The 72089-nt window shown below is 40.0% G+C and overlaps 3 protein-coding genes across 9 annotated transcripts in view; 1 reads left to right on the forward strand and 2 right to left on the reverse strand.

Annotated features, from left to right (window-relative positions):
• Positions 1-3665: 3665 nt before the first annotated feature.
• On the reverse strand, positions 3666-42632 carry rnf111 (ring finger protein 111). 4 transcript variants are annotated; one of them, XM_037756180.1, is made up of 16 exons: positions 42479-42632; positions 42081-42150; positions 36887-37846; positions 32131-32263; positions 17943-18097; positions 16199-16393; positions 15572-15963; positions 13968-14220; positions 11855-12218; positions 11637-11762; positions 11159-11276; positions 9688-9768; positions 8190-8285; positions 7841-7924; positions 7332-7435; positions 3666-5203 (listed from the first exon to the last, which is right to left on the reverse strand). In XM_037756180.1, the coding sequence occupies exons 3-16, from the start codon at positions 37761-37763 to the stop codon at positions 5086-5088; spliced, it is 3096 nt and encodes a 1031-aa protein (XP_037612108.1). In that variant the 5' UTR covers positions 37764-37846; positions 42081-42150; positions 42479-42632; the 3' UTR covers positions 3666-5085. The 4 variants fall into 4 exon arrangements, with proteins under 4 accessions (XP_037612108.1, XP_037612101.1, XP_037612102.1 ...); XM_037756173.1 differs by having other exon boundaries at positions 7841-7927; XM_037756174.1 differs by having other exon boundaries at positions 7841-7927; positions 42401-42541.
• A 4403-nt stretch (positions 42633-47035) lies between these two features.
• On the forward strand, positions 47036-61248 carry sltm (SAFB-like, transcription modulator). Of its 2 annotated transcripts, XM_037756172.1 has the most exons (21): positions 47036-47218; positions 50012-50099; positions 50185-50240; positions 51392-51419; positions 52752-52915; positions 52964-53538; positions 54126-54169; positions 54285-54394; positions 55000-55149; positions 55272-55384; positions 55464-55624; positions 55723-55823; positions 55932-55988; positions 56087-56226; positions 56331-56511; positions 56666-56790; positions 57016-57189; positions 58157-58468; positions 58580-58736; positions 59581-59735; positions 59975-61248. In XM_037756172.1, the coding sequence occupies exons 1-21, from the start codon at positions 47084-47086 to the stop codon at positions 60084-60086; spliced, it is 3138 nt and encodes a 1045-aa protein (XP_037612100.1). In that variant the 5' UTR covers positions 47036-47083; the 3' UTR covers positions 60087-61248. The 2 variants fall into 2 exon arrangements, with proteins under 2 accessions (XP_037612100.1, XP_037612099.1); XM_037756171.1 differs by having other exon boundaries at positions 52752-53538.
• Positions 61249-65537: 4289 nt separating this feature from the next.
• Positions 65538-72089, reverse strand: part of mindy2 (MINDY lysine 48 deubiquitinase 2) — a 27226-nt gene continuing 20674 nt past the window's right edge. Inside the window, exons 7-9 of one of the 3 annotated variants that reach the window (XM_037756345.1) lie at positions 70436-70609; positions 68571-68774; positions 65538-67013 (exon numbers count right to left, since the gene is read on the reverse strand). In XM_037756345.1, the coding sequence (XP_037612273.1) occupies positions 66825-67013; positions 68571-68774; positions 70436-70609 (567 nt within the window). In that variant the 3' untranslated portion in view covers positions 65538-66824. Of the gene's footprint in view, positions 67014-68564; positions 68775-70417; positions 70610-72089 lie in introns of those variants that run through there. The other 2 variants (XM_037756335.1, XM_037756354.1) reach the window with 2 other exon arrangements.

Below are 72089 nucleotides of genomic sequence, written 5' to 3' on the forward strand. Positions count from 1 at the left end.
GAGAATAAATTCATAACTTTAAGGGGAAAAAAAAAAAAATAACACGTAAAATTACTACTTTATAATATTATGACTTTATTCTTGTAATATTACGACTTTATTCTTGAAATCTCAGATTTATTTATTTTCCTCAATGTGGCCCTAATACTCGTTGTACCGTTGTACCATAGACCTACAACAATGATAAATATAAATTAAAATGTAACCAAAAATACAGTTATTCATTTCCATTTTTATAAATCCACAGGGAGCCACTGGAGAGGAGCTAAAGAGCCGCATGTGGCTCCGGAGACACAGGTTACTGACCCCTGGTATAGGCTGTGTTTTCGAGTTCATTCATTGTCACATTATTGCTCAAAGTCTTAATATGGTGCAGCTCCTCTGGTCTCAAAGTGTCTGTTGTGCTCCACTGATACATTCTTGGTGCTTCATGTCCACCTTGTGGCTGCAGCAGGGACTGTCTGCACTTGATCTTGTGTTTTCTCAGATGCTTTAAACTTCAGCTTTCATTTGAATTCCTCAGTCAGGCCAACTCTTGAAAACAACGTGTCTGTATTCTCTTTGAACATCAAAGCTGGACTGTGGACGCGTAAACCTTTATTTCACCTCAAAACACTGACATCACTGGGACCATCTGTGATCCAATCCTTGAATTTATTAGTGATTAGAATAGCCACAGATTAAATGAAACTATTTTACTTTAACTATATTTCAGGCCATCATTCAGTTTTGTTGCAGCTACATCTTGTATTAAATCAGTCCTACTGTTTTCAAGCAAAAGAGGTGAATCTTTGTGTTGCCTCCTCTCTATAAGGATTATCCCAGTATGTTGGTTTCAGTGTTTTATGCCTTCAAAATAAAGGATTAAGATGATTTTATTGTTTAATAATGTATACAGAATCATCCCTTACACTTGGTCCATAATCCAGGCTTTCTTCATACACATCTTCTGATATTTTACTAGATGGTTTATTTATTGATTCGAGGGAGAAGTGTTATTCCAAACAATCTTAACCAAACAAACGGGCACCATTTAAAAAGAAATATAATCTCAAGCACGTAGTTAATTCATTTTAAAATTAGAAGTGATTTTACTCATTTGGCTGACAGTTTGATTACTGGTTATGGGGAAAACAGAATTCATTTTTGGACAAAATTTGTGAGAATGGTGACAGCGGTGGTTCCCAACCTGTGGGATGTGACCCCCCACAAGGACCCCAAGATAAATCTAAAGGGGTTGCAAGATGATTAACACGAGAGCTGATAAAACATTTCTAATACAGTTATGTTTTTCCTCTAATCGTTTGATACATAGTTTTCTTCAGGACTCTAAATAACACGAGGAATGAACTAATTGGTTGAACTGGTCACAACTGCAGTAGCGCCGCTGGCAGACGAGGGCAACCTGCGCTGAAGGGTGGCGTTAGCAGGTAGACGTCGCTTTGTTTAAGTGGTCACAAGCCAAAGAGACTGGGAATAATAACTGCAGTCAGATGATGCCTTTTAAATTTGGGTCGTGTTTACCACGTTCACGAGAAGAGTCCATATGAACGCCCCCCCTCTTGTGGTATTCACAACCTCGTAAGTGGAAAGTTTCTGAAAGCTCCGAGTCCACGAGTTGTGACGTGTTCGTTGACGTTATCAGAAATGGCGGAGGCCTTGGAAGTTAATTATTCGGTGCATAATAAGTTAATATATTGTAGTATATTTTAGTCGTATATTGTAATTTTATATGTCTGAGGAAAATGTTGATATTCTCAACCATCTCATCTTTCTCCTCTGTCATCATGCCTTTGAATTTACAACATTATGTTAGCTGCTTGCTAGCTTGCTAAATCATTAGCCTCTGTGGCTTCTAGACTCTGACAATAACGTTAATATTGCCGTTGCAACGGCGTTCTCACGACTTTACAGCTTGAATGCCAAGCACATCGTGTACACGACTTCCCATGTTGTAAACACGAGCTCACGAGTTTCATTTGAAGGCCCAGAAAATTCCTGGTATATGTACTCATACCTGGCCAACAGGCTAAAGGTGTAATTATTAACATTAATTATAGCCCTATTCCATTTACGTGGTCCAGGTCCATGGTACTGTACAAGCTGTCTCACTGGAACTGCAGTGACGTAGTTTACTAAACAGAATGGTATAATTAATTTGTTCAAATTACACCTGTGTTTACTCTATGACATCAACAAATGACGTCAAAATGACTGCTGTCAAAAGAGCATAGAGGATTCTGAAACCACCGCTCTAAGTCATGGATGCTGAAGCTGTTCCACAAAACACAACTTACACACTATAGATTTTATACTAAATACTTATTAGTATTTTGTAGAATAAGCAACTTGATAACAAAAAAAAAGGATTTACCATTTGATGAAAAGAGGAATTTGCCATCCTGTATATCTGGATTGTTTTTGTGCCAACTGCATTTACATATTAAATCTGGCTGCTAAATCAATAAGTTAAAGAGGACACATCATGCTCATTTTCAGGTTCATACTTGTATTTTGAGTTTCTTCTTGAACATGTTCACATGCTTTAATGTTTAAAATACTTTATTTTTCCTCATACGGTCTGTCTGAATATACCTGTGTTCAACCTCTGGGCTCTAACGAGACGGGTGCTAAAATGGAACATTTCAGACAGTCTGCTCTGATTGGCTTGTGAGAAATATATGGCGCACCTTTGCAAAGGTAGTTGTCAGGCTGTGGGCGATATATTCCAATGAGCCTACATGTGACATAGGAAGGGGAGCTAAAACTGAAGGGTTTGTTGACTCAAATGTTTTCTGAACTAGGCAGCTGTGTTGTATTCAAGACCACCTAAACCGAGACCAAATCATAGCCAAGACCAGAGAGTATCGAGACCAAGTCAAGACCAAGACTGTTGAGGGGTTGAGACTTAGTCGAAAACCAAAACCAAGGCAGGGCAAGACCGAGTTACAGTAAGACCAACACCAGACCAGTGCGAGTCCCACCCTGCATGACACACTTAAGGTAAGTGGAACATGCAAACCAAATTGATCAGAAAGACCCACATCCACAGACAACAAATGAAGATTCCTCTCCGTTCACCTCTTTCATTGCATATTATACAGTTATATAACAATTTACTATTATCCCCGCAGTTGTGATCTTAAAATAAAATCCAGGGTCCTCACTGCAACACTACAAGGCAGCTCACAAAAAAACAGCCTGGGCTGTCTTATTTCACAGTTTGTGGGTTGGTAGGCACTCCAGATACCCCAATGTATGAGCACAAGCACTGAGAGGGAGTTTTTCACGATATATCCCTTTTAAAACTAGAATAAATATATACAAGCACATGAACATTTAAACTGAAATGGTGAAATCTTAAAAATACAACTCAGAAAAGAGAACATATTCTACAAAATTAACTATTTTTCTATGTAAACAAAGCTTTTTTTTTCTACCCAGGGTAACTATTAAAACTGTAATCGCATTTTAAATGGGCAGCATCTGATCATTTATTTGAACAAGCTCATGATTTTCTTTAAACTCTATTTGAATTGATTCAGATTCATCGTCTTTTTACGACATACTGTACAGTGTTCTCAATGACATTTCCTAAAAATATGTTTCATCAACATTCACTCAGACATCTGACTTCCAACGAGGACACCAAGGAAAAGACTCAATTAAGAGTTATCCAAGTTTATTAATATTATTTTTTAAAACTAATATAAATCCCACAGAATATGATCCTGGTGCCTTTAAGTCAATGAATGCATGGATACCTGCTTTAAGTACTGCATTTCAACACTCCATTCAAAATATCTTTTTTTTCTCTTTTCCTCTTTTCCTTTTTTAATATTCAGATATCAGGGTGGAAATACATGGCCTCAGTGCACTGTCATATTCACTACTACTCTCCTACCTTTTTCTCTCTTGTGCAAGTCTATGCGAGTGAGTTAGTCAACAGTATTAGTGTTTTTCTTTCCGCGGCAGCCAAAATGGACGCTGCTGCTCAACTACAGAGAGACAAAAGGGAGGGTGGATAAAATGGTATTTGAAGTGTGAGAACAAACAGTAAATATTTATCCCAAATTGAGCTGTGTATTTCCCTCTGAACACACACACACACACACACACACACACACGGGAACTTAAAAGTCAACGCCACTGCCGGTATCAAATTGACAAAACGATCCCAGGTTGCAGGCTCATGTGAAACGTCTTACACACACGTTAGACCTGAGATCATCTTACAGAAACCGAGATAACCATCTGCACAAAATGAAGATTCAAAGCAACAATCGCTCAGTTTAGAAGGAACAGTCAAGAGAGAGGGGTGTGACATTCTTTTTGTTCTCTAAAATACATCAGATGACGGTGATAACGGTGTGTTTTTTTTTTAGTCAAATGAAGGTGCTTGGAGGGAACGGTGTGATCGTAGCAAAGCATGTGCATATTCTGGGAGGTGAGGTGAACATTGGAGTTTATTTCCACTCTAGAAATACTGGGTGTGCACTAATACAGCAGCTGATCTGTTATTAACATATTTCCCTAGTTAGGAATGTCTTGATTTACTTAAAAAACATCTTTCACTAACAATCCACATCTTCTAAACATAAACTAATCAATACAATGATTGGTAAAATGAATCCTGCAATGTTTTTTTTTAAACTGGAGGGTGACATTTCTAGTAAAGCAAGGCATTAGGTTTACAGAAATGCATCTTTACTAGAGCAGCTATCCTCACCTGCGAGTTGTTAGGCCGTGTTAAGCCCACGTTATATGTGCAAAGAAATGCATTGCAAGGAAACATGCAGAAAAACAAAAATGACACTTGAGGAAACAATCAAAAGCTACATAAAAGCTTTATAAATACAATAAAATCTTAAACCCTTAATGGAGAATTCTAGCTGTTGTAGTAATATGTGATAGCTGGCACTCTAGGCTCAATGCTTTTTTGTCAGGTGTTTTATTTTTATTTTCTCGTAGTAGAGCTGCGCAGGTAATTCATGCCATCTTTGGTTGACTGCAGTACTGAAGAGAAAATTAATATGATCTCAAAATAAATTTTTCAACAAAAGGGGGTTGTTTAGAAAAACAGCATCAACTCTCAGCAGACAGCTGCGCCTCAATGTCCACTCTGCAGATGGGGCACTTCTTATTGGTGAGGAGCCACTGATCCACACACAGCTGATGGAAGAGGTGCATACATGGTAGGCGTCTGGAGGGGAGACACACAGAGGAATAGATTAAAACCAACAAGTACTGTCTTTATGGCACAGGGGAATAAGCTCAGGCATCTAGATACTGGGTGCTGCAGGGATGACATATTTTTTTTAGGCCATTCAGGAAGTTAGCATCGCCCTGGTTCCCTCCACAAACAGCCAATGGGATTTTTCCTTTGGATTATTGCAGAAAATAAACTCTGTGGCAAACAAACGTTTGATACTTACACGTTTTGTTAAGCAGGATATTTTCACAAATTAACACTTTTATGTTTTTTTTTTTTTTTTTTAGCATAAATGCAATCACCAGAAGTAAAAAGCTAACGTTGGGTCACATGACTTCACCTCACCACCACTAAGCTAAAGGGGGACTAGTGTTCTGCGTGATGACGTTTCTCATTTAGCCACTTGTTAGCAACCTCTTTTTTAAGCCACGTAAAAGCTTCAAAATTCACGAGTGGGATGTTTACTGACGTAATTTATATCATAGAATAAAACGTAAAAATCTCTTCAGCTTGTGTTAACCACAGACCTTATTTCAGGCATCTAACTAAAAACCCATTTAAAAAAAAAATCCATTGACTTCCAGACGAGGGAACCGGAAGTGCTAAAATGCTAACTCACTTCCTGGTTTTAGGACTCATTCCTGTAGCACTCTATAGAGCTCCATTGTTGTCCAGAAACTATTGAACACATAAGTGAGTCCCACTATTACACTAGGTGACATTTTCCTTCATTATCATGACGGTGGGCTGTTGTAATCTATTTTTTGTTTATTTTGATCAATCTCTCATACACTGTCCTGCTGCAGTAAATACTCACTAGAGCACCAAATCCACAGCTGGAAATAGTCCCCAATAGATGCACTATTTGCTGATTATTTAGCAACATTTGTTACAAACCTATACCAAAAAAACATATATTGTTATTTGTGACCCAATTTTTAAAGAATTTCATCTTTATTAATACGGATGCACCAATACCGATATCGGGCCGATACTGACTCAAACAGCTGGATCAAATATCGGTGACAATGTGGCCGATCTATTCAATTCTATGTTTATATACTATATAGTGTACATTATATACTGGATTTTGAATTCCTGTTTTAAGTTTTGACCAATTTATTGCTGCATTTAAAAGTTTTACAGTTGAATTGTAATTCCTGTTAAATTATGAAAATTATATACCTACCAAGTTGCTGGTGTACAATTTACTATTTTAATAATAAATAACAATTTAAATTTATATCTATTTATTTATTTATTTTACAAAGTTAGTAAAGCAATGTTTAAGTCAATTCGGATGTTTCCTTACAAATAAAATAATGATCCCAGTCACTCCCACACAGCGAGGCATACAGCTTATTAATTAAACACTGGTATCGGATCAGTACTCGGTATTGGTCCATACCCAAAGCCCAGGTATCGTGATCGCTATTGGGACTGAAAAAGTCAGATCGGTACATCCCTATGTATTAGGAACAAATGAGCTTGAGAGACAGACCAGGCCAGACCAGAGACCGCTGCCCTCTGATCTTTATTGAGTACTTTTAACAAGTAGAAATGATGAACGCAAGTGAAGAGATACTTAAGCGATATTTTACTAGTCAGCAAGGTTTAGCAATAAGGAAAACATTAATACGTCAACAAGATCAACATCAGAAATGTGCAAAACCTATTTATTTAGCTGACGAAGGATTAATGAACCAACCAACAAATCTAAAATAAAAAAATTGACATAAATTTGTGTCCGTTTTACCTGAATGACCAGTTTGGAAATGTATACTCAAGATCATTGAAATGCTATTGGTGATGACTGAATAATTTAGCAAAAACCTCTTAAACTCATCACCTCCTTTTATACCAACAGAGGGCAGAAACTCCTCTTTAAAAAAAAACCTGAATGAGTGCCAAAAAGCAGCTCCATGAGGCCGGTAATTTTAAGGCACTCTGGGGTTTTCTGCTGATTACTATACCTCTGGGTTCAAAAGAATAAGTATCTCGGGAGACGGTGGCAAAATGGAACAACTACACCTGCCATCCCACATGTCACGCCCCTGAAAGCGTAATTGAGCACACTCAAAACTGTGAGCAACAAACACCCAGGAGGGGAGCTCTTTACCTGACGTCCTCCCCCTCCTCCAGTATTGACAGACAGATGGTGCATTTCTCTTCTGTGTCTTCGTCTGCCCCCTCGTCTTCGTCTTGCTTAATATGCAGCTTTCTCTGTTTGTGAGAAACATTTGGAAACATGACTATTAACATCTTATTAATTACTCCACTTTGTTTAACACATTTAAACTGCTCAACTTAAACACTGTGGTAACATTACAAGTACATATTACGTTTGTATAAAAGTATAATATTGCCTATAAAGAGTTATAACTGTTTAGAACAAACATTTCAACAAAAAAACAAATTCCTTTGGGGACAGAGAGAATGGTCATTTTGTCCAGAAAACAGAAAAAAAAACTTTCTATCTATTGTCTCTATGCTAAACAAATAAAAATTATCCAAATCAAAGTTATTCTAGAGCCGAATTCCCTGGCCCCCAAGGCTACTACTAACTACTACTAACTGTACAAGTGAGCAGAGACATGTTTCCAAATTGATTTGTTCATTATTTCTCACCGATTCTGGGGTTGCGTGCATATTTTTCCCAATAGATGCCCAAGCTTCAGGGGTTAACTCTTGGTCAATGTCTCTCTCCAACACCTTCTGTATTGGGTGGCAGGGTGTTAGATAGATTGCTTGTTTAGATGCATTTGGAAACCTCTAAGGAAACTTTTGTCTTCACAGCTGCAATCTAAAACACACTACAGGATTTTGCTGAAACATCAGACGTTTGAAATGAGCACAAAAGACCACTGCGCACTCTGTCCCAGAATAAACTGTAACAGACATGCACAACTATACACAGTATCTGCAAAATCTTATAAACAATACATACAGAGCTACATAAACACTCATCGGTTCTCACCTTTTTGTACTTGTGTGGGTAAGTGCACCTCTCTATGGTTCCCTGAGAGGCTCCTCGGTTCACAGTCCCCAATCGTTCCTCTAAATGCAGCAGGTCCTGAATGGATGCATTACAAACAAACTGCTGTGAGAACGATGCACAGATGCACATTTTGGCTCTGTAGTGGATTAAAATCTCTCTGCAGCACACCTGGGTAGATCGGTTTCTGCATTGGTGTTTTTTCCGGAGTTAAAGGGGACATATCATGCTCATTCATTTTTAGGTTCATACTTGTATTTTGGGTTTCTACTAAAACATGTTTACATGCTGTAATGTTAAAAAAACACATTATTTTTCTCATACTGTCTCTCGGAATATGCCTGTATTCACCCTCTGTCCGAAAACACTCCGTTTTAGCACCTGTCCCTGCTTGCGAGAAAAATATGGTGCAAATTTGCAAAAGTATTTCTTAAACCGATGGCAATATATTCTAATGAGCCCCCAAAAAAACTGTATGGGTTGTCTTATTTCACAGTTTGTGGGTTGGTAGGCACTCCAGATACCCAAATGTATGAACACAAGCACTGAAGAAGTGAGTTTTTCATGATATATCCCCTTTAAATCTTGGCTTTTCGTTCAATAATCCCCTCAGATTTAGTGGTTGAACCCTGGGACTCAGTGAGTTACACTTGTTTATAAAAACGTTTGGAGGTCAGGGAAACATTCAACATGGGATCAAACCACCAACATTATGATCAGATCAATGGCAGATCAGCTCTGCAAACTGAGTTACAGCTGCCTTGAGTTAAACAAGACATTAACCTGAGCAAATTTCATCCACTGATGAACATAAGATGTGGTTGAACGCTCTGTAGAAAGGCTAGTAAGTGGACCTTGAGTTAAGTTTTGTTTTGTTGGGTCAATCAATCAAGTTATATTAATATATCACATTTCGTACAACAGGCGTAGACTCAATGTGCTTCAAAATAAAAGACAAAAAACAGGTAAAGATGATACATGACAAAAACATAAAATAAGAATAAGATAAGGTATTACAATAAAAGGGAATAAGATAAGAAGGTGTTATCATCATTATTATTAAAAAGGAAATAATAATACAGATTCTAAAATAAAAGACCTACCCGTTAACCACATACTAATCGCAACTAAATGCTTACGAAAAAAGAGGTTTTTAAGTCTGCTTTTAAAAGAGGACACGGTTGTAGCAGACAATAGTTGTCAAGGCATAAAACTTTTTCTTTGTATGCACTTCCACTATATCATTATAACCCGCTTTCCCTTTGACAGCTGTGGACTGTGAATACAAATAAACTCTAATGTGTATAATATTATTACTGTTATAATGAGGACACATTTTAACAGTATGAAAACAGTGATCAGTCATGCGGTGATGAGTCAAGGCAATTATAAAGTTAATATTGATGACAGCAGTGATGAATAAAACAGTAATACATTTATTCTTAATTGCCCGAGTTGTGTCGGGACTGATTAAACTCACCTCGTAGGTTCTTCCAAAGCCAGTCATTCTAGATGAGATGTACCGGATGTGCGGGTAGGTCACTTCAGATATGCCAGTGTGCTGTGAGGGGACAAAAGAAAACACATTTTATTTTAACTTTGGGAAAACATTTTCTCAGGGTAATCTCAGCATGTCTCTCTCATAACTGAATGCATTTAATCCTTCTGGATCAAAGAGCTCCTATACATTTTTAATTTCATATATTTCTCTTAAGCTTCTGGTGAGCGTTCTATAAAATGCGTGCTATTAGTGCCTGAGTCATCTGACTTTGAGCTATGCTGTATTAATGTATTTGTGTAACTGGCATTTTCTCTGAGAATAACATTAAACCTGCAATATCAAATATTTTGTCCCCCTGTGTTAACAACATCAACACAGTTTAAGTTGTTAGTTTTAGCAAACTGTTGCTTATGTATACATCCAGCAGTTACGGAGCAACATTAGCATTTATCTGGAGTCGTGTTTCTGGCAACCTGATTACTGTCCAATTCTCTCCTTTTGGACTCTTCTGAGGGAAATAATTATTACATTAATATGAATAAATGCTAAATGCTCCACTATGATCACCAGCTAGTCGCTGACTGTGTCTGTCTACTGTTTGGTGCTGAGCTAGTCGCTGACTGTGACGCTGTGAGGGTGAACTAAAACAGTAAAGATGTTGGCCGGACAGCTAAACAATGAGCTGAAACTTACTATAAAGCTCCGTAAAGCCGAGGGGAGGCGCAGATTCAAAACGTTAACTCTTTTGTAAGCTCATCATTATGAACGACCCCTTTCGCATTACCATTTGATATAGATCACAGACGCTTTAAGTTGAACTATTACCTTGTGTATGCTGTAAGTGGTCATGGCAGTTCTAAAATTAAAGTTAACAAGATCATTTATTTCAAAGCAAATCAGAGGGGCCTCTGAATGTGTTCACATGGCAAATATGTAGTGATGAAGGTCATAGATGTATACAAATTAAAACTAATGAACTCTGCCGAGAATGTTCATCAAAATTCACTTGCATATCCTTTGGTTCCTAATTCTGAGCCTGCACGCTGTGATGCTCAAAGCATTTGGCAAAACAGCAACCTGACTTTCTGTGCGCTTGCATCAATGCTACAGAGGAGAACTGATTGTGGAAGACAACTAATGTTCGGATGTTTGAGGGTGACCAAGTAAAAAAAAAAGCAAAAAAAAAAGCAATAACCTCAGGAAACTGTCGACTACATTCGCACAGGGTCTGTCTCAAGGCCTGTGGATTTGTTGAGTGTGCACTTGAAATGCCTGATGAGATACTATTAATTGCTAATGCATTATTCATGTGGTTCACCAAACCATCCTTGAAATAACTGATGTTATAAATAAGGGGCCAACACCATTAATCTAAGCCAGACTTCATATAAAAGTGGTTCTTCCTCATTTATGCTAATGTATGCATGTGCGCTGAGGGCTTCTCTCTCACCATGAAGGGAATGGGGAAGTGGTGCAGTCTGGGGGGAGGGTGGTAGTGGGGCAGGTGGGAGTGCAGGTGTCCTGAAGGGTACGGTGCCACGGTCACTCCAGCCTCGATGCCAAGCTCCCTGTTGACAAACACATAACAAACCATTAGGGCTGTGTAGTGGCAAGAATGTGGCGATAAGTTACGTATCATGATACGGGGGATACGATTCAATGTACTGCGATATATTGTGATTTTAAAAAATATATAATTTTAGGAAAACTGTCCTGGTATAAAGACATTTACAAAGTTAATCTTTGCATGTAAACTATTAATTAAAAATCAATAGTGTTTTTGAGAATCAAAACAGTATCACAAAACACAAGTCGTCATCACATCAAAACTTTCTCAAATCTGTACATAAAACTAAACAACCATAAAGTCGCATTCAAAATGTGTAATATTTGATTAGCTCATTGAGTCATCTGCCTCTGGTACTGACCATGCTGTTCTCTGCTCAGGCTGGCGAGGGTGGGAAGACATAGTTTGTGGCACATGGATGTGGTGTCCATGGCCGTAGTTGGGGTGCATTCTGTGGGGGTGTGGCGGCGGACGCTCATGCGCTCGTCTGCGGGGAAAGGAAAAACACAGTTTTATCTTTTACACTAATATGAACACTCAGGATGAGTGAAAAACCAGCTAGGTGATGGCGGTGCTCACGTGGGGTGCTGCATCATCCTGCGCCTCTGGACCTCCATCCTCTGCAGCATCTCGTGCTGATGGAGCCTCTGCACCGAGGCCCCCAGCGCCGGCATGTGGTGCGGCAGGGTCTGGTGGTCCGCAGGCAGGTGCTGGGCCAGTGGGGCACTTGAGCTGGAGAGGTGGTGGGTAGATAGAGGAGGGGGAGGAGCAGGGGGCACGGGGTGGCCTGAAGGGTGGGATGGCAGTGGCGGATGAAAGGTGACCGTGTGGGGAATGACATAATCGCCTTGGGGAGGGGGCTGAGGTGTAAGTTGGGGGTTCCCATGGGAATGGGGACAGGCGGAGGATTGCTGATGGTGCAGTGAGCGTGCTAGAGAGCCATCTGAGGAAAGAGAAAAGGAAAAAATAAGGATAAGATACTCTATATTTGTGTTATTGTTAACAAATCCCATGGAAAGACCAAAGCCAACAATGTCTCTCCGTCAATACTTTCAGACTTTTCCAGCCTGTCTGTGGCACTCAACCCCAAGTCCATTCGTTCTTACTGAAGGTGTACATTTTTAAAAACTAGTCACGAATATTTACTTTAATTAAAAAAAAAAAAAAAAAGGCATTAATGAGTATATATAAGAGTTCATGTCAGCTAGTCCAAACAATGTGGCTCATTGACATGTTTTTAATCATTTTTGGATCCACAAATCCCACTTTATGTCTTTCGTTGAGCAACAATGGAGCTCTTCAACACAGAGGATTAAGCTACATCAGGCTTTGGCTACACAGGAAACACTTGCTGGGATCTTAATGGGATCAATTTGGGGGTTTTTTTGGTGTTGGTAATTTTGTGGGATTTGTTATCATTAATACAGAATGTCACCAGACTTAATTACAAACATCGTCATGTTAGAGATGATGCCTTTGTAGCATTTTATGTTGTTGTGGACACAAACCTTCTTCTCTGTTCTCTGGCAAAAACAAAACGATCAGAGTTCACTCCTGTGAGTCATTAATAAATATTCATTATTCTTTTGTTTTGGGAGCTCTTCTGGGTGCAGACTTGCTATTCGTCCAAGCAATGCAGGCCTGAGAGAGGTGAGCGTGGGCTCCTGCAGCAACTAACTCTCTTATTACATCCCCACCAGAGAGTCTTGTCACACCGCGTCACTCTCCACACTGAGCTACTCTGAGTAGAATGAGCAATTAACTACTTCTGCCTGGTACCGTTCCCACAGCACTTGGCACATTAACCACCAGGCTCTGTTAATTACTATTAGCATTAGGTTTCAGAAGTGCAGCTGTCTGCCAATTTTCGCAAGTACCATGGCACTGGCACTGTAAATGAGTGAATTTTCCAAATGCTGACACTTGGAAGGTCCAACTGAAATTACATTGCCCATTATTTGTCTGCAACAGCATACATGCATATCTGCTCTGTAAATCACTTTCCCTGTGTTCTCCTTTGAGGAAAAAAATCAGAAACCAAAAGGGGGAAATTTATATGTATTAAAAAACAGAGGAAACTGAGGAAAAACTGTCATGGCCATTTTCAAAGCGGTCCCTTGACCTCTGACCTCAAGATATGTGAAGGAAAACTCTGAGATGAACAGAGTGGAAACTGTATCTTATTAGATAAAATAGATGTTGACAAACTGCATAATTTGAGGTTGAAAAACTATCTTATCGCAATACTCAGCAAATTGTAAAATGATTAACATCGCAATAAGATCGTATTGTGACTTAAGTATCGTGATAATATCATATCGTAGGGCCTCTGGTGATTCCCATCCCTAATATATATATTTTTATTTCACGATTGCACCCTTTAGTTTTGCATTAATTTGACTGAATATCGTTCAGTCGTCCATCTACGTAGATGGAGACCTTATTTCAAAATAGACAATCAAATGTTTGCTAAAGCAGTAACGTCAGTGTTCTATCAGAGGCAGAGCAGATGGTCACACTGAGCCAGACACTGTTGATTAACACTGATACACTAAAAAAACATGTTAACGTTATTTTTGACCACAAAAAGGGGACGACTAAATCTGATTTCAGTTGGACTTTAAAATTCTAATTTGGTTAAACCAGTGGTGAATGTCTGGTTTCCTGTCCTGCATGGAGGCGGTATACTCACAGGAGGGGTGCATGTAATGCCTGCAGGGCTGGGGTTGTGTCTGTGGCTGGGGCTGAGCCACCATGGTGGAGCTGAATGAGTCCACCACAGCTGGCTGGCTGGGCCCAGGGGTGGCCTGGGAAACGTAAGCAGGAGGCCGTGAGGTGGAGCCTGGGCAGCACGGGTCAAAGGCCGAGGTGCTGCCATGGAAACTAGCCCCGTTGTTTCCACCGGTCCTAACACTGCTGTTGCTCAGGTCCACTGGCAGAGTTTGCTGTTGAAGGAAGGCGGAGATGTTATAGAAAGAAGGACAAACTTCTCCTTTATGTATTCTGTTTCCCTCAGTCTCGAGCTAAATGCTTTTTCAAGATGGAGCATCTTCATTAGTGCTGGAACACGACCTTCACTAACTGAGGGGGAGGAGGAGAGGATGATGCATAGTTGAGCTTTGACAAAGTAAAGGAAGAAGTTAGCATAGTATGAAATTGTGGCAAGACCTTTTTAATTGACGTTGGGCATTGGGTTTATATGGTATTCACCTTTTTAACAATTATTTTGATATTTAGCTTCACTGAGAGGGATATTCTCTTTCTCAGGAGGGCCCTTATCAAGCTCACACTTACACACATTCACACCTGGAAGCTGCCCAGTACAACCCACAGTCTGATATGAGCTGCTCCACTGCAGCAATTGGGGGTTAAGGTCTTTGATTTTGTTTTCCCCACCAACATTTATCCCAAATGTCCACGCGGATTGAACCGGCAACTTTCCAGTCACAAGCCTCCTTCTCTAGCCTTAAGGCCACCACTACACTAAAGTAAAAATAAAGTTTACTGGTAACAATGTTAGCTGTTTAGAGGCTGCTAATGGTGCCTTCCTTTGCTAAAATTATCATAAATGTTTAGGGCCGTCAAAGATAACGCCGTAGCGCAAATTTGTTTTAACACTAGAAAACCTAAGGAATCCATTGGTACCAACCATATCACATCTTGGCATGAAGGAGGTTAAATAACGCTCAAAACTAAACTAACGCTAAATTTTGGCGAGGAAAAACTGGCATTGCCATTTTCAAAGGAGTCCCTTGACCTCTGACCTCAAGATATGTGAATGTAAATGGGTTCTATGGGTACCCACGAGTCTCCCCTTTACAGATAATGCCCACTTTATGATAATCATATGCAGTTTGGGGCAAGTCATAGTCAAGTCAGCACACTGACACACTGACAGCTGTTGTTGCCTGTTGGGCTGCAGTTTGCCATGTTATGACTTGAGCATATTTTCTATGCTAAATGCAGTACCTGTGAGGGTTTCTGGACAATATTTGTCATTGTTTTGTGTTAATTTATTTCCAATAATAAATATATACATACATTTGCATAAAGCAAGCATATTTGTCCACTAAGATAATATTATTAAATACTTGACAAATCTCCCTTTAAGGTACATTTTGAACGGATGTGCGATAAATTAGATTAAATATTTTAATAAATTGACAGGCTTATGAAATTCATTAATTTGGTGGCCAAGGATAGCAGGTTTAATTACAGTAAACAGCACTAATAGCAATAATTCAAAAACAATTGTACAACTCCAGTATGTTGTTACTGAATGCAGCGTGGGCATACCTGGTCATGGTAGTGGGCTGGGTTGCTGCTACTACTGTTGTTGCTGCTGCTGCTGCTGACTCCAGCGCAGGATGCGGGCAGAGCACTGGGGCGCTCCACAGGGCAGCTCGTATCTTGAAAGGGCAGGGTGCCCGGGGGCTGTGGAGCTGGGTGATGGACATGGTGGATGAAGTGGTGAGCGCTGCCGTGGCTGTGACCGTGACCGTGCTGAGAGACACTGGTCTGCTGAGAGGACGACGCCTGCAGGCAGCTTGAATGGGAGTGGCTCAGGGACAGGTGACCGGGGGAGGGCCCTCCACACGGGGAGTGCTGCTGACAGCAGGATGGGAGTCTGGGCATGGCAGCACCTGCGTTATCTCCTGCTGTACCTGACAAGCCTGGTCTGCTGTCATCTGATGAGAGGAAGGTATATGATTAGGAAAAAATATAGAATGAGACAGCAGGTTAGCATTTTAAAGGTTAAAAGGTTAAATTTAAATAAAGGTGACATATGTATTTAATGTATAAACGTTTTTAGTAATATCAGCAGCTGAGAGTAAGTCATTTTGAACCAAAGCTGCCTCATGAAAAGAGTCTAAATGAAATGGTCTACAGCAGCTGGTTTCAACATGCCATGTCCTGTCTTACCCTCTGTGGCCGTGCGAGTGGAGCCACTGGGCCTCTGTGTGTGCATACTTTCAGGTATTGAGCCTGGGCAGCTAGTGGAAGGGCCTGGGGCATCATTGAGCTCTGAGGTAGAGGCATGATGGGAGGATGATGAAGAGGACGACCTGACTGTTTGAGGGTGAATGCTGCCAGAGGTTGTTGGCACAACTGTGAGATCTGTGGAGAAAAAAAAGTCAGGTGATAATTTAGAAAAGGAGGATTAATGAGCATTGATTGTGCTTCACTTCACCAGAGTCTATGCGTTTAAAAAGGAGAGAAATAAAGAGCACACAGCTCCTTGACAAAACAAGTTAGCTTTCATTTCTCGAGATTAGAGACAGAGATTAGAATTTTGTTTTAATTTGTAAATATTTGATAATAAAATCTAAACCCACTACAAGGAGAGGGGTCTGTATCTGACTCTGTGGGTTTCGTTTCCTAAAGCATCCTCCTACTATTAATGCAATTTATTTTATGCTACGTTAGTTTTCAAAGAAATTTACAATAAATTCATGTGACAACCTCATATCCAACTTGGAAGAAATAACCCTAGCCTGGACTAAAGCATGTGTGTACTTGTCTGCAGAGGCTTAGCAGCCGAGGAGAAGATCGGACCTTATTAGCATTCCAGTGTGTGCTTTTCATATTCACAAATTAATTTCCCCTCTTTCTCCTCAGAAATGCAAATACTCTAATACTCACTGCTTTACCATTTTACTATCAGTCATGGCCGTTGGCTGATGAAGAAAGTCACACAGATGCATAAGGTTACAGCAAATAAAGTAAAAAGGGGTTAATGTAGAACAACACACTCTTTATTCTTATCACTGAGTGGTTCATTGATTCACATTAGTGTTAATATTTAAAGCATAATAACAACCCATTTTTAGTTTACTAGTTGATTTAAACTACTTAGGTACCAAAATATCAGGCTCTAAAATATATTTTTTGCTAATGGCTATCGTTAGCACATTTCTAAAACTATATTTTATGATTGCTCTGTCAATAGAAATTGATAGATACCTTATTTATCCCTGCCCTGAACAGGAATAGTGCAAAGAATCATATATCCTAAACACAACTACTGACATAAGAGTAATAACTTAAAGGATGCCCTTTAAACATGTGCATGCATACAATGTGCAAATTGCTGTAAGGTGTGCGAAATGGATGTTATTATGAGTTATATGTACAAAATATGTACTTTGCCAGAGTTAAAGAGTGTAATTGTGAGTCCAGAAGGATCTGAGCAGCCAACCAGTCCACTGATGTCCACACTGCGACAGAGTGGTGATGAGTTGAAAAGAAAAAACAACTAGTAATTGAATACAACATGTTATTCTTGTAGTAAACAGTTAGGGGCGGGGCTTAAAGCTCCTATCTTCAGGGTGAAGTGACCAAAAAAGAGCTCCATGTCAACCTTTGTGAAGCCCCTTTGTGACATTAAAATTTGTTAAGATGTATTTCCTCACCTTGTCACTAATGTCACGGCTTTGACTGTATAAATTCAAAGCTAATATCACTGATGACTTGAGAAATTACCAAAGAATAGCATCTATGACTTTCACATATATGCAGCAGAAGACATAGCAACATATTAAGGCATCACTGCTGGCAGATGATTTGAAAAGTGAGACCTGTGGTGAAACTGTGCGTAGCTATCCTTTAAACAGACAAAGTTAAAAAAGTACTTGGATGAAGGAGTTTTGATTACGTGTATTCTTACCATCTTCGTCGACAGTGAGGTCCACCACCTCCCCAGCATTCTGACGCAGTGGTTGGATGACGGTGGAGAGTCGGTGACGTCCCCGTGGCTCCTGGAGACGATTCTGGGAGCAACTATTACTCCAAATCCGGCTAAGACCCCCCACTGAGCGTGACCTGTAGACATAAAAAAAACTATTACAGCCAACTGCAGCAGTAGAGGACCGCTGGTCTCATCAGGAATATTCTCACAGCTCAGTGAAGCGTTTGCTTCACCAGAGCCAGACTCTCCGGCTCACTTCCAGGACAGCGGCTGCTTTGACAAGAGGTGCAAAGGTAGGTGAAGAAGCAACAGTGGATTATTCTGACAAAAGCATTTAGATCTGGTACCTAGTGAGTATAGTAGTTCTTACTGCAGTCTCTAAAAACAATTTTGTAGTCAATTAGGTCATTTGTCACATTTACCTTTTGTGAGAAAATAGTGCCACACTGTCTAAACAAACTGAGAAGTCACATTTCTTCATTACGGACATCTTGACAGAGCAGGAAAAGCATTGATGCATTAACAATGTCTCTAACATATTTGGGTATGTCAGTATAATCCCAGGGTCCTCTAGCTCTGACACAAATACATGGAATGGTGCTTTTATTAACGTTATTATTTACATCTGTGTTTGACACGTCTAAAATACTGTAGGGCTTCAACTAAAGATTATTTTTGTCGATTATTTTCTTGATTAATAGATTAGTTGTTTGGTCTATAAAATGTCAGAAAATGGTGAAAAATGACGATCAGTGTTTCCCAAAGCCCAAGATGATGTACTGAAATGTCTTGTTTTGTTCACAACTCAAAGATATTCAGTTTACTGTCACAGAGGAGTAAAGAAACCAGAAAATATTCACATTTAAGAAGCTGGAATCAGAGAATTTGGGAAAAAAATACTCAAACAGATTAATCGATTATCAAAATAGTTGGCGATTAATTTAATACTTGACAACTAATTGATTAATCGTTGCAGCTCTCGTATAAATGTCCACAGTAATGGAAGGTTATAGAGAGAAGGCTTGATTTTGTGCAACACAGCTGGCACTCTGAGTGCAAAGTGTCAATATCACACCTGGCGCAGTTTATTTAATTTTGGGAGCTAACATGATGATCGATCCTCATATGATTACTTATAGAGGCCCTTGTTTAGTGTGAATTGTATTTGTAGCCTGGCAACAGGCACAAACCAAGGAATCCATGTAAAGACAGCCTTTGTATTTTACATCAGAACATTTACACAATTTAAAACATTATTTAAATATAAAAAAATGAGAGAATCCGCTTCGGCATAAAGCCTTCGTCAGGGAGTCACTCACAAGGAATGCCAGCTCAGACTTATGGTAGGTTTAGCTGAACACAACACATACACCTGAAACGGAAATGGAAATCCGAAGCTTAGCGTACGTTTCTTAATTATGTATGTGCATGTATATGACGGTGCTTTATGTGTCACAATTGATCGTGTAACAGTTTGTGGTCCAAACTGATTTTCCTGTTAAGGGAGTATCAAATCAGTCTGGCTTTGTGAGTTGCTGGAAAGGATGGTAGGACTATGTAGACCCAGTACACAACTTGACTCAAAAACATTAGCACATAAGCAAACATACACTGTGACTATAAATGTTTAGATTAGCTCTGTCAGACACGACCATAGCTTGTTCTCTCTGGGGGCCCATCATGGAGCTCTGCCTCCACCACCTCCATCTAAATCTCATCATTCGTTCCACCCACCTTCCTTTCTCCTATATCTCGCTCCAATGCTCTGTACCGCTATTGTCCTGCCTTCGGCCCATCCTCTTTTCTTCCTTTTAATTTACCTCTCAAAGGCTCCTGTCACTCTGCTACCTCGCTCTCTGAGACTGGAGTGAGAGGCCAGGGAATAGCTGCATTTCCCCCCACAGTGCCGTAAAGCCAGGTGATGAGAGGGAGGAGGGATGAGCTCGAGGGACAAGAGACTGGAGACTGTATGTGAGTGCCGTAAAGCCGGATACCATGGAGCTTTGTGGCTAGGGGATTTCACTGCTGCTCCCTGAGAGCGGTTAAAAATGCACAGGAGCAGAGAGAAAAGGCACTGCCCTGTTAACCACAACTTCATCGTAGCTACGAAGCTTTTGGTGTGTCAAACCAAACCAAGGACTAGTTCAGTGATTCTTATTGATTAAATCATAGAAACATAAGAAATGATGAAATGGTTCAATAAATCACTGTGTTTGCATGGGTTTCCTGCAGACCAAAGACAGACAGGTGAATTGAAAACTTTCAACTGGCTCTTGGAGTCAATGTATATGTAACATAATATGTCTTTGTCTTAGCCTTTGTGTTTATCAGACCTTCAAGGAGAGGAAAACATGCACATTCTCAAAATTGTTTGTGGTGCTGGGAGTAGATCCCCTCCAATATATTTAAAAAAAATGACTTGCTCGCAGACCTTCCCTCAATGGATACAGGCTACACACCACTGTAAACAGGAAAAAGTGGGTACAAGGACTAGATGAATGGAAACTATGCACTTGATAAAATTAGCAATAAAAGAAACAATTGAAAAAAATAATAATTGTATCAATAATTACATTTTTGGTTCTGTCTTTATGAAGCTAAACTTTTAGCAAAACTTACAGAAATGTTTGTGTTGTTTTATGATTTTCTATTTTAATAACTACAATAACTGGAATTAGTGGTGGTGATCACATACAGGAGCTCTTTGGATCCTTCAGGTGTACTGTGCTCATTCCATCTTCATCAGTGTCCCTGATGAAGACCTATGTTGGTCATTTTAAATACATATTGCCATAGAGGCATTACTATTTTGCACAAACCCTACAGTGAACTGAATATCTTTGAGTTGTGGACAGAACAAGACATTTGAGGACATCATCTTGGGCTTTGGGAAACACTGATCAACATATTTCACCATTTTCTGACATTTTATAGACGAAACAACTAATTCAGAAAATAATCAACAGATTAATCAACAATGAAAATAATGAGTTGCAGCTCTAATGGAGCCATTCATAACATGGAATACAAAAAATATTTGGTGTCTTAGTTATTGATGATCAAAATGTGAGTACATGAGCTCAAAGACTCAAAGATTATACTGTAAAAGTGTAAATGCATAAATAATAGCATGTAATGTTATGGATTGGTTAAATTACTGATCTATTCCTCTTTACGCTGAAAGATTATGAGCTTTGATCACATTCCTCACATGTGTTTTAACTGAGGAAATGCCTTTCTCGCTGCTGTTTGTGATAAGGGGGATTCCCATCAGCTCATACTGTCTGCTTCCAATTCAATTTCCTGTGAGACACGCTGCACAATGCAAGTGGAATAGAGGAGGAGGAAGCTTATTAGCTTTCATATTTCACAAATCGCTAAAGCAAACTCGTGCCCATACGCATGCATATATACACACACACAGTTGTGACTACCCACTAAACACACAGCATTGAGGGTGGGTATGCAGAGAGGGCACATGGTGGTTGTGTTGGTGTATAATTGGCCAGGCTGCTCAGCTCTGGGTTGATCCCAGGGAGCAGGCGAGCCACTAGGGAGGGGCTCCTAATTAAGTAGACCTGGGATTATTTTGTAAATATCTGTTTACCACCATGATCTCCTGAGGGTAGGGAGGAGGGGGGGTTTGCCAAGAGGAAAACAATACATTGTAAACATGAACACTAAGGGAATGGGTGGCTTGGCAAACCTGAGGTTGTGCCAAACCGAAGTGATGTGAGCCATGTGCCCCGGGGATCAGAGGAGGGCTGAGGGCTGCAGTAATATAGAGTAAACTACTGGTGTGGGAGTCAAAAGGAATGAGATCATACACGGCAGGAATAGCACTGTGTAAGTGTGGTAAACAATTTGAGCAATCAAGCTTTGCAATGATGAAAGTATATATTTTGTCTTCACAATTAAGGATACGATGACGTCACTTTTGAACTTTCAGCAACGTCTCATTATAATTACAGAGCGGCATTGCAAGCCCTTCACATTTTGCTTGAGCCCATCCTTATCAAACGCGAGGTGATATATACATACAAAACTGCCTCATAAAATGTACTTTTACTTAGCGGCAAATATGAATCGACGATAAACTGCTGAACCTTTTATAATGCAAGAAAGAAAATATATAGTTAAATATATATAATGTATAAATAAAGACAGGTTATAAATATGATAAACAGCCAATGAATATGTGAGCATAATCGAGTACAAGGTTTTGTTTCGGGCTACGACCGCTGCCATGTGTTTTGTTCAAGTTAAATTTGGATTTAAAGTGACTTAAAGGTGCCAAATACAGGATTGGGAAGCCTTTCTATTGCCTCTCAACAGCTCTCAACATGGCGACGGTTAACGACGCTATCAGTGCTAACAATGCAAACAACCGCGAAAAGTGATAAGAAGCTCGGATTAAAACACACACAGAAGGAGAGTGATTTCATTCTCTGCTCAGGTAGACATTACAACTCTATATCTTTACATAGACAATAGTTGTTTGCTGCTATATTAATGCTCTGAATATCGAATTTAGCACCTTTAAAACTGCAAATTGAACGTCAGTTTAATCTCCAACTTGAGTGGAATAGTATTTGAGGTTGACGGGATATGTTTGTGGATTAGACATTCAATGCAAGTGACTTTCATACCTGTTTGTTTGTAGCTATCTCAAATTCAGGCACAACATTACTGTTTTGTACATGGATACACTGGAATCCTGATGGCAGTATGGGTCGTAGTCACAGAAAGTCTAATGACATTCAAAAAGTTTTGTGACCCTACTACTAAGCATATCCTGAGCTGATATGCAGAATCAGGGCAGGGGCTGATCAAGGTTTTTCTTTTTATACCATATCAGCTGCTTAATCCTTGTTTATTGTAACTCACAGCGCTCTGGGTAGAACCGCTGCCAAACACGCCCACAGTGCACTGTTAAAACACTGGAATGTTCTCCTAATGCACTGCTTCGCAAGTGAGCGAACTGCAGAGCGACACGAACAAATAAACAGCCAGCAGCAGTTCAAATTAAACATATCCATACTGAAAGCATGTCACTGAGCAACGTGAGAAGAGCAGGTTTGGGTTAGAAACGGTTGCTTTGCCCCGATTTCAGCAACATTTCGCACCATGTCCCTAACATGCTGCTGTTGGTTGAAAACTGCATTTGAACTTGCACATTTTGTACAAGCTGGGGATGAAGAGGGGACACTGTCCAAATCCTGTCCAGAACAAGTCACAGACAGACAACCCTCTGTCCACAGACATGAAAGAAAAATACTACTAGACACTAACACCAAAGGAAAAGAGAGAATTTTCTTTATCTACTTGAGGCTACGTGTGCATTGTGCAGCTGAATTATATAGGACAACCTACACTCAGTGGCCAGTTTATTAGGCACACCTAGCTAATACTATTGCAGTCTAATAGGGAAGCAACTGACGATTATTTTCATTGTTGATTAATCTGTTGATTATTTTCTTGATTAATTGATTAGTTGTTTGGTTTATAAAATGTCAGAAAATGGTGAAAAATGTCAATCAGTGTTTCCCAACGCCCAAGATGACGTCCTCAAATGTCTTGTTTTGTCCACACCTCAAAGATATTTAGTTTACTGTCATAGAGGAGTAAAGAAACAAGAAAATATTCACATTTAAGAAGCTGGAGTCAGAGAATTTTGCCTGTTTTTCTCAAAAAAATAATACTCAAACCGATTAATCAATTATCAAAATAGTTGGCGATTAATTTAATAGTTGGCAACTACTTGATTAATTGCTGCAGCTCTACAGTCTAATACAACTGTCCTGCAATAACTCCCACCGCCATGAAGGTTATAATGTTGAGTTTTTGTTGAAACTGTGTTGATTCAACTTTACGATAATTCTGGAGGATGAGTTGGAGGGTGTTGTTGAACTGTATTGTATGACCATAAAGTTGAACGTCTCTAAAACAGTTTCAACAAAAAACTGAACACTATAACCCTCATGAAGGTTAGTAAATATCATAATGGACTTGGTATTTCCACATAGACAGAATTAAATAAGAGGGATCAGGGGGAATCAATCCATACTTAATTGAGTTATCCTCAACACACTGTTACAATACCAACAAAAGCCAGGGCCATCATACATCATGTGTGTGTTTGTCTATGCGTGCACATGTATTGTGCCTATATGGACATAAACTGCACACAAACACGGACCATTGGCGGTGTCAACAAAGCTTTCATTGCTCAATCTGTTGGCCTTTGGTTCCCCGCCCTCCTCCCGCCCATCCCCCCTTCAGGGAAGCTCATCCCTGCATTCTCCAGCGAGCTAGGACATCTTTGACAGCCGGGAAAACAGGAAGATTAGACAAGATGTAGCATTCCAAGCCGGTTGCGATCACTTCTGGTCTGGGAACTATTTTCAGATAATACTGATACATTAATGTAAAGTAGGGAAGAAGGAAAGATTAAAAAGGGGATACCGATAGAGGTTAACACAGCTGCATAATCGCCTACATGAGGAATTAGGGGAGTATTGAGACAGGAAGTCATATTATGAGAATGGGGAAATAAGATTCTCAAGATTCTCAATGGGGTGAGGAAAATGGAGTGGGCTGCAGAGAACGTCAGTGGGAGGTATCTATCTAATGTATTGCTCTCACACTGTAAATATTTAGCAGTTATCTGAGAAACAGATTCTTACATTGTCCACTTATTAATCCTCTGCATATCTATTTAGGCCTCATCAACTACCTTATTTAACATTTAAAAAGAACCACACCAGTTAGGTTGATCTATACGATGATGTGGTAGCCATGATATGGATTTGGCTGTACAGTTTGTTCTGGTATAGAACGTATTTTAAGTTACTCACAGGTAGTGATTGATGTACATCGGCTCTGTACTGATCTTGTTGTCAGAGATATCCCAGTGAGCAAGTAGCTTGTCAGACATTTTCCTCTGCAACCTCTCAGTATCATAGATCACTGTCATTACCAGTGAAAAACTCATACCACTGTGTGTGTCTACTTAAAATGGTAGTTGAGATTTTTTGACAATGGTTACTGAAAATTATTAACTAACTCACGCTCGTTTCAAGCCTCTCCAAACTGATTTTCACACATTATAGAAATTAATAAAAAACATTCAAAATATACCTGCTTTTTAGTAAATAGGCTAGAGAATAGGATAGAAACACTATGGTTATTTTATCTATAAAATAATAAATATCAAATGTGTTTCACTTCTAGGGGTGGGAGAAAAAAATCGATACAGCATAGTATCACAATATTTTGCAATGACAATATCGTATCGATACACAGACTTCAGGTATGAATCTTTTATTATATAAACTATTAACAATCCAACGGCCCGCCGATGGAGAAGGCCACTATTCTGTCTTTCAGAGGTTGTAGCAGGCTCATTCTTAAAGCTAGCGTGAAGATACTGGCACCATATGAAGCATGAACAAAACATAAAGAATCCATTGGTATCAACCATGCCATGTTTGCTTCTCGGGAAGAATGGTAAATAACGCTCCAAAATTACGCTGAATTTTGGCGAGGAAAGTCTGGCATGGACATTTTCAAAGGGGTCCATTGACCTTTGACCTCAAGATATGTGAATGAAAACTCTGAGATGAACAGAGTCAAAACTGTATCTTATTAGATAAAACAGATGTTGACAAACTGCATAATTTGCGGTTGAAGAAAGGTAATAAATGGCAATATATCTTATTGTAATACTCAGCATATCGCAAAATAATTAAAATCGCAATAAGATCGTATTGTAAGTACTTAAGTATCATGGTAATATCATATCATGGGGCCTCTGGTGATTCCAACCCTTGTTCACTTCCTGTGACACTTGTTCTTCACTGTCACCGTTAGTGTTAAGTACCAAGTAATAAACTAGTAATGGTAACATATGGTTTTAATATGCAGGTGGCACATAACTAAATGACCCTTTAACCTGCTCATTTGGGACATTTTTTGCCGCTACCTCTCAAGCTGTCCACCCATGACACCGCCTAATCATTCACAGAAGCAGTTAGCTTTATTTGTGCCGTTTATAGAAAGAGTTTTCCTCTTTCAACATCAGGCGCTTATACGATATAATTTATGGTCCCTCTCCACCCGACGAACCGGAAGTGGTGATATCTCTAGATGCCGAAAAGGCTTTTAATCGGGTGGAGTGGGACTATTTATTTTGTACTCTCGAGAGATTCGGATTTGGACCAAATTTTTTGTCGTGGATTAAAATTCTATATAGTTCACCAATGGCAGCAGTGCGTACTAATAATAATATATCACCTCCTTTTCAACTAACACGAGGGACGAGACAGGGGTGCCCTCTGTCCCCCCTTCTTTTTGTGATTACGATTGAGCCGTTGGTTATAGCTTTGCGTAGCAATAAGGACATTAAAGGTATTACAAGGGCAGGGTTGGAACATAACGTCTCGCTATACGCAGACGATATGCTACTCTACCTGTCTGACCCACCCTCCTCTCTTCCTGCAGCTCTTAATCTCTTAATTGAATTTGGCAAAGTTTCTGGCTATAAAGTAAATACACAAAAAAGTGAATTGATGCCCATAAATTTGGCAGCAAGAGACTCCCTGTTTATTCGTACTGTGCCGTTTAAAGTGTGCATGGACAAAATTAAATATCTTGGTGTGTGGGTCACATCCAATTTTAAAGACCTCTTCTCAGCAAATTTCCCTCCTTTTCTGTCCTCTCTCAAGGAGGATATTAATCGTTGGGATCTGCTACCCTTATCTCTGGCAGGTAGAATTAACGCTATAAAGATGAACTTATTGCCTAAACTTCTCTATATGTTTCAGTCTATACCAGTCTTTTTAACTAAAACATTTTTCATTTCCCTGGATAGAAAGCTTTCTTCTTTCATCTGGAGTAAGAAGAATCCACGTATACGCAAAGCTATACTACAGAGACCTAGGCAGCAGGGAGGGCTTAGTCTGCCAAACTTTCAGTTCTACTATTGGGCAGCAAATATCAAATTTATTTCCTATTGGATGGAAGGAACTGAAGTAACAGCTGTGCCTGAATGGCTAATACTAGAGAGAGACTCTTGTAAAAACACCTCATTACTTGCTTTATTATGCTCTAGCCTGCCATACTCAGAGCCTATTACTAAATATACTTCTAACCCAGTTGTTATTCATTCTTTAAAAATTTGGAAACAATTCAGACAATCCTTTGAGATCTGTAAATTTTCAATACTGGCTCCCATTGTAAATAACCATGCATTCCTGCCACCTTTGACGGATGCCTTATTCAGTGGTTGGCAGAGAAATGGGATTTGTTCATTTAAAGACATGTTCATAAATGGCTCATTTGCCTCTTTTGAGCAGATTGTTCAGAAATTCAATATTCCCAGGTTACACTTTTTCAGATACCTACAAATTCGCAGCTTCATGTCTTCAAATATCATTCAATTCCCTACACAGCCGCTAAACACGCTCCTAGACTCAATCAATGACATCACATCATCCAGAAAGGGAAAGATAGGTGACATATATTCCTTATTAATGAGAGAAAATATGATATGTTTTAACTCCCTTAAAAATCAGTGGGAGGGGGACCTTGGTGTTGTTTTTTCAGATACTATCTGGTCAAAGATGATGAGGGGAATATACTCATCTTCCATATGTATGAGACATACTGTCATGCAGTTTAAAATTTTCCACCGACTGCACTGGACCAAAGTTAAACTATCCCAATTCAAATCCGATATAGACACCATGTGTGACCGCTGCAAGCAGAACCAGGCCACTCTAATTCACATGTTTTGGGATTGTCCTAAACTATCTAATTTTTGGCAATTAATTTTCAATATGCTTTCCAAAACTACCGATAGATTCTTAGAACCATCAACCTGTCTTGCTTTGTTTGGGGTGGTACCACAAAATTTTACGTTAAACAACAATAAATTAAACCTTCTATCTTTTGCTACGCTGGTGGCCAGATGACAAATTTTGATTAGATGGAAGGATTGCAACCCTCCAACATTTGCACAATGGCTCAGAGACATGTTATATTTTATTAAGTTGGAGAAAATTAGGTATACTATTAAAGGGTCAGCCGAGAAGTTTTCATTGATCTGGCAACCTTTTCTTAGTCACGTTGACTCTTTAGACTCAGATAACTTTGTGACTGATTAAAGTTTGATGTATGTGTGTGTATGTATGTGTATATGTATGTATGTATATGTATGTGTATATATATGTATATGAATATTTGACCAGGAACATTTCAAAGGAAAAGTGCCCTAAATGACAGGGTGTAACGTCCTAGACCTCTATCAATTTATCATGATTTATGTTTATTTATTATTATTATTATTATTTATTTATTTATTTATTTTTATTTATTTATCTATGTATTTATATTCATTCTTGTACACTTTATATATATATATATATATATATATATATATATTTTTAAATTTTTATTTTCTGAGTGCCCTCCGGGTATTGTCATGGGTGGGGGGTGGGGGGTGGGTGGGTTATATACCAGTCCAAACATGTTTGTGCAATGGATTGTAAGAGTTGTATTAGCAAAATGTATAAATAAACTCTGTTTAAAAAAAAAGAAAGAGTTAAATAACATGGGCACTGAGCAGGTCCCTTCAGCGTGATGTGGTTTTGTTTCACTGCTATAAACAACGAGGCATGCAGCCTAGTTTCTCTGGGCAATGTAAGCTATGGAATTCATGAGCAAAGCAGCAGCACCCCACCCGCCCTCTGCTCTTTCATCCTGACAACCATAAGCCCCTTTCACACATGCACTGCAACCCTGAACCTAGCTAGACATTACCAGTAGGAGCTGTATGTGAAAACGCAAATGTCCAGTTGGACCAGACAACAAACAGACTTCACCCTGCAAGCTCCCTAGAACAACGTCTGTGTAATGTCCGATTGAGCCCATGTGTGAATACTGCTGGTCACTGTCCGGAGAATTCACGGCGAACGTGTTAGCGTATTGATGACATTTCCATGCGACTGGCGCGAAACCTGAAGAATACAAACATCCGAGGGTGAAGAAGAGGGGTCATTTACACAAAGTCACCAACGAAAATGTCTAACTGGAGAGACAAGACAAGATTCTGAGACTTTTGTCTGTAAGGGCCGACGGTAAAATCGACAGACAAATTCAAGGAACTGCAAGCACGCTCTACCAAACAGAATATTTCCAGTAGGTGAGAACTCGTCTGACACGGACAATCTCCTGTTGTGTGCTACGTGTGTGAAAGGGCAACTCCGGACAATGACCGGACCTGATTCTCTGGAGTTCATATGAGAAAACGGCTGTACAGTAAAGACCTTTAAACACAAGCAGTCAGCAATCTGCATTTGCTCCCACATACTGTGGTTACAGTCTTGATCAAATTAAAGGCATTTACGCGAGCATTTAACTTACAATTGAGCGTCCATGTGGCTATTAAAAAACAAGAATATTCATAGTGATGCAACCTCCAATCCTCCAGTAGTGTCTCACCCTGAAAAAGGTGCAACGAGTATTTAAAGCTGAGACCAATGGCTCCCATCAGTAATATAATAGAAGCTACTTCAATAAAACCAACTGTGAAAGGAACGAGACTTCACAAACAACGGTTACTTCGATATTGGAATAAACTAGGTGCCTCAGATGATTTTTTCATAATCTTGGAATTAGCTTAATTATTATTTAAGTTCTATGGTCACGTTGAAATTAATCCAAGTAAAAATACACGATCAGCCATAACATTAGGACAGCATAGGCACCCTGACCGGTCTGCGGCTACGCAGTTCCATACGCAACAAGCTGCGATGCACTGTGTGTTCTGACACCTTTCTATCGGAACCAGCATTAACTTTTTCAGCAATTTGAGCTCCAGTAGCTCTTCTATTGGATCGGACAACACGGGCCAGCCTTCGCTCCCCGCATGCATCAATGAGCCTTGGGTCTGACCCTGTCGCCGGTTCACCGTTTTTTCTTCCTTGGACCACTTTTGGTAGGTCCTGACCACTGCAGACCGGGAACCTCCCACAAGAGCTGCAGTTTTGGAGATGCTCTGACCCAGTCGACTAGCCATCACAATTTGTCCCTTGTCAAAGTCGCTCACATCCTTACGCTGGCCCATTTTTTTCTGCTTCCAACACAAAGTTCAAAGTTCAAAATGTTCACCTGCTGTCTAATACTGTATATCCCACCCACTGCCAGGTGCCATTGTAACGACATAATCAATGTTATTCACTTTACCTGTCAGTAATCTTAATGTTGTGGCTGATCGGTGTACAGTATATATCAATTGAGAGGTTTCATAGGCTAGGGAAATAAGAAATCTAAATGTCGATATAAACTTTTCGACTTCTCTTGCAACATCAGCTACTCCACTGTCCGTCCAAATGCAGCATTTATTCCAAACCCACTGGTTTGCCAGAATATTGCTAAATTCACTGCTTCCGTGTGTTGCTTCACGAGCGCAATCACAAGTGTGACAGACTCATGATAATCCCATACACTGGTGCTACATTATTGGATGAGTGATACTCTGCTAGCGAGAGGGCATACTATTGACTAACATCCAAGTTCACATATAAAACCCCACTAAGAGCAGACATTAATAATAAAACATTGCAACTTATTGTTTTAAAAAGACAAAAGACTACCCTGGTAAACAACACATAAATAACATAACCAGTTAGCATAGCAGCACAGGGAAAGGGGGTTCTTTGTGCTCTAAAGAAAGGGGAACACCACCACATGACCAGTCATGCAAAAGATACTGAAGAGCTTGTCCTCAGGCTCCAACAGACCTGATTACTCACAAGAGAAAAATGCTATGAAAATTTCTGAAAAACAACCACATTTCTCAAACTTTTTACTAAAGATTTACAGGTTTTGCATCAATCTGCTGTTCAATTTTAGTCCTACTGGATGCAAAACTACATTGGGTTCCAGCATAAAACATTACAAGACCATTACGGAAGCAGGTTGCACTTTGCTTTCTTAAAAAAGGCAAGTTTAGTTCCTCATTTGGTAATAATACTTGTGGTGTACCTCAGGGTCCAATATTAGGTCCTAAACATTTTAGTCTGTAGATGCTCCCCACAATAGGAAAACTAAAACACCAAAAAAGTTGTTTAATCGTGCTAGTATTTTTGATCTCCTGCAGACCTGGAAAGGGTCATCTATGCCTGTTGTAACTCTCTTGCTCCTGCACTTGTTGCTTTGTTGAACAGGGTTTTCTTATCCTTTTGTATACAATTTCTTTATAACACTGTCACAAAACATTTTCTATGTTGTTTCACAAAAGTGCTATAAAGTTGTTATCATAAATACTTAGCTCTGCCTATAAGGTTGGCTGGCATGTCCACGGTTACAATTCACTAATGCATTCAAACGTGTTTATCTTGTCTGCTGACATACTGTATACTGCATAGTGGTAAAAGAATTTCTAGAATTAATATGTTCTCAAACCTTCCTGCTGGTGTTGTGATCCAACAACAACAAAAATTCATACAAGATACTGTTATGGATAGAGAGCCCCATACCCTAACAGCACATTTCCACCAGATCCGGCGACGCCGCTTTATATTAATTTCCTATGAAGAGCAGAAGAAGCAGTCGCGCAGTGCATGGTGGGAGTGTTGCGGCGAGTTTGGAGGTGGGTTGCGCTGCGTTTGCTGCTCTGTATTTACATAAAGTAGACTAGATTCAACTTTATGCAAAGTAGTCCGTCCAGCACAACACGCCTGGCATTGCCTATTTCTTGCCACAAATCTTTTCAGAAATAGATTTTGGTGGATTGTTTAGACAGAATAACAGGAAGTTTATGGGCCTGCCAGCAGCCATGTTGTTTCCTGTATGAAACGGCAGGCAGAGAACCAGGCACCGAAAGGTGCATTCCACGATAGGGTACGTCATCAGTGGGAAGCGGCCACAAGCGGCCAATTTAGTAAAGCCGGAACCTCACCGGATTTGGTGGAAATGTGGCATTAGGTTATCAACTACACAAGGCTGACATTCAGCTTAGTGGTTAACCAGACAAGGCAGGGGAACGTACTATAACTGGCTGGAGCAAAAACCACTATGACTGAAATTCATTGTCTGTTGAGCTGATGTAAAATTAATAGAAGCTCATTATTTCAATGCCTGCTGAAAAAGCTGAGGTGCCTACCTGAAACCATCTCCGACTGTGACGATCTCCACCTCACTGTCTGTTGAGGTGACGTTGATCTCCTCGCTTGCCGGGACAGCAGGAGCTGGAGCTGGAGTTGCCTCGATCACCACCACATCCTCATCCAGGGCACCTGAGCACACCAGATGAATTTAGTATAATACAGACACACACCACACAATCTGACAAAGGCAAAAGAAAAGCATCCAACTTCAATAAAAGCAACAGAAAATACATATTTTAAACAAAAACGTGTAGACTGACTACGCATCATTGGATTATGACACTTTACATCTATTAATCAGTAATTTTTCACATTAAAGGTGGGTACAAATAAACATATTTCAGTTTGTGCATACTGTCATATGCATCTACTCTCATACAGCATAGACTTCACACTCTTCCTGCTTTTATTTAAAAAAACAAAAACAGTTCTCCCTTTCTTTTTCAGTGCCTTAGTCCAAAACCAAGTAAGTTGTGTAAGTGGCCAGATAGTATTTCTCCAGTTTCATCATGCTAACAGCAGTATCATCAGGCTCAACAGTTTAACAGGAGAAATGTAGGTCATCAGTGCTCAACTCTGTTTGCACTGGGATTGGTTTTTTTCCGTCACCGTTCCCAAATCTGCCCTGTGATTGGTTCCCTGTGCACTAGATCTCCCTTCATCTCTGCCTGGACTAAATACCACAAGAGCCCCCTTAGGTGTGTTCACTAAGACTAGATGGTTGCAATAGGAGATCAGAAAGAAGAGAGTTGAGGGTAGTTATTTTCTCAATGACAATAATTAAAGACTATTTCTTTGAACATTTTGGTTTGAAATTATCACAATTTTCATAAAAGGAGCACTCAGTGTTTTTAAAAACTTGTATCGTGGCACCATAGTTGACTGTAAAGACTGCAAAAGTCAAAGACTCGAGCACCAAAATGTTTATTTATCACCTACTATTTGTCCATACGGTTTGCGGATGAGAGTTTTTTAAATTTCAATTTCATGATTTACACACCAGTACGCTGTAATTATTTATTCTTTCAAACAATCTTCATATTTCAAAATGAGATAGGTGTTGTGGATATTTATAAATTAAACTGATCACATGAACTCAATGAAGATCCCTGTCAATACTTCACCTCTAGAGGTCCTGCATGTGTATTAAGGGGCCAAGTTCATCACAGGCAAACTAATTTGAGACAAACGCATCATTCACCCTAGCCTTCTTAATGGAGCCGATGCCAAGACCATGGGGGGCCAATTGGGGGTATTGCCTTCCCAAATAGATTCTGTGTTGTGTTTTTTTCTATAACTGAACACACAGCTTAATCTACAGGTTCATTTTAAGCTCAGGCATAACTATATTATTTTAGTCCCCACCAGTGATGAAGATCATATACAGCAGGGGTCTCCTACTGTTTTTCCTCTGAGAGCTGATTTGACAAAATTAAAGTGGCCAAGATCAACTCATAGCACCAAGTTGTACATTGCCAATAGCAGATATAATTTCTGTCTTTCTTTTATGGTCCTTTAATAACATTTCAGCCACTGCAGTCATCACCTCTATTACAGCGAAGGGCTTTTTGTGTTTCGTTAGGATGTACGCCACTAAACGAAGCCTCTGTTGCTGTGTTGGCCTTCTTCATCAGTTTGGTAAACAGAGACTTGTTGTCTTTTGAGCGTTGTTTTCAGCTCCTTTACCCTCTCCGTTAGTAGACTGCTACGAGCCGGAAGTATTGAATAGAAATTTAAACAGTGTTACAAAGTGAATTTGTGTTATCAAATTTATGTACATATTCTTTGAACCTCTAGCGAGCCACTCAGAAACAGGGGACGAGCTACTTGTTGGAGACCCCTGATATACAGCATATAGTAGCAGACAACTAGGGCTGCCCCGAATACCATTTTTTGGGCTATGCTCTTCTGTCTGTCTGTCTCCATTTCCCCCCGTTTCAGTGCCACTGCCCCCTACTGTACACACACATGCACCTCTACACACAACAAACAGCAATATCCATCTGAGAATAACTAATAATAATGAATGTTGAATATGAATAATGAATAATGTTGTGGGATTATTCCTTATTTCATGGGCTATTTGGGATTTATGCATTATTATTACATACTTCAATATAAACATTTTTAAAAACGAAGCATTCGAATAGTGATTTTGAGGTCGAATACCATGGCAACAGTCGAAGCTTTGAAGCATTCGGGTCAGCCCTACAGACAGCAAAGGTTTATTTGATCTTATAGTGTCATGTCTGTTTCTAATTACTGTCACAGTTTCTCAGTGTAAAGTGAGAGTTGTTGACTCATAGTGTATGAGTCAAAGTTACTAATTCTCTCCCACATTTTTAAGACTTCAATGTAAATCTTCAACCAACGTTTTATGGCAGATAGTAGATTACCAGTACAGTGACTGTGAGCAAAACATTTTACTAAATTCAATCAACAGCTGAAAGCCAAATGTGAACTGGGAACGCTGGCTAACAGGTTTTAAAATAACAAACACACAAGTTTTAAGGTACATTACTCGTGTGAGTGATTAACAAAGTAACTAAATCCTTTGCTGCAGAAGTGTATACTGTGTTTTCGTGCACATCAGTAAGTGCCTTGCTATAATTCCCCAGTGTGATTTCTATTCCAATCGTCTCCTGAGAACTGCTGCTTAGCACCCTCTGCAAGACGAGCTGCCTGGCACTCTGGTGAAGTCTTCAGATGGGTTACACAAACAACAACACCTTACTTACAACTTGTAGAGGATTGTAACCAATGTGTGCAGTGTTTGGTTAGGTAAAAAAAAAATACCTACTGCTGTTAGACCAAACTTTAGAACAAATTCTGGAAAAGAAAATGCAAAAAAGTTGACGACTTTCTGAAGTCCAACCAGCCACTTGATCGGTTGGTAGCAACAGGACATGCAATATGCTTGAGACTGAACAATCATCCTTTGTAACTGCCAATAATTTAGTGTGACAAATCATCACGTGTGCAGTAGGATTCATTTACACCTGCTCCAACTCTGGACATTTAGAGGGCAGGTTTCATCACTTGCCTCCATGCCATCCCCTGCTGTAAACAAATGCCTTGTTTTCCCTGCGAGACCTGCTGTTTCTATGCAAAGGCTTTCTCCCACCTGCCTCCCACCATAGAGGCACAACAACTAACTTTCCATTCTCCCCTAGGGCCACAGCAGCAGAATTATTGCTGAGGCTAAATGGCTACACGAGGAAAACAATGAGCTGAGGTAGAGGTGGGGCTTTTTAAAGGATATACTGACTCCTGTTGTAAATGCTGGAACATTTAAGATCAGATTTAGACAGAAGGAGCCTTTCTTATGCACACTGTGCTGTACAACTTTGATGAGAATGAGAGCATAAAGTTTAGATTTAGGAGCCGTATAAACCGGTTGTTCCAGCAGGTACAGAGGGCTGCAGTTTCCATTACAGCCTGCCAGGTGTGTGGCCATAAAAAGCAGAGGGGAGCAGCTATTCCTCTATCAGCTTTGCCCAAGCCAGTACAAATACATACACACAATATTCTTATGTATGTTGCAACATTTATCATGTTCATGGGAAACGGAAGTCAAAATTATTTCTTACATTTATCACCTAGTTGTTGTTGTTTTTTTTAAATAGATTTGGGACACACTACAGCAGCAATAGGCTGCCATGTGGAGGGCAAGAGCTATTTGTGAGCATGTTTTTGCTGTAGAGCTGCAACGATTCATCGATTAGTTGTCAACTATTAAATTAATCGCCAACTTTTTTGATAATCGATTAATCTGTTTGAGTAATTTCAAGGTTCAAAATCTTCTGGTTCCAGTTTCCTAAATGTGAATATTTTCTGGTTTCTTTACTCCTCTGTGACAGTAAACTGAATATCTTTGAGTTGTGGACAAAACAAGACATTTGAGGACGTCACCTTGGGCTTTGGGAAATACTGATCGACATCTTTCACCATTTTCTGACACGACCAAATCATCGATTAATGATAGATTAATCAACAATGAAAATAATTGTTTGTTACAGCCCTATTTCACTACAGCCAAACACTAGGCAAGGTGAGTGCTCCGTTTACTTCCCCTTCTCTGGTTGACTCTTTATCCTGCTTCAGTAAACACACATTAAGTGAGATCGCTTAACGTAATCACACTTCTGCTATAGACAATTAATTTCTGATTGTACAGAAGGGAAGGGAACTGGAAGTCTGAGGTTTAAAAAGTTTGATAAATTCTGACAATGAATGCCTATTAAGTTTATTTAAATTCTAAAACAATATACCACACTAACAACCTTTCTGCGATTAAAAACCTAAATCCAGCTGCTATTGCAAGTTGCACAACACTCTCTTCAACCTCTTCTCCGGCACCAGCCATTTCTGTTTTTCTGTTCTGCTTTTCGGTGCATATTAATTCACAGTGCATCAACATACTTCAATTAAAATGTTAATTCATACTGGATTGTGTGTTTTTTTTGGCAACGTTAGAGATCCTGGTGACTATGAGCTTTAGGACACATAATTAGACAAAAAAGTTAATTTCATACATTGAATACAACCCATAATGACTGATCCTGATTGCATAGTCTGGCCTCTGTAGTCCACGGTGTTATGGTGATCACAGTGCAATCACATAGTGTTATGCTACGTAAGCCTTCTCTCCTGCTTTACAATGCCACCACATGCTGTAAATCAAGAGTTGTTAGATATATACAGAGAATACAATGCAACACAAAGATATACCTGTAATAGAGGGGTGATTACCTGTGGCTACAGTAGCACTGTTGGGCTGGCTGCTAGTGCTGCTGACATCAACATACAGCTCATCTTCTGCTTCAGTAGAAGTGGGGGAGGAAGAGTCACTGCTCAGCTCCTCGCTGGAACTACTGGTGCTATGGAGTAGAGCATACTTCCTACGTGCAATCACTTCACGTTTCTTCCTCTGCAGTAGTAGTCGCTCCTTTTGCTTCTGAGTCCGCTGACCCCCTCCAGGAGCTGTTTTCACAAAGCGTTTCCTATGTAGAGGCCGCCGGCCGCTCAGACACGGCCGCTTCAGCAGCACTGGCTCAGCTTCAGACCGCACCCACTTATGAGAGCGATTCCCCCGAGTTCGACCCAGAACAGGGCGCAGGCCAACTCCAGCGGCTCCTCCTGTTGTCAGGGCAGGAGCCTTGTGTTGGCCCCCTGTTGCTCCAGCTTCCCCCTCCTCCTCTGAGCTGAGAGTGTCCGAGTCCCCGAATCGCAGGCTCGAGGAAGGGGAGGAAGCACAGTCACTAAAAGAGGACTCGTGATTGTGTTCGTCCTCGCTTGGGTGCTGTAAAAGTTCTACTCTGGGACGCTGAGGGGCCAGTGAACTCTCACTGATGTGGCCCTCCTTCAGCGAGCAGTCTGACGGCCCTGCCTGTTGGCCTTTTCTTTTTCTGCGCCCAGGGAGGGTCCGTTCTGGGTCTCTATGTGTCCCTGTGTCCCTCAGGGGCCGATGCCTGGACTCACACAAGGTTTCAAATTCGCTGCCTGCCTTTCCAATCACCTCCATGTTGCTAGGGAAGCTCTTGGCTGCCTCCATGGGCTCTGGGTTCACCAGTGGCTCCTTCAGATGCTCCTGTCTGCTGGGGGCCTCAGATGGCACCTCACTCTTCATGGTGGCAGGTCCGTCCTCAAAGGGCAAACGGAAAGTGCACTCGCATCAGTTCCTAGGCGGCTATGTGCTGCATCTCACAAAACCTGAAAAAAAGAAGAAGAAAGGAAAAGAGTTACAGGAGCTCAAGACAAATCATTAAGTCAGTGACAGGATTAAGACCTTAGGACCCTAAAAATCAGTTAAACCTGCAGTAGGCAGAATATTTTGTATTCCATAATAACCTTTCAGCATATTAAGTGTTCTGAGAGAAAACTAGACTTCTGCACCTCCTCATGGCTCTGTTTTCAGGCATTAAAAAATCTACGTGACGGGAGACTCACAGGTCATTTCAGTTCCTATTGGCTGTTTATTCAGCGTAGGCAGCTGTCAATCACTCGCGAACTCTGATCAAACGGTCAAACTAGGCAGTGCTGATGCACTATGATTAATATTTCGTTACTGTAATGCCTATTTCTCACCTCAAATGTGTTCATCATTTAAACATCTTGTAGTGTACTGTTTAGCTGTAAAATTAGATTGTGTGCTCTGGCTGGTGGGCGGTGCTTGGTATTTCCTCAACTGATCTCAACATGGCTGCCGGGTCACAAACTTTCTCATTTTACAGCTAAACAGTACACTACAAGATGTTTCTTAAAACATTTGAGGCGAGAAAGAAGCATTACAGTAACAGAATATTGATTCATATTTGATGAGCGCTGCCTCGTTTGACCGTTTGATCGGAGTTTGTGAGTGATTGACAGCTGCTCAGCTTGGCACTGATTGGTTGTTTTCCTCCGGTCTGTGAAATCTTGTAGATGCCATTAGGAGCACCGGAGGACACAGAGGCACATGATTTTTTTTCAGATTACCTGTCTCATGCACTACTGTCAGGATATAGTGACCGTTTTATAAAGATAACTATTTTTAATATTTTGCTCCAATTCTACACACTGAACCTTTAATAGCTGATTACAGACTACTGCATCTATCTTTAAATTTGTCAGCAGTTCTCATTATGTAGTCTTCACTAAATTGTTCAACATCAGCCCTTTAGAAATTAACCTACAGTAGAGCATATCAAATGATCAATTACTAAAATTTCATAACACATTATTTTCTAGTTTATCACTGATCAATCAGCAGCACGCAGACCTAAAAACAAACATTAATACGCCCATGACGATACTTCATGGTGTTCAATGTGGGGCAATGCGTTCATTCACTAACAGTCAATCTGTTTGTTAGTGCAAATTAAGACAGCGTGACCCAAGGCTGCTGATTAAAGATAGAAAATAAATACCCACAGGCTGAGTCAAAATTAATGGCTGAGTCAATACTGATGTGTTTGCTTTACTGTTGATTCCACGAAACGCATCAATCGGACTAAATTAATATGTGATCCCAAAGGGGATATCCACCATGAAACCGATTCTCATGTTTATGTCATGACTTTGAGACAGTTCTGTCTATATTTGAGTGTGTGCACCAACAAATAACTCCCTAGGGAAAGGGACTCTTTAGGCGTGCTGCAGAGGAAGATTTTTCACAGCGGTGTAAGGTCTCCCGGAGCAACGCCAAATTCCAGCATTGCTGAAATACAGGCTTTTTCGTAAATAATACAACAAAATGTTTGTGTCTCTGTTAAGACTCCATATGTATTTTCAGATGGCACATTATGACTAACTACACCCTCTGCCAGTCATAAGTGGTGTTAGCATTGATTAGGATTACAATAATGGGGAAAAGGTGTAAGAAAGAAAAACGTCTCTGTGCCCTCAGCTGTCAATAAACCTGAAAGCTCTTTTTAATGCAATGAATACATTTTGTTTATTACATATTTAACTGTAATATTTTATGGGTATGTACTCGTCCTCTGTTTTACAGATATCCTGATGTACACTAGATTTTCTCGCAATATATCTCATATCCAATATGATCCAATGGTAATATCATTGTTATCATGAGCAAGATATTGTGATATTGCTGTGTGTATGTAGTGTACCTGGATCACAATTCAATACACCAAGGATCTCTAATAGTTCAGGCTTTATACAGCTACTACTAATCCATTAACGCTTTGATTTGCTCCAACACCGATCCTGCAGATCGGTTTTGACATCCCAGTTGTGCATTTTAGGCAAACACACACATACACACACTCACACACACACATACATACACAGACAGAGTTCATGGGTTGCAAAAAAAAATTCCATAGCAGAAACATTAAATTTGATCGCTCCTAATTGGAGTGATCAAAATTTTTATGGATATCGCTATTGCAGATACCACAGTGTCATTAATCACAACGGCCCGTTGCCTATCTGCAGTGATGTCCACTGATGAAGTGTGTTTTAATGACGTTGGGGACAGTGTGAAGACGACTGCAGGCTTAATGCACTATATGCACGTGGTGATATCGCCCACAGCAACAAGCCAACCACACTTCTTGATATGATGTAATCAGAAAACAAAATCATGGAGCTACTATTTCAGCTAGTGATTTAGGAACATATTGTACTGACCCCGTCTATTTGGCCATCTGGAAGCACAAGTGATGTAACGCAACTCATGAAAATAAAACCAATGCTTTGCTAGTCTCATCCACATTGTTGGCTGAAACAACACTATTCACAACGTTAAGGAATTTGGATGTCTTGCGTTTTTCAACATCCCTATGTAATCTTACCTTCATCACAATCAAACTGCTTATAAACAAAGCCCATCTGCATTTAAGGCATTGTAAGACATTTTTATTCCATTGTGGTACAGCTGTTGGCAAATTCAAGAGTCGTATAGACTTTATAAAAGGACACATCTCTCTGTCACAGTCTTTCTGTCACAGTCTCTCTGTCAGTCTCAGTAAAAAATGTAACACAACAAGATTCCTGGTATAGTGTTTGCTGCAGTGTATTTGTATTGGACTGCATTTGACTTTTTCAGTCACGATACCGATAGCCATACCTGGGCTTTGGTTATCGGCCGATACAGAGTACCGATCTGATACCATGTGTTTAATAAATAAGCTGTATGCCTCACTGTGTGGAAGTGACTGGGATCATTCTTTTATGTGTAAGGTAACATCAGGCTTGACTCAAACATTGCTTTCCTAACTTTGTAAAACAAAATGTAACATAGATACATAGATATACAATTTGTGAATTGTTATTTATCATTAAAATAACAATCGTACATCAGCAACTTCTCCAAAACATCTTCAAAACTAACAGGAATTACAATTCAGGTGTAAACCTTTTTAATGCAGCAACAAATTGGTCAAAACTAAAAGAGGAAATATAATTTCAGTATATAATGTATATAGTATATAAACATAGAATTGAATTTAATAGATCATCCCCATTGCCACCGATATCTGATCCAGGTGTTTGAGTCAGTATTAGCTGATATCTGATACTGGTATCGGTATCGGTACATCCCTAGATTGTACAGGTGTTCATCGGGTTCCTGTGTGTTTGCACTGCATTAGATATTCTCTTATAGACTAAAAACAATGTCATTTTTATAATTCATTCACAGCTCATTTCATAATAACATGCCTGGTTGTCACCTGACCTGGAGCTGCAGCTTTTTTTTTTAATGAGATAGGGCTGATGAGGTTGATGGTGCTCAACATAAGGCTCTTTCTTGCTTTTATATGCAACTCAGTGATAAGTGAGAGTCCTTCAGATGCCACAGAGAGAAGCTGCGCAATGACAAGCATGAATTCAGGGGGCCTCAGAGGACAGCCCTGAAGGGAAAAAAAATCCCCCATGCACCAAGGCTGAATATTTCTCATTAAACAGGCCCAAATAACGACAGGTACTGCAGATACTATCAAGTGAAAACCAGCTTACTTATAGCTGCAAATGTATGGTGCAACAGTAAACCCAATTCAAGATGTACGACTGAAAGCAGGACTGCTGAGCTGCTGCTGCTATAACGACAATCACTGTGCTTTCTGTCTGTGAAATGACTACCAAACCACTCTGACTAGGCACACAAAAACAAGAGCTACATGGATTTATTTAGCTTGACAGTATCGAGCCTGGAAACGGAGGCTAAGCATAGTTTCTACAACGCTTAACAATTACAATAAGCTCGGCTTGCTGTCTGTCTGTCTGTCTGTCTCTGTGTAGCAAACACAAACGCTGCTGGAGTGACTCCAAGATGAACTAATGGAGAAGAAGCACTAAAAATATGAATATATACCAGCTGTTAGCAGGCCTTAATTTATGTTGAGATTATTAGGGAATCGAGAGAAAGTGGACAGCTAGCCACAACCTAGCCTGACACATACATACTTAACTCCAGACAGAAGACAACAAAGACAACACGTACCTGGGTTATACGTCCTTTTTTTCCTCTCAATATGTGTCACCGTCCTTTCTGTAACATGTGAGGTTAAATCCTGTGGGAGATAATGACAAAGTGTTGAGCATTTATCTAAAATGTTAACCCCTAGCTGCAACTAGGCAGGCCTACGTAGACATCCGAGCTACGTTAGTGAGCTGTGGGATTGTGAAACTGACAACACAGTCCTGAGCTGAGACCGAGAGCAGCAATGGGCCGCGGACGGCTACGAGCTAAGCTAACGTTAAAGAGGCTAGTTCCACTTCACTCAGCTAAATACCCGATTATACTCAGCCATTTTGACTCACAACGGAACCCGCTCGACTCTTAAAACATAGTGCGATATCTCTGTTATGTTTCTGTTTGACAAGATAGAAATGTCTCACTAGTAGCCCTCGACGAAGTTCCCATTACTGCCTGTCGATGCATCCACTCTTGTTTACCCAGCAGGTCGTCAGTCAGCTCGCTGGCTGCTACGGATACAACAGCCGTTGTTACGCTCTCTGCCGTAGGGGGGCGCCAGAGACGTCAGCTGCTTTTCGACACTTTGCGACAGCTTCACTTAATCCCTTTTACTTTTCAAAGCAGAACGTGTAGATAAAAAATACTCTAACACTCTCCTCGTCTTGTTTCTTGTCGACAATAGAGCATGACGCAGCTCTGTGTAATTATAGGCATCCGTGTATAGATGATAATATAACTTCATACATCATTGTTTTGCATGTTATCATCTTCCTAAATCCCAAATCCTCCATTACAAATACTGGCGCGCCCACTAGTGGATGAATTGGACGTGTGGAAATAAACCCTATGAATAAATCCCAAATGTGTAATTGCTCAAATTATTGTCTTAGAAATTACATTTTAATTCAGCATACTGATAAAAAAAAAGAGGACAATGTGATAAGGAAAACAAAAGGCAGAAATCACATAATCTCTAGTTAAATATACCATACAAATGAAACATTAGATTATTACATTACATTTATTTAAAGGTCCCATATTATGCTCATTTTCAGGTGCCATACTTGTATTTTGTGTTTCTACTAGAACATGTTTACATGCTGTAATTTTCAAAAAAAACTTTATTTTCCTCATACTGTCAGCCTGAATATGCCTGTATTCACCCTCTGTCTGAAACGCTCCGTTTTAGCGTTTTGACGGAATTGTGTTGCTAGGCAACAGCTTGGGTCCATGTTTACTTCCTGTCAGCCGATGACATTCACATACACCGCAACCAGGAATAAACTGGGATACATTTAGAATGTTTACGTTTAAAATTGTGTCAAGGGTCTAAATATTGTATATTCGTGACATCACGAATGGGCAGAAATCCTGACAGCTTGTTTCAAATGCACAGTTTCTGAATACGGGCTGTGTGTAATTCCCTGTGGATTGAGTGTTTCGATACTTTCACAGTATTTATATAGGACTGAAGCCTGCTTGTTAATAAAAAAACATGAAAATCTAACTTTTTAATAATATGGGACCTTTAACTGACACTTTATCCAAAGCTACTTACAATAATTTTTTTCAAGCATGTGGATACAACCCCACAAATTGCAAGAATCGGGCAACAACTTCATCTGAGCTGCTTCAAAGACTGCATTTGGCCTTGAGAAAATAAGAGACAGAGAATGTTTTTTTTTTATGGCCAAGGTGCGGTCTGAACGGATTAATATTCAGTCTGTGACAGATGATATGATAGATAGATAGATAGATAGATAGTAACTTTATTAATCCCGAGGGAAATTCAAGTTTCCAGCATCCCAGTTCCATAATGCAAAACACTATGTAGATGTAGCATGTAGCAAATACTGTCACTGAGAAGCATAAAGAATCCCACCAAGTATAGGTTATTGATGTAGCAGGCAGCTTAACATACGTATACAACCCTCAAGACTATTTGAGATGAAGCTGATGGTGACCTATTAACCACAGAATGGTTAAAATAACTAATACACTATATTGTCATTGTCACACGATAATGAAACATTAGATTATTACATTACGTTTATTTAGCCAACGCTTTTATCAAGTCGATTTAGGCCTACAATAATTTAACCATGTGGATACAACCCCAAAATTGCAAGAATCATGCAAGTTGGCCTACATGTATGTCTACATTTTTTTTTATGGGCCAAGGACCTATTAACTACTGTATGGTTAAAATCAATCACATAACTCATACACTGACTTTTCCCACTACCACGAATATTCACACATTGCAGAAATAAGCAGGCTATATTTAAACTGAACATTGACAATGTTTTTTTTAAATTTATGACAAATACACAGATTAAATAATAATGAAGTTCAGAGAAACATAGCGTCTTGACTCTCGACAGTGTGTCAGTGAAGCCACGTCTACTTGTGACCCCTTACGTAGTGAACAGTTCAATCAGTGTGATTTTCCCTTCACAGTATGATTTTTAGATGCCCGAAGAGGTAAAATTGTGCAGTATTTCATGAGAAACGGGCAAAGATTAGAGAATTGCCAGAAAATTAACATGTTTTTATGTTTGAATACATGTCTTATCCAAGTATTATCTTGTGACCCCTTTGTATACGCGGGTGCTGACTGTTGCTTGCTGGAATTGAAATGTAGAGAACGTTGACATTCAATTGGCAGGCACACATTAACAGAGATAAACCTGATCGGTGATCACACATAATAAACATGCAGATGTACTTATTTATGTAAATTATAAAGGACAGGTAATGTTTCAGTATGATTATCTTTCAGTGAGATGTCAAAGTTTAGCATGCTACATTACTGTGTTTGGTGTGCATGTGAGATTAATTTGGGATTGTGTGAGTGTTACATTGAATTAAAATGTGTTTGTGTCTCTGACAGGTCATTACCATGACAGCAGGTCTTTCAGTGTTGTCAGCTATCGTCATTATTATATGATGAGGAACAATTCCACAGAGTAATGACATTTTATTATCCTAGTACTTATTAGAGACATTATTGAATCCATCACTGACCTTCTGCCTGACTCTTGACCAGAGGCAATTTCACAGCTAAGATGGAGCTGAAGAAGATTTAAGGAGCACCAGCCTTTGTCCCAACAGAAGAGAGGAAAGTAAACTGCTGATGCTCTGTTGAATTGAAATGACAGAGAAAGAGGGAAGCAATTCTGTCTGTTTAACCAAGCAAATTTAGGCCTACACATACAAATGAAGTGGCTTTAATATGGGTAGGCTGGGACAAGAAGACATTTAGAAAGCACAGGATTAACAAAGTACAGGTGCAGGACAACACAAAGCAAGATCTTGTGTTTAATGCAGAACACATAGTTTGTGAGAGATGTACACTCTACAAGTAGGTTATCTGAGATTGGTGTGGCAGGATTGGGTCTAGAGGAGAGTCTAAATGTCTTTTGAGACCTACAAGAGAAGCAGCTGAATATAGTCTATGTAGAATCAACAGCTGGGAACGTGTGTGCACTAATATATGGACTGAAGAAAGGATGAAACTCTCAATTGAATTGTACATTTCACGAGGCGTACTTGGCTAAAGATTATATCCAAGATAATAAATAACAAGGACTGTGTAGCAGATTTTTTTGCAATGGCAAATCTTTTGTAGACAAAGCGCTCAAATTGAATTAAAAACTCATTGTAGAGGAAAGGCTTTAAAGGTCCCATATTATAAAAAAGTGAGATTTTCATGATTTTTTATTTTGAAGCAGGCTTAAGTCCTATATAAATACTGTGAAAGTATCGAAACACTCAATCCACAAGGAAATACACACACAGAAACTCTGCATTTGAAACAAGCTGTCAGGATTTCTGCCCATTTGTGATGTCACAAATATACAGTATTTAGATCCTTGACACAATTTTAAATGTAAACATTCTAAATGTGTCCCAGTTTATTTCCTGTTGCAGTGTATGTAAATGTCATCAGCTAACAGGAAGTACATGTGGACCCAAACTGTTGCCTAGCAATGCAATCCTGTTGCAATTCCATCAAAATGCGCTAAAACGGAGCGTTTCAGACAGAGGGTAAATACAGGCATATTCAGGCTGACAGTATGAGGAAAATAAAGTTGTTTTTTTTTAACATTACAGCATGTAAACATATTCTAGTAGAATCACAAATTACAAGTATGAACCTGAAAATTAGCATAATATGGGACCTTTAACTACCTGCTTGTGAAAATGTGTTGGATACAAGCTGCTGAAGTTAACACTCTATGCCAAGAATACAGTTTCCTCGGCTTTTATTTCCCACTGAATTAAGAAAATAACGCGTGTTTGAATGAAATTAATGGCATTTAAAGGTCCCATATCATGCTCACTTTCAGGTTCATACTTGTATTTTGTGTTTCTACAAGAACATGTTTACATGCTTTAATGTTAAAAAAAAACTTTATTTTCCTCATACTGGTCGACCTGAATATACCTGTATTTACCCTCTGTCTGAAACGCTCAGTTTTAGCGCATTTTGACGCAATTGCAACAGAATTGCATTAACATTGCTAGTCAATAACTTGGGTCCATGTGTACTTCTTGTCAGCTGATGACATTTACATAAACTGCAACCAGGAATAAACTGGAACACATTTAGAATGTTTTACGTTTAAAATTGTGTCAAGGATCTAAATGTTGTATATTCGTGACATCACGAATGGGCAGAAATCCTGACGGCTTGTTTCAAATGCAGAGTTTCTGAATACGGGCTGTGTGTAATTCCCTATGGATTGAATGTTTCGAAACTTTCACAGTATTTAGATAGGATTTAAGCCTGCTTTATAATAAAAAAACATGAAAATCTCACTTTTTTTTATAATATGGGACCTTTAAACTATTTTTTGTTCCTGTAATTCAATGTTTTGTTAATGTGTTCACTGGCTCCCCCTCCACAGCAGTTGGCGCTGCCGCGTCATTTAACGACGACACAAATAAAGACAACGAAGAAGAAGAAGCTGGAAGAAAACGGTCTGCGCGCGCACCGCACGGTTCTGTGTTATTGAGGTAAAATGGCGACGGGGGCCATTTCCGCGGAGTCCAAGAAAATATCAGAATTAAGAGTTGTTGACCTGAAATCAGAGCTCAAGCGAAGGAGTCTGGACACAACTGGTGTAAAGAGCGTTCTGCAAACGAGATTGAGACAGGTAACCAAAAAATACATGCTTAATTCGTGTAAAGAGCGGTAACCAAGCGGGACGGGAATGCGATACACGGTTGCTAGGCTAACGGTAGCTAAGAGCGAACGTTAGCCGTTAGCTGTTAGCTGCCGTTGTGACCGACTTCCTGCTAACATAGATTATAAAATACCATGCGTACATATTTACATATGTATTTGTAAGCAATGAGATAAATATATGTAATTTATGAGAAAAAAATAGAGCAAGAAAAAACAGTTTCACATTATTTTATGCAACTTTAAAATAAATAAACGTAATGTTCTTAACACCCTATTACACAAAAATACATGTGACAATATCACGTATGAGAGTCGTCTGCTGTGACTGATGCTGTCCCTTTTCCTCCATTAGTGAGTTATCAACACTGTTGAGTGTGTCCAGGCATCAGTGTGCAAATAGATGCAATGTCCAAGCGTTGACATGTCTAGTAGTCGGTTCAGCAGTAAACTGTTGCACTGAAATGTCTTTGTTTAGTTGTGGCTCTGCAGCTACACCCTGTTTAAACTGCTAACACCAGACACACAGTTACACCAGTAGGAAAACAAGTGCTAGCTAACGATACTCGAGCTTGTGATGATATAAGGTTAAACGTGATGCTGTAACGATAATACTTTATTGTCAGACAGGTCTGACATGTGTTTTGCATCACAGCAGATCCATTTGCAACATCACAGAAAGGACAAAAACAAGAAACAAGAATACGTACATTTAAACATTACAATCACAGAAGACGATATTCAGGGCCCAACGTACATGTGATCTGGGATTAGGCTCCATATTTAGTTTTATGATTGACTGGTGCACAAAAGAGTGCTTCAGTCTAACCTCATTAAATAGTGGAACCCTGTATCTCCCTGATTTCATGGTAACAATTCATATTCACTGTTCAAAACATGGTTGAGGGTCAGAGACGATGGTGTTAGCCAGCCTTATGATGTTATTATGATAGGCTGATTCATAGAGTTTCTCAAGGGGTTGACCTACAATGTTTGAGCAGATTATTATTTGGTGAAGCAGTTTTGACTTTAAAGTATTGGACAAACTCGTTAGTGTTAAATCAAGTGGGCACACAGGTATCTAAAGGCTTGTCTGTGTAAGCTGCTGTCTGTTCATCCAAATAACCTGTGGAAATGTCTCTTTGTTGAGTCTTTAAAGTGCTACGATGTCAAATGAGTTCAGTGTTTATTGGACATTAACAGATAGCACATGGTAAAATGCAGCTGTTGAAATGTAAAGTGTAATTTAAGGGACGTTAATTGTTAAATGTGTTGAGGACCACGCACATGCTTCTTTAGTAGAAGTCCAGAGTTAATCACGATGAACTAGCATTATGTTACATTCGGGGTTATAAAATTAATATCCTCCTATGTTTATCCATGACATGAAAGGCCTGTGTAAGCTGCTGTCTGTTCATCGAAATAACCTGTGAAAATGTCTCTTTGTTGAGTCTTTAAAACGCTACGATGTCAAATTAGTTCAACGTCACAATGTTTATTGGACATTAACAGATGGCACATGGTAAAATGCAGCTGTTGAAATGAAGAAGTGTAATTTAAGGGACGTTAATTGTTAAATGTGTTGAGGACCACGCACATGCTTCTTTAGTAGAAGTCCCGCAGATTTGTGTGTTTCGACTTTGATTTGTTAGATTAATCACAACGAACTAGCCTTATGTTATATTCGGGGTTATGAATTTATATCCTCCATGTTTATCCATGACATGTTTTCAATTGATGAAATGGACTGTCTGGATGAATAGATGAAGGGATGTGCTTGGGTGGCCATTTGGATGATGATGATATGATAAGACAAATTCTACTAAATCTTGTGACATCTAATGATATAAGTCTGAGAGAAGATCTCTCCTTGCCTTTCTAGTAGCGCATTTTGAAAATACATAGATTCATCTGAACATATTTGATGTGAAGCAATATGCCTGAATGTTTTTAATTGAATTTGGGGTATTATAACATTCATAATTAGATTTAAATAGTGTTATGGTTTGATAACATGTTGTTGAATCTTTGGTGTCAAATCTCCTTATTGAATCTAAATAGTTTTGGTTTCGCTTTCAACAATTTTTAGGTCACATACAAACTTTAAACTGTAATGATTTGTCTTTAATTTCAAATATTAGGGTGGTCATATGTTATATTCACTATCTAAAGCCATCCATAAGAGAACCTCACATTTTTCACCTTTTTGACTGCACCCAAAAGAGCCACAAATTGAGATTTATAATCAGCTTTTGCTGCCTGATAAGAAGGCAGAAACAATACAATGTGTGTTAGCCATATTTATGTATATGCAAATGGACTCTGGGCTGATTTTAAAAAAAAAAAAAAAAAAGAAAGAAAAAAAAAAGAGCCAAATAAGTGCCTTCATCTACAGTCTTAAGCACAGTTTGGGCTCCATCAGTAGTTAGAATACATCAGGACTATGTGGCGTTTACTACTGGTTCAGCCTGGGCCTGAACCATGTCCCACACAGCATAAAACAACTTACTTGCTCTGGTCATCACTTCATTTCACAAGAGTGATGTGATGAGATGAACAATGAACAAACAAGGCAAATATAGCCAAGGTTCAAACTAATTTTAATCGTTTATCATATCTAGCTCACAGTTTATTCTGTCTTACCAGGCAGATAAGTGTGTTTGCAGTTGACTAGACAATTTGTGACGACTGAAAATAAGCATCTGTGTGTTGGGAGGAAAGTATTTGAAACTGTTTTTTTTTTCTTTATTAAATCTTTTTTAAGGCTCTTGAGGATGAAGATGGAGACACAGAAAATATTGAAATCCAGCTTTCAACTGACACGTCAACTCGGAAAAGTGGGAAAGTTAAAGGTAATCTTGCTTTTGATTTAATCAATGAGACAGGGTGGCTATGTGTTCTATTTATTTATTTTTTGCTATGAATTTCACCTTTCAGGGAAAAAAGTGGATTCAGATGCGGACACTACAGGGGAAGAAGATGTGCTTTCCAAGGTGACTATGGCATACATTTCTGTTGCATAAGTGTTTGACACATAGAAAAAGAATAGGAGTAAAAACAGACATTCCCATTCAAATCAACGTAGCAGGATGGTCAGCAGCGGTGTATTTACCATACCACCCTACTTGGTTGCCATTGCAACCAAGTAGGTATATCTGCGGATCCACAGTGCTACAGGACACGCCTACTACATGGCACAGCCTCGAAACTGTTGCAGTTTGGTTAGGTTTAGGCACCAAAACTTCTAGGCGTCAAATCTACTTTGTTAGGTATAGGCATAAAACCGAAACACCATGGTTTGGGTTAAAATAAGTAATAAGTGTCATGTAGCCTGCAAGACTGCAGATAGACCCTTCTCATTGCAACCGTTGTAGTGGTTTAGCTTCTGTATAAATCGACTTACGGCAAGTTGTGGACTCGCTGAGGTGATGTGAGGTTTGTAGTAATGACCAAACAAGCATTGGAGTATTACGAAGCATGGATATGGTAATTTGTGCACAATCTCCTTTGCTTTGGATTACTTCATGATGAGCATCAACAAGAGACAGTCAAATGGAAAATTACGAATTAACGTGGACGGTCGGCCAAAACAGAGGTCTCAAACTAGTGAGTGCGACATACTTAACGGCCGCACTGACGTGTGTTGTCACCATAGCAACTAACAATTGCCGTTTTGACCTAGTCAAATGACCACGCCAGATAGTTCAATGTCTGTTCTACTCCTATTCTATTTCTATGGTTTGACATACCTCTGTTGCTTTTTGAAGAGATGCACCGATTGCAATTTTTTCTGCCATTTTTGTTTGTTTTTTGACAAAAGGCAGTTAAGATAACTTCTTCCATGTGACTTTGTAAAATTATTGGGAAAAAACATAGCCGGTGTATTAGTCAGCACTTAGTTTAAAGCCACATCTTGTAGTTTTTGGATAGAAATTAGAACCTCAGAAAGTCTAAAAGTGCTATATCTTGTGAGATTTGATTGATGCTTCATGGATTTGTAAAATAGAAGCATATACTTTATATAGGAAAGCCACTGAAATACTGCAGTTAATCATATTTGTACATTTAGTTATAATGACCTTTTTGTTGCTGCGCCTATTTCCTTGAAATATTTGTCAGCTCACCTCAGTGTTTTCTTTTCTAGGAAACTGAAGAGTATGAATCCGAAAAAGGTATGTATGCTGGCATGCTAATGCCCAGTGCTAAGAATAGGTTGTTTCTTCTTTACAGTTAACATGTATGATGACAGGACTCCTGGTAGAATGCATAACCTACATCTAGTAGTCGTATTTCATGCTTCTGCAAGTTACTGCAATATGTAGGTCATCATGTGCTAAAAAGAGCACCAAGGATATGCTTAATGAAGACATTTCTGACGACCAGCTCAAGTTCTTTGTAATTGGTACACATGAGTCATTGGATGTGGGTCCGTGGATTACTCAACGTATTTTAAAGAAAAGTTCTGTTTGCATCTGTGGGTTTTCCTTTGCCTCTTGCATTCAACTTCCCGCATTGCCCAGGGAAACAAGTGAAGGTTCACAAACAAGCCGACATTTTATGTCCAATGAATTGGTAGAAGCAACAACATGTAGAACTTGAGGATCATTGCACTTTCTTGTTGACACTTTGATCGACAACTTTGGTGGACAGACAAGTGCACTGGGCAGGTCTGAATACTTCGCTCCCTATACCACAGGAATCAGACACCTTATTACAGGTCTTGGCAGGTGAGACGGCCTGTGAATGAGGCTGGGATTTGGGTGGCTCAAGGACAACTAGACTCCTCCAAACACGTTGTAAAGATATAGAAGCCTCGACTCAGGAGGCAACTGAAAAATCAAGTGACTTCATACATGTCAGGCAACATCCATCAAAATTGCACATATTCCTGCCAGCTGACTGCAGCCCCAGCATGATGTGTGCAGTGAAGAGATCTGACATACAGCGTGGCCTGGGACTGGAAGGACACACTTTTTGTACAGTTGACTGGACCCTAACAGCCGGTTGGATTTCATGATGAAAGACTTTTACAGAGTGCTCTGAAATCTGCTGATATGACCATGATGACATTGACTATTGAAGAAATTTCAGAAGATATTTAAGATTTCCCAAACCTCAGATGACGTTCCATGGACTGAACAGCTGTGGATGCATTTCGCACAATGGAGAAAAACTGATGGATGAAGTGACGAGTTGTTCCTTCTCATTTGGACTTTGTCCCAAGATTCCCACCTGGAGAACTGCCACTCATTGTAGGAAGCATCTGGAATTGCACGTTCAGTATGAATTATTACTCAAGTACTTTAGATGTGTGAAGAAATGAAGACCACTGAATCATCCGTTTTCAGTGAAGAGTGTGTGTTTTGTGTCTTCCTGTGGTGTCTACGCCCTCGATGACCATTAACACTAAATGTGCTTTCTATTCTACTTTGTAGGTCAAGTAACATGCAACATGTCAATGTTAAAAGTTGTTTTGCCATGTTTATCCTTGTTAAATCCCTCAGATATAACTGATACAGATGATGGTACTCGTGAAAATTCTAAGCCTGCACCCAGTGAGGACAGCCTCGCTCAGCCTGAGGCTGAGGCCCTGGCTGAGGCTGAACCGGAGTCAGAAGCTGTGGCGGCTGAGGCTGATTCAGAGCCTGACCCAGAGGTGGATGCAGAGGCCGACCCAGAGGTGGATGCAGAGGCCGAGCCAGAGGTCGATGCAGAGGCCAAGCCAGAGGTGGATGCGGAGACTGAGCCAGACATCGATGCTGAGCTAGAGGTCGATGCAGACGCCGACCCAGAGGAGGATGAGGATGCCGACCCAGAGGTGGATGAGGACGCCGACCCAGAGCGGGATGAGGACGCCGACCCAGAGATGGATGGGGAGGCTGAGCCAGAGGTGGAGACCGAACTGGATGAGATGGATGATGAAGCCATGAATTCCTCTAAAGAAGCAGAGGACGATCACCTATCCGTCTCAATCCCAAATGAGGATGCCATCACCCTAGATGTTGATGGTGATGATCTCCTGGAAACAGGTAAACATGTGAAACTTCCAGATCCAGAGGCCGAGAAGGGCACTGATGAGCCAGAGGCCTCTGCTGAGACGGGCCGAGATGATGACATGAAGGCGGAAGAGACCGGGGGCCACAAAGATGGTAAGAAAGATGACGGATCCAGGGGTGAGCCCGCGAAGAAAGACGGCAGAGAGGCCCTGAAGAAAGCCGAAACGGGAGACAAAGAAAAGGATTCTGGGAAGAAAGGCCCCTCCGCTACTGGGGCATCAGGTCAAGCAAAGAGGTTTGTCTTTCTATGTCAGTTCTTTGATACTACTACCAAGTCCAGCTCACTAAGAACGCAACATTGTGGGTAGCCTCAAGATTTTTTTTGCCATAAGGGAATTGTTCACTGATGTACCTAATCCTGCCATTTACTACTTTGATTTATTTTTCTGAAGTTGGTTAAATTTTGGCATTAACCAGGAGCTGAGAAAACACCTCTTATTTTGTTACTTTGACCTTTCCAGCAGTTTTAAAGCCATTTCCAGTTTCTACACAAGGCATTGTAAAACAGCATTAGTCCCCGCGATGGCAGTGTTTTTTTTTTTCTTTTTGGTCAAATGATTCGCTGTGAAGTTGAACAAACCTCCGAAGATTTCATTGGTCCAGGGAATAAATTGGCTGTCAACCTGATTCATCTCACCACTGGAAAAGCAATGAAGCCTTTGAGACATTGGTTCAGATCCACGCTTTGCCCACAGGATTTTTTTTCTGAAAAGTACAAAATATGGTGTTTTATTCCACTAGATGTATGCCTAACATTTTACACAGGGTTTTATTTGCCTTCTCTCATTTCCTCTGTTTGTTGTTGCAACATTTACTTTGTAGCTCTTCAAGAGACAGAGATGGAAAAGGTGCAAAAGATGAAAAGGGTAAGAATTGTCCAAATGTTGTTAGAAATATGAAACCCAGGGAAGCACGTTTCCCATTTCATTCAACTTGATGCAATATGTTTCATACCTATTGACTGCCGAATGTGTTTATCAGGAGTCGTCAGCAGTAGCAACAGCAGCTCTTCTCGTAACATATGGGTGAGCGGCCTGTCTTCAAACACCAAAGCAGCTGATCTAAAGAACCTGTTTGGCAAATATGGGAAGGTAAATAACGTGCTCAGTTTCTTTTGGGGAATTAGTTGTTGCGTATAGAATGCAACAGGAATGAGTCCTAAAACCTGGAAATTAGTTAGCAATTTAGCACCAATAGATGCCTGAAATAAGGTCTGTGGTTAACACAAGCTAAAGAGATTTAAATGTTTTGTTCTACGACATAAAATAGATCAATAAATATCCCACTTGAATTTTAAAGCTTTTACGTGTCTTAAAGGAAGCGGTTGCTAACAAGTGGCTAAATGAGACTACTGAACGTCATCACGCCGATTCGTCCGCTTTTAGTCTCGTTGTGTATACTCGCGTTCATGCTTTTTATTTCTGGCGATTCCATTTACATTTCAAAAACCATAAAAGTGGTGTTAATTTGTGAAGATTATCTTCCTGAACAAAACGTTTGTTTGCCACAGAGTTTATTTTCTGCAATAATCCAAAATCCATTGACAAAAATCTAATGAGCGCTGCTAACTTCCTGGTTGTCCTACAAAAATACGTCATCCCTGGAGCACTCTATTTTGAATATGTCTTAAACTAATCACTGTAACTTTATGTTCAGTGTTGTAGAAAAATATTTAAATGAAATTTGTTGCCAACAGGTTTTGAGCGCCAAGGTGGTTACAAATGCTCGCAGTCCTGGTGCAAAGTGTTATGGCTTGGTGACAATGTCATCCAGTACAGAGGTGACACGGTGCGTCTCCCACCTTGACTGTACAGAGCTCCACGGACAGCAGATATATGTTGAAAGGGTAAGTTAAGAAGCAGATGTAGAGTTAAAATTGTTTTCAAGGTCTTGAATGGTTTAATGCAACCCTTTTTATTTATGGAATAAAACGTGGGCCACTTATATCTCACTGCTGCTCTTTTTCAGGCCAAAAATGATCCGTTCAAAAAAGAGGGCTCAAAGAAGGAAGCCGAGGACAAAGCAAGTTCCAGCAAATCAAGTGATAAGCGCAGTTCCACTGGAGTTAAACCGACTAACAAGTGGGTGACAGAAAAAGTTGAAAAGTTAATCCTTTGTTGATTGAAAGCACATTTAACCTTTTGTTCTCCTTACGTGTAGAGCACAGCCATCTTACAAAAAAGAGGAAAAGAAAGTGGATAAAGTCTCAGAAAAGGACAAAGATCTATCCAAGAAACAGGAGGTCAGAGGTGGAAAATCTGAGTCTGGTTCATCTAACTCGGGACAAGATCTTTTGAAGAAAGATGACAGAAAATATGGCCGTACGTTTTATTCCTCTTTATTTCTAATTTAGGGAATCTGATTGAGTTAATCAATAATGTCCGTCCTCTCTGATTATTTATCTTTTGTGTTTTTCTAGGGCCAAAGAGCCCAGGCAAGATGATGATGGTACATCATCCCAGAGCAGATTCTAATTTTGGCAAAATGAGACCTTTCAGAAGGGGAAGGTATTTTGATAAAGTAAGACCTTTATTTGTATTTGATTGAATTTCATTATATTTGTAAAAACTATTTTACATTTTCCATCAGAGGATGTTTAATAAGATTCTGTTTGATACATTTTTTCAGCCCTTTGTCAACATGAATGTCCAAAGGCGGCCAAAATGGTTGATTCCTCCTGAAGAGGTATGAATCTCTTGGACATATTTTAGTATTTGCTTTTAACATGCTTCACATTTTAAGCTTTAATTTGAAAAACTTTCATTTCTATTTTCCCCTTCCAGTTAGAGATGATGAGAGACAAACAGCGTCATTTTCCAAACAAGGGTGAAGACATCCTGCCTTTTGAGAAGATGAAGGAACAGAGGATGCGTGAACGGGTGGCTCGTCTCGAGCGTGTCCGTAGAGCCGTAGAGTTGCGCAGGTAGACTGCAATAGCGCACAGTTTAAAATTAATTATTATTGTTGTTAATTATTGTTTATTTATTGTCACAGAGGTCTAAGACGAGAGATTTTTTTTGTTTTTAGGCGGCGTGAAATTGCAGAACAAGAACGTCGGGAGCGGGAGCGCATCCGTCTGTTACGGGAGCGTGAAGAACGAGAGAATCTGCTTAGGGAGCGCCAGAGACTTGAGATGGAAAGACAAAAACTGGAAAGGGAGCGCCTGGAGAGGGAGAGGCTCGAGAGAGAAAGAATCCGTATTGAGCAGGTACAGAGAGCATGAACGAATTCACCTGCTTGTAAAAGTAAACACCTTTCTGGAGTCAGATCTTCAGGCTTCTCTGAAAACTGTGATTTTCTTACTGCTTGTAATTGTATAACCATATCAACGTCTCTCAGTAAATCAATATTACGTCTTTCAGGAACGACGTAAAGAGGCAGAACGCATGGCACGTGAACGTGAGGAGCTGCGAAGGCAGCAGGAGCAGCTCCGTTATGAGCAAGAAAAGAGAAATAACCTCAAAAGGGGCCGTGAAGTGGAACATGGGTATAAACACTATTTACATTTTTGTGATTTTAGTTCGGTTTTATTTGTTGGACTTTAGTGTGGACTCGTTGTAAGGCTGTGGTTCACAAACTTATTTGTTATATTTTAGCATTTTATCTTTTTGAGAAATGTTGCATGTTTTAGAAATGGTACCACAGTATTGAATACATCTTGATCCAACCAAAGCTCATTACTCACAAGGTATGTTTGTATTTAACGTTTCAGCCGCAGAGACGATTCCTATTGGAATGGCAACAAGAAGATGCAGTCGGAATCTGATGTCCGTTTGAACCAAGGCTCCAACTACAACCGGCAGCAGAACCGCTTTTCAAACTTCACTCCCAGAGAGAGGGGTCGTTTTCCAGAGGCTGCTGCCGAGCAACCCAACACGTATGACAGGTACAAGGAATGGAGGTACTCCATTGTGGAAACAATATTAGTCACTAGAGGCTTTTTTTTTTACAGAAGATATTTTGACACACGACCGTAGGAAGACCACTTGTGTGAATAATAGGGCTGTCAGTCGATTAAGACATTTAATTGCAATTAATCTCGTGATTGTCCATAGTTAATTGTGATTAATCCAACGTTTTTTATCTGTTCAAAATGTACCTTAAAGGGAGATTTGTCAAGTATTTAATACTCTTATCAACATGGGAGTAGGCAAATATGTGTATGTATGCAAATGTGCGTATATATTTATTATTGGAAATCAATTAACAGCACAAAACAATGACAAATATTGTCCAGAAACCCTCACAGGTACTGCATTTAGAATAAAAAATATGCTCATCATAACATGGCAAACTGCAGCCCGACAGGCAACAACAGCTGTCAGTGTGTCAGTGTGCTGACTTGACTATGACTTGCCCCAAACTGCATGTGATTATCATAAAGTGGGCATGTCTGTAAAGGGGAGACTCGTGGGTACCCATAGAACCCATTTTCATTCACATGTCTTGAAGTCAGAGGTCAAGGGACCCCTTTTGAAGATGGCCATGCCAGCTTTTCCTCGCCAAAATTAACGCACGTTTTGAGCGTTATTTAGCCTCCTATGACAATGGTACCAATGGATTCCTTCTGTTTTCTAGTCTAATATGATACCAGTATCTTCACTCTAGCTTTAAAACTGAGCCGGGCAAAAGATTGATTGCGTTAAAGAAATTAGTGGCTTTGAAAAAAAATTGCATTAGCGCGTTATCACGTTAACTTTGAAACCCTAGTAAATAATAAAGTACTTAGTAGTAGTACAGTATTTATGTTCTGTGTCCCTGGCCTAACAGATAATCTGTTTTATGCTGCTTTTTGCTAATTTCACTTTTTTGCAATGTGACTAAACCCATTTGGGTCTTTGTTTTGTTGCAAGACGTAACCGGTTTGACGGTGAGCCAGAGGTTAAGAAGAGTCGCCCTGCTCCTCACAGAGAGAGCTCTGGCTTTGAGCGCTATCCCAAGACCTTTGAAACAGTCCGCAGAGCTGAGCCGCCACCTCCTCCACGCACCGAACTCCGGGACACCGACCGCAGGGACAGAGATGAGAGGCGGCCTGTGCCCATGCACGATCGCCCTATGGGAGCCAGAGCTACAATGCCTGGCATGTCGCACAACCGCTCACCCAGGGATGGAGGGCATGGATGGAAGAATGATGGTGGCATAAACACTAACAAGGGAGATATACGGTAAAAAATAACGCAGTTTTTGAATGATAAGCATCCTCAGTTGACTGTCTTCCCCCCCCCCCCAACAATCAGTGAATGCTAAGTCCCTTGTTTTAAATCTCTCGCCTGCAGTAATGCTGGGTTGAGTAGAGGACCTATGCGCATGCGTCCAGAGCGATCAGGACGAGAAGGTCCAGGCCCTGTACTCAGAGGAGGCTCCTCGGCCAGCCGTGGAAGGAGCAGCTTTAATGATCGAGCTGGAGGAAGACCCATGGTGATGAATGATCAGGTCAGCTTATCTTCTGACTAGGAGTTTGAGTGCATTTCTTAGGTCCCCTGTACTAATGGTACAGGATATTGACAGGTTATGCAAAAAATATTAAAATGTCTTAAGGGTGATGATTAGTCAATCTACATAAATGGGATTAAAGTCACCCTCCTCAGACGCAAACAAGCATGAGTGCGCTTGCGCAAGCTTGGAGGATGACGTATGACTTGCAGCTTCTACTATAGTCACACGTAATATTCCCATTTTACCAACAACCTTCTGTTGGTTTGTTTTTACTTTGAGCACAAAATTAAGTTATTTGTCAAAACATTTTGGGAAGCAGTGTGGCTAATCAACTTAGTCAGGAAATGACTCAAATATGAAATATCATAGAAATGTCAAAATACACTGGAGGGGGGCTTTAACTGTTTGTCATTTATCAAACAAATTACAAACATTCAGTGAGTCCAGTCTCAAATGTGAGGGTTTACTGCTTTTCTTTTTTTTTCTTTTTTATCTCATGTTAAATTGAACTGGTTTTGAACTGTTAATCAGACAAAACAAGCAGTTTGAAAACCTCACATTCAGCTGTGGGAATTAGTAAAAACATTTTTCACTTTTTTTGCCATTTCAATGACTAATTTATGAATAAAACAATTTTAAAAAATCTTAAAAATGAATTGTGTACCAGTGTTATTGATGAAATGGTAGTCCAGTCCTGCAGTTTTAAGCACTCTATATGCCTGGAGTTTTTAACAACAAAGTTTCATTCTTAAAGCTGTAGCTCACACACACACACACATATATACATTTAACAGTTCATAGAAGACTGGCACCTGACTCTAAATATCTTCTGTCTCTGCAGCCATTCAGCTCCGGCCGCCAGGTCGTGGTGGAGCGTCACAGCAGGGATCAGGGACTGAGGAAGGAGTGGCACGGTGCGTCAAGCTCCCAGGGCGGCGGCTACCAAGATAATCGCAGAATGGGAGACAGCCGGGGCAGCATGATGGCTCCTTCCAGGTATGCCAAATTTACAAACCAAGGCTTATTGAAAGACACTGGGACATGGTGTTGAGCTATGGGGTATGGCGTAGTGTTGCTATTTGCTCAATTTCGTAAACATGTGTTGTACTCTAATGATATGATGTGTGACATCTCCTCTTTACAACCTCCTTGTTACAAAAAAGTGATGACAAAACTGAACAGTATGATCCTTTTCTCAGCCGTCTTACATTTGGGCTTTGTTCCTCTTTGTGCAGTCACTCTTCGTCTGGAATGAACCGAATTGTACAGATCACCAACAACTCCATTCCCAGCGGTGGCAACGTGGGCGGATTCAAGCCCTTCAAAGGAACGCCGCGGCAGTTCTAACCGCCACCAAATTCTGCCACTTAAAAAAAGCACCTGAAAATTTGAAGACTTTTCTGAACTCTTTATTTTTAGAATATCAACTGTTTTAGGTGGCTGATTTGTAGCCATGAGGTTGATCACACTATTTTATTTTGTATAGAGTGTTTACCTCGTTGTAGGGTTTTTCCCGACAGTTCTGCTGTTACCGTTAAACAACCCTGTGCATACGTTTTACTTGACATTTAGGAAGATATTGTACAGCCCTAGGTCTTTGTAATAAGTTTTCCAGTGATGGTACCAACCTCTCCTCTAACTGAGTGTTGTATGTATATTTTCAATAGCCTAGTGACACACTCAGTTTTCTTGTGTAATGTCTTATTTTAGTGTATTATAGAGCTCATTTAGTGTCAGGGATCATTCACTCATTTGGATGTATCTCTGAGAAATGACATAGGAGTATTTTCTTTTTGAAAAAGTCATACTTGCTGTGGACGTCCTGTTTTGTAAAGAGTAGTTGGATTTGCTAAAACAATGTTAAACTGTAAACTAGCCTGCATTGTAGCAAAACACCTCCCATAGGCCATGAGTTGAATTACATACAGGCCTGTGTCTAAAATAAAATCTGGCTTTCACATCTGTTACTGCAGAGCATTCAATGGTGTCAGCGTACCTGAGAGGACCGTAACACATTGTTTTTGTTGTATTTTTACGTTTGCTCATTGTTATTCCAACAATTCTGCAAATTCGATTACACCAGGCGGTCAAGTAATGTCTCATATTTTGGCAGTTTGGGTTTCTCAGTCACTCCGTAGCTTGAATTTGAGGAGGATATGGTTTTGTGAATCACATGATATTGTGTCAATTAACCCTGTGATACAAGCAGGAAGTACTTTGATGACAGCTTGCAGAGTTTCAGCACACAGCATGAAATCTGCATGTTGATTAAAATATGACCGGTTAAGTGTCAACCGTGACTAAACAATGACCTCAAACCTCCATAATGCTTTTTCAGTTTTATTTGTTAATTTAATTTAAGAACTGTTCAGAGTTTTTTTGTCTTTTGTATAGTTGGACCAACACATCGAGGTCTGCGCTGCATGTAGTTAGGCTGTAACACACTCTTTACTACACACCTGTCAGAAGTGGTTGATGAAGCTTGATTAAAGAAAACTGATGAGCAGAATGACGTGTGCTGATTGTCGAAGTAACCTCTGGTCATGAGCAGATTAACCCTGGGTAAAAATGTTCTGTAATTGTTGATGCTGAAGTTTATGCTTAAAGCTGCAGTGGGTAGAAATGCAGCAAATATGATTTAAAAAAAAAAGTTATTTTTATAAAACGGTCACTATATCCTGACGGTAGTACATGAAACAGGTAATCTGAAAAAATCATGTGCCTCTGGTGTCCTCCAGTGCTCCTAACGACATCTGCAAGATTTCACAGACCGGAGGAAAACAACCAATCGGAGCAGATCTGGAGCCTTGCCGTCTCTGAGCAGCTGTCAATCACTCGCAAACTCCGATCAAATGTTCAAACTAGGTAGCTTTGATCAAATATGAATCAATATTCTGTTACTGTAATGTCTATTTCTCTCCTCAAATGTTTTCAGAAACATCTTGTAGTGTACTGTTTAGCTGTAAAATGAGAAAGTTTGCTAGTAGGCGGTGCTTAGTATTTCCTCAACTGATCTCAACATGGCTGTCGGGTCACAAACTGAGAAAGTTTGTGAGTGATTGACAGCTGCCTCCGTTCAATAAACAGCCAATAGGAACGCTCTCTCTTTGAAATGACCTGTGATTGGCCAAAGTCTCATGTCACGCTAGATTATTTAAAGCCTGAAAACAGCCATGAGGAGGAGCAGAAGTCTAGTTTTCTCTCAGAACACTTGAATTACAATATGTTGAAAGGTTATTATGGATATTTTTTGCCCAATGATGCCAAAAATATTCTGCCTACTGCAGGTTTAATACATTTCATCTGGTTGTCCTCAGAGGGATTAGGGGCTCATTACAAACGACAACAAGCCAATTTATGATCTTAGTCTTTTATTATCCTGGTACTTCTAATCAGGTTGAATGTCCCTCGTCTATAAGGCATTTTGTTATATATATTTATATATATATATATCACCATATACATTATGTGACTGTGATGTGAAAGGCTACATACATTATTTGGTCATTTATGTAAATAGATGAACATTGAAATCAACACAAATGAGTAACCTCCCGTATTCACAAACACCTTCCTTTTGCTTGAACGTGAAATATAAACAGAATGGGCCGTACAGTGGAAATGATATCCTCGGGGTAGTTCATAATAACATGTTTCCTCTGCCTAACTTTTCAATCCAAACTGTACATGCACCACAAAGTACAATCTGGGAGTTTGATATTGCATTGAAGAAAATGTCTCCCTTTAGATTGTTCAGCACTCTGGATGTGAGTCTCATACAACAAGAATGAACATTTCCCTCTGCTACATAGATGACAACACTCAAATCCTTAGAAAGCAGCCTTTTCCCCTTTTTTTGTTTGTCAAAGTTTGAGCGTGTTTGTGTAAAGTTGTGTAGTTAAATGATGGACTCTGGACTGGAAAAAGAACTACCTGAATTAGGGGTGCACCTACACCATTTTTTTTGCTGATTGAGTCGAGTACCAGTGTCGTCTACATATTTTTCTTCCGTACTTTGTAGAAAAACTGCTTCTGTTAGACCATTCAAATGACGTCCATCGATCTTTTGTTGTGAGTCCCATCGTCCTCGTCATCTATGAGCTGTGTGCTGGTACTCAGGCCTTTGCACTGGTAGCCTTTTGTCTGGTATAGGTGTACCACTAACCTTAATATATCAAATTGCAGCAAGTTCTATTGAAGTGGTACTATTTTTAACACTTCCATTTTACGCCAAAAAAATTCAACAGCCCTTTCATACTTTTTACAAGTTAATATTATTCAGCTGGTTTAAGACACCGCTACCATGTTGAGATAATTCTTTTGGCCATTATTCAGCTTTTAAAAGGTACCCAAAGGACAATAGCACTCTTGCACAATTTATGTTCGGTATAAAATGAGGTATGTTTCTCTTCTGTTAGTGCATATCAATGTTAACAGTGCAAAACCAATTACAACGACTATTTGTTCAACGACCACCTTGTCAAAACACGAATTTTTTACAGCATTTACCCCACCATCACTTTTACAAGGCATACAATAAAAACCACTTTGAGACATTGAACACACATTATCCTTCTGATCAATTCATCTTAGGAGCTAGGGTGAAACAAACACATTACAACAAAATATCAAATCCTGGTAGTAATGAGTAGGGATAGCAAGCTAATGCACAGTAGTAAATCTGAAATAATAATGTGTGGCACTCCTCTTTTCACTCATACAAACACACTCATACAAACACCAACCAACTTAAAACTTTCCACGTCAATTCAAACGGCCCTAAAGTGACGTTTACATTTATTAAACTTCCACAGGAATGTTTAATCAGCATGTTCACTTGACGGGCCGAGAAATAAATGAGGTGAAACTCAGAACAGACAGACAGACAAAAAAAAAAAACAGCACAATATTGCCGAAAGCGTCCCCTCTGCCTTCTTGCGTTCACCTTATGATTATATGTGTTATTTATTTAAGCTGCATGGAAAAAAAACTGCTGAGTCAATGAAAAGTATACATAATTAATAACGTCTCTTAACCCTGTCCAAGGTTTTTATTTTCTATCAGGTAGTCCAAGTTAACACAGGAGGAGCAGCTTGATTCAGTTTTTTTTAGTGTGAAGTTCAACAATGAGGGTCTTAAATAATATAGTGTCCTTCAGAGTGTCAAAATAGTGTATACATAAGCAGAAGTGACTACAGGCTGAGGAACCGTGCCGATACATAAAAGACACTGGAGGATATGTCCCTTCACAAAAGGCCTGAGAGTATTTCTGATGTGAAAAAAACGCATGGATTGTCTCGTTCTGGTAATACGCCTGTTTCCTTTTGTCCTATAAAATATGTTGAAATGTTGTAAGGCGTTATATATATGTACAAAAACACGGCCTTGTTAGGGCCACACACAAACATCAAACTCCAGCCGTCACATGAAGCCCATAAGAAAGGGTTCCCACACAGTAGGTAGCCTGCTGCCTCCATGTAATCGTCCCGACAGTGAGTTTGTTCTCACTGAACAACATAATGGAGGCCGCTTTACGAGCACTGCAAAGACCCCCCGTGACAACTGTCTCCCTCAGTCTGTAACAGAAGGCTTGAGTCAAGGCATCCACTTGGAATGTATAGATAGAAAAGTTTCTCAGGAGGCAGTCCCATGGTACGATTAATGGCACAAACCACTAGCTAAATCCACTATAAGAATGCATTAGGTAAATATGTACATCATGTGTTTTGCACGCTGCAGTGAAACGCACACGAGTTAAAAGGTGTAACCGCAGAATTCAGAATGTGAATCCTGGATAGGACAGCTCAGTTTGTGAACTTTCATTATTAGGCCTAATTTCCCCACAAATAACAGACATATCCCTCTCTGAATTTGACATTTGTAAAATTTCTACTTAGAGAGGGGGGCTAGAAAAAGTGACTTTTTAAAGGTACAGTGTGTAACATCTTGCGGCGAGATTGCAGATATCAAACTCTCCCGTGTGCTAAGCCTGTAGAAGAACTACGGTGGCCGACGAGAAAATGCGAATAGCCCTATCTAGAGCCAGTTGTTGTTAAGAGTAGCGTAGGTCATTTGGAGAATAGCAGAGCCAGTGTGTAGAGTGTAAGTGTGTGTATATGGGAAGTGAGTAGTGAAGCAAGAGAGAGAGATAGAGCGGCGGCAAATGTTTGTGTGAGCAAACAAGTGAGCTAAAACAGAGTTAGTTTAGCTTTGAGAATATCAAATGAGTTGCAGTTTGTGCAGAAATAAATGGTGCAGCTCTTCAAGACCAACAGAGGTTTACTGTGTCTTGTTTCGCGGCGACTGAGTGGCGTGACGGAGGTTAACTTCGGAGCGAGTAACAGCCCAAGCAGGAAAAGTTAACAGTGGTTGATTTGTCCATTCTGGGCTACTGTAGAAACGTGAAGAGGAGCCGCTCCCTATGTAGATATAAACGGCTCATTCTAAGGTAACAAAAACACAATGACTCTTATTATCAGGTGATTAAACACTAGAGAAAACATACTTATTAATATTATATTCCATTTCTGCTAATAGATCCCCCCGAAATGTTACACACTGGTCCTTTAACTCAGGTTTCCAACATTGTAACAGGAGTTGAAACTCATGTTGTACATTTTGGTGTCACAGATTTTGGGGGGGTGTGAATACAGGGTTGTGAAAAAGAATAGCACATGTTCACAAATAATAATTGAACTTTCCTAGTTTAGAGGGATATTTGCATGCAAATTACTGAATTCTGCAGTATTTCTTTTTAAAAACCTGGCTGCAGTGGAACTTCTACATCCAGAACCAAACAGAGGAGATCATGATAGTGCCTGCACACACACACATACACACTGCGGCTCTTCAGGAAGCTGCAAGAGACTGTGAGAAAGAAAAGGGGCTTTCAGAACCAACATACACTCTTAACTGGGTGCGATCTAACACAAACCTAAACTGCCAAAAGATAATCGTGTCTCTCACAGAAACAACTTCAGATTCAGACAAATTAGCTCAGTTAAAGGACCAGTGTGTAGGATTTGGTGGCATCTAGTGGTGATGTTGCAGATTGCAACCAACTGAGTACCCCTCTGCTCACCCTTCCCCTTATATTCCATTTCTGCAAACAGATCCTCCGAAATGTTACACACTGACCCTTTAAAATCTGCAATGTTAGTGTTTTGTAAAACAGAATCGCATTTAACAACATAAAAGACAAGATGAATTTGTGGCTGAACTAATACAGCGTAAAAGATTTGGCTATTTCCAAATTGAAACTTGTTACATCAGCAATGCTCAGTAAATGAGACATGTATACCTTAGACACCATTATACCACACGTGTACTGCATGAAAACACACACACATTCAAACAGAGCAGAATACAACACTGCCATACTCTGGTAAGGCAAATCTGAACAGGGCAAGCCGTTAATAGTATTGTTCCATAGCTACAGTATCTGGCAGCTAGTGTTTCGGAGGGGACACAAATAGTGTTACACTGATTTCCAACAGGCAATATTATGAGCAAATCCTTCTCAGTTTACAGAAAACAAATTAAAACCTCTCCCAAAAGCTACCTCTTACACAGACACATAAATAAAAATGTGAATCTTGGCATCAACTTAAAAAAAAAAAATGTAGGTCTGTCTATCTTGTAAATATTGATACGTACAAAAAAGCTTATGAACTGCAGTAATGAAAAATGATTTGTTTTTGTAAAAGAACATGGTGAGAGGGTGACATTTCGTTTCTTCAGATTATGTCTTTTGCTATAAAATATACCACCCCGAATAAAGTTGACCCCACATCACAAATATAGTGCACTGTGCAACTTGTAACAAAGTTTGGCCGACTCTATGAAAGATAAGGGGTAGTTGTCGTTGTAGTGTCCCTTCCTCTGAGGATAGAGGATAGCAGGCACCAGTGGTTTGGGAACAGCATATCCTCTGTTAGTCTCGTCTCTCCTCAAAGCGTCTCCTTCCCTTGTTTGTTGTCCAGCGGGGGGGGGTTGCGCGTTGCGTGTCCAGTCCATGGAGAAACCAATGCTGTCCCCTTTTTCCTCACAGATAAGCAAATGCACAAAACACTCACACGCTGTATGTTACAAAATAACACATTTGTCTTTATCCTTCGATTCTTTCTTGGCTTTGCGCTCCCCGCTAGAGGACTGTTTTCCCGGGCTGGGCGTGGCTCCGGCTGCTGCTGCCGTCCCGGCGCCGGCCGCTGCTCCGCCTGCTCCTGCACCTCCCCGGTCCGCCTCGTCTCCCTCCGCGGGCTCCTGCTGGCCCGGCTGCACAAACAGGACCAGAAGAATATAAATACATATTACAAGTGTATATTACAAGCAAAAGCTACTTATTGCTCTGAACTGGAATAAAGTTATGAGCCAAATATTAATGTACATCGCTTTGAGAAGTATTTATGAAGAAATCTGGAAACCATTCAATTTTTATTTAAGACACTGCGATGTTGGGAATCTCCTCATAAATTAGGTATTGGGTCATGTTTGAATATAAATTTAATAGAGCTGCAAAGATGAATCGGTTAGTTGTCAACTATTAAATTAATTGCCAACTATTTTGATATACGATTAATCAGTTTGAGTAATTTTTTAAGAAAAAAAAAAGTATAAATTCTCTGATTCCAGTTTCTTAAATGTGAATATTTTCTGGTTTATTTCCTCCTCTATGACAGTAAACTGAATATCTTTGAGTTGTGGACAAAACAAGATATTTGAGGACGTCATCTTGGGCTTTGGGAAACACTGATGGACATTTTTCCCCATTTTATAGACAAAACAACTAATCGATTAATCGAGGAAATAATCAACAGATTAATCAACAATGAAAATAATCGTTAGTTGCAGCCCTAAAGTGTAATATCATACCTCATAAAGGGTTGAATGCCAGCTCTGTTATTTATGTAGTTTTTACTTTTGTTTTTATTTTTTTGTGGTTGTATATGTCAATGACATTATTCAGGTGTATGTAAAAAGAGGTAAGAAGGATTTAATTTTTTGTTTCCACATTCTGATTTTAATATGCTGTTCAAAAATATGTGATGGAAAAAGGCATGCATATTTGTTGGAAAAATTTATAGTCAAATTATTCATAAGAGGAGAATAAAGTAAAAATGTCAACATACTGGTTGTAACGTTGTTGTCGGAAAAGCCAGTATTTAAATTTAGCATGTTCCCTTAATCTCTGATGACATATCATGGTCATTTTATGATTTATTACAGTAAATATATTACATATTGGTCCTTTAAATATGCAAATGATACATTATCTAATGCTAACCTTTGGTGAATTTAGGAGAAATCTACAGACGCAAATAGACAAAGTGTAGTAAGATAAACACCTAAATGTGTATTTTGGATGTTTTCTTTCCACTAGTCTGAAATAAGACATAATATGGAAGCAAAATAGCCTCAAATCTCAAAATTGGGATGTGTGGCCTTAAAAAAACAGGACTGAAGAGAGAGAGAGAGATATCTTTCAGAAAAGCTAACAAAACCAAGAGCTTCTTAAAAAAGTGCAATACTACATTGGTTCTAATTATGTCATTTATAGAAAGCATGTCATCAGAATACTGTATACCTCACATATCTACAACAAGGAGGTATAATAACTGTTTTAAGTGTCTAAGCAGCTCCAGGCTCAATGCCTGTGCTTTGACCTCACAGTGAAAGGAGGCAGCATTACAAGAATCCCTTTTCATCTTCAATTCCTCCTTTATAGCTCAAACTCTCTGATGCAGACATCCATCTGTCTCATCTTCCCTCTGTGTTACATTAAATGCCCCATATTTGTTCAAAGTCCTACTTCTCCTCCCTCCCCACCTGTGCCTGTGCTGCTGCTGCTGCCGCCGCCGCCACCGCCGCTGCCGCCTGTTCCTGCTCTTGCTCCTGGTAGTACTGGGAGGCTCGTCGGTCCTCCTCCTCCTGAAGCTTTTTCGCCAGCTCTAGGTCACTGATGCCCTCGGGGAGCTGCTCCCACTGTAAGTCCTGGCTTTGCTGCTCCTGCTGCAGCGACAGCGCCATCAGATAGTCCTGACACACATGAACATGCACAAAGAGAAAGACTTGATGATTTATGAGCAAAGCGGTCTCTCTGATGTGCTCGGATTATGCAACTTCCTCAGCCTATACTGCAAACAGACCAATCCACACACAAGCACGGCCGCAATCCACCACCACAATTCCTAACTTGTTAACTGAGCCATTTGTGACGGTCTTCAATCATTTTTCATTTGCTGTACTATCTTCATTATACTTTTTGTAGTAATTAGCTGCGGTGCAGTTTTAAAAAACGTCTTTTATGCTGGCGCTATCACTTGTCACTGACAAAGATACAATTTCCCCTCTGCGATCATTACAAGTTTTCTCCAATCTAAAGCAGAATTGATAATGAGTGCAGAAAATTGCCTGAATGGATTTTTTCCTCACCAACCCCATCTTGGAGATAAGCAAGGAGAATAAAAAGTAATAGCCCCCATGCTCTTGTCTCGTCTGTGTGTGTGGGAGCAAAGGCAGACAATTTGTCAGCGAGCTCTGCGTCTGGACCGCTCTGGCCGACCAATGAGCAGACAGCTGTGAAACCAGCCGGGAGACATAAACCCAACGCATTGGGAGCCGGTGTGGAGACGGTCTGGTACAGCAAAGCATGGATGAGAACGGAGGGGGGCGCCATGCAACCCTGACATGCGCTTTTCAGGCTGTCATGTGTATGTGTGTTTAAAAAGCTGGTATGGATACACTATAACACATCTATTACTGAGAAGCTTCCCTTATTTTCTCCTTTTTTTAGCCTGGGATGATGCACAGCTGGGTTTTTTTTTGTAACTGGTGTTTCCTGAGATTTGATGTCATGTGTTTTGTTTCTTTTAGTCTCTCCTTTCCACCAGTGTTTCTCCAATTTCGGTATAGTAGTACAGTGAAGACCAGTATGACCTTAAGCCAAGTTCACACTACACGACTTTCAATCTGTAATCAGTCTTGTAATCAGGAGTCTTTAAGTCATTGTGGTTTTCACTCTGCATGACTGACTGGAGACAGGAGGTCACACACTACAAGATCTTTCACCGGGAGTAATCCCCGATGAAGTATCCAAACTACATTTTGTCACAAAAACGCAAAAAATACACGGTAAATGACGTGATACCATACGCGAGACACATTGCTGATGTTGTCGTTGGCATGTGTTCACAAATTGGTCTGTTTCCACTGGTTTCCACATTCTTTTTTTTATTATTTATTCCTCAAGGTGCAACAACAACTTTGATCTGTGTTGCAAATGCAACACATACAATAAGTTATTGCGCTCTCCTCTATCTGTCCCTGACAGATCCAGATATTCTAGTCTAGATATCTGGAATGTGTCTGCGAGGTATCGGCTCGCGTCGGGGGGCCTCTCTGCTCGCGTCTTTGAGGAGCTCACACGTGACGCTTGAGCGCAGATGTGCGAGCGGCAAGCCAACGCCGATTTAGCCTCTGATCTCGAGCTTTTGTCTGGAAGCTCCAAAAACTGTCGGGGAGCGGAAAATCAGGGCTAAAGTCCTGCAGTGTGAACTAGGCATTACTGGTCTTAGATTCTGTCATGGCCTTTTGTGGTACACTGATGGTGTGAAAAGCACATCATGATTAAGCACAATCATGGTTTTGGAGTGGATAATTGCTGGTTCTGCTTGTCTTGCCTGCATCAGTGCTCAGACCTGGTCTATCTGATCCTGCTGGCCGCGGTACACTGTCTCTGGATCGGAAGGAGGCCGCAACCGGAACTCGGAATCACAGAAGTTGCCGTCTCCGTCGACGTTGTGCAGACTCTCCCAGACGACCTTCTCCTCTGTCAGGAAACCTTGGTCTGTGACCAGGTGGTACAGCTGGCCCTAGGAAACAACCACACACACGTTACATGCACACATCTCATCAGACATACAGGACTGCGTGGTTTCTACACACCCTCACAATCTGTATGGCTGTTTATCATGTGTGATTGGATGTATATGTACATGTACAAGTGCAGCCGAGTGATTGTAAGAGAACTTAGGCTGCCATCTGAGGGTTATAGGTGACACACACAGCTTTGCTTACATTGGCGACGATAGAGTACTTTTCAAAAAGAAGGTAAGCAGGCTCTATTTCCCCTCCTGCAGATAACAGGAAAGGTCTGTCCAAGCTGCAGTGATATGGCATGCCAGCTGTTTGTAGGGGCTGTTAGAGATGGGACGCAGACCTCTTGAAGGGTCATCCTGATTGGTCTAATCTATTACACATAAATACGGAGCTTTCATCAGTTTGAAGGATATGTTAAGGCAAGTCTGTGCGGCGAACACTACAGGAAAATACTGAGGTGCTTTAGCAGAACGGGAAGAGAAACAGAGAGGAGAGGTTGATGGCAACACTTGATAGGAAGCTATTTTTCTTAATCTACTGCAAATAATTATAAATGTAAAAACTCAATTAAATATTACTCAAAGGCTTTTCCGCAAAAGTCAACTATTCATCAAAGAGTAAGCAAGCAGCTGAACTATTTCTCACTGAACAGCCTGCAGAGAGGCATTTAATTAAAGTTAATTATGTTTAGCTCACAGACAGGATACAGGGCAGTCTGTTCAAGATTGCAAAGGTAGTTTTGCTGATATCTAAATTATATGAACATTAGCAATGAAACAGAAAGAAATCTACCTTTACAGGTTGAGGGTTAAAGGTGCAGTACGTGTGTAGGATCTGGTGGCATCTAGCAGTGAGGTTACAGATTGCAACCAACTGAAATTTCTCACGTGTGCGAAGCGTAGAGAAGAACTACGGTGGCCGATGTGAATCTAGAGCCAGTGTTTGGTTTGTCCTTTCTGGGCTACTGTAGAAACATGGTGGCTGTGTGTTTGAGTACTGTTTCCCATCGTTATGTGTGTTTCCCCACACAGGAAACATCAGCAGAGCGTGGCGGCGGTGGAACCAGTTGTTTTTAATTTCGGCGTCCATGTTAACAGGTTAGAGCAGCCACACTGCCCGCATGAGCAGCGTGGTTCGGCTGCGTCTATTCTAGAGATTCGAGGTCACACCTATTTTTACCATGTGCCGTGCGAGGTTTTAATGTCTGTGTCTGTAGAATTTGTCACAGACATAAAAAAAAGTAAAGATTTATTTTTAAATCAACACCTTCAAGCGTTTTTTCTGAAGACAGAATTCCTTAATTTGTTAACACAAGGCTTTTATTCTGAAATATTTGCAGGACAGTGTTGTAGAACATGGCGTGACTTGCAGGGCTCCATGAATGAATAAAGTCAAAAATAATTGACGTTTATAATGAAATGAAATGGCTATTAAGAAAGGCAAACTCAATGTAAAAAAGAAACGGCTGGCAGC

This window comes from Sebastes umbrosus, chromosome 2 (assembly GCF_015220745.1).
Source record: "Sebastes umbrosus isolate fSebUmb1 chromosome 2, fSebUmb1.pri, whole genome shotgun sequence".
NCBI lineage: Eukaryota > Metazoa > Chordata > Actinopteri > Perciformes > Sebastidae > Sebastes > Sebastes umbrosus.

Coding starts and splice junctions, on each gene's coding strand:
- sltm (XM_037756171.1), top strand. CDS start 47,084: ATGGCGACGGGGGCCATTTCCGCGGAGTCCAAGAAAATATCAGAATTA. Junction 53,539..54,125: donor GCATCAGGTCAAGCAAAGAG/GTTTGTCTTTCT, acceptor TTTACTTTGTAG/CTCTTCAAGAGACAGAGATG. Junction 54,395..54,999: donor TGTTTGGCAAATATGGGAAG/GTAAATAACGTG, acceptor TGTTGCCAACAG/GTTTTGAGCGCCAAGGTGGT.
- rnf111 (XM_037756173.1), bottom strand. CDS start 37,763: ATGAAGAGTGAGGTGCCATCTGAGGCCCCCAGCAGACAGGAGCATCTG. Junction 14,221..15,571: donor CAGCCCACTACCATGACCAG/GTATGCCCACGC, acceptor TTCCTTCAACAG/CAAACTCTGCCAGTGGACCT. Junction 8,286..9,687: donor GCTTTGGAAGAACCTACGAG/GTGAGTTTAATC, acceptor GCATCCATTCAG/GACCTGCTGCATTTAGAGGA.